Genomic DNA, 70,768 nt, shown 5'->3' with positions numbered 1-70,768 from the left:
ATCAACTTGTCTAGCACATACTGAAAAAAAGAAAAGGTGTAACTTGGTATAAACCCCTCAGTGCAAACAGTTAAATGAAAGCTGCTACACCCTGCTATACAAGCCATTTGACCAACTGGTTCTGAGTGAAGAGTCAAAGCTGAAATGTATGCTGTCCTCATAGTACGTCACCACTTCTCCATTGCAGTTTGGTGCAAAATATAGCAAACTGTCTCCATCTACTGGTGCCATTTTAGAATGTAACCCACCTGTAGCCAGCGCCTCATGCAGTCCATCTCAATCACCAACTTCATCCTGCTGAAAACATAGCAGTGATAGTTTAGTTTAGCTTATTAGTTTAGATCATTGAATCTCAAAATGATAATCTAAGTGAGGTCTTCATCTCCTTAACAGTCTGGTCCCAGGACTCTGTCAACTTACTGTCATGGAGAAGAATGCAAATATTTTAAAACCTCAGACCCCATCATTTCCATATGCTGAAACAGCTGCAAACAGAATATGACAGAATGAAGAACTGAAACCTGAAAAAATACATTAACATATTTTTCTAAAGTTAGGAAGCGTGTCTCACACACTGAAGGGAACAAACTCTCCTCTCACTGCTACAGAGCTCAGCATCATGATCCTCAGCACAGCCACTCTCTCTGCTCTGGCATTCACTATCATTGGTAGGAGAGCATCTACTGTATACAATCTTACTCTTCATCAGGGTGTAAATGTTTGTGCATCGCATTTAGATTCAGTGTTGTTATTTATATTGTTGAATGGTGTCCTCAGGTCTGGAGGCTCTTGTCTTGACCCAGGACAAGTCTGCAAGCGTTCAACTGGGGCAGAATGTGAAGGTCCTTTGCCCGTGACTGGGCATTAACATGGTACCAGCAGAAGGATGGCAGTCCGAAGTTCTTATTGGTAGACAGCACCAGAGCAAGCGGACTACCCAGCAGATTCACATATTCTGGTTCTGGAAGTCAAAAATATATGCACATCAACGGAGTGACTGCTGAGGATGAAGCTACTTATTACTGTGCCTGTCATGGCTGCACTTCATCAGAGACTCACAGTGGTTCAGAGTAGTGATCTGCTAAGACAAAAACATGTGATGTTATAAACTGATCTTACAATGAACAGAACCAGTCCAGCTTTCATTACCATCTAGACTCTAGAGATAGGTAATTCTGAGTCAGGTGATGTGTTTAAACTTACTTCCTGTTAGGTTGATGACCATTTCCACCCTTTTGGTCACACAAGTCATGGTCACTGAAGCATGAAGTCTCATTACACACATTGACATGCAGCTCAGAGGTTTTTGTACGAGCATGTTTCACTGTGGGCTGTCATCTTAGGTGGAGGCACAAAGTTGACCGTAACTGACAGCGGGTAAAACATTTAAACCTCATTTGAAAAAAATACTGCACATACATTGACCAATCTTATATTTTAGCATATTTCATTTAATTTCTTCATGTGATTATGTTTTATCTACCCAACTGTTTGATATAACCATTGATGAAATGTGTTTATCATATGTCAGATTGACCAATCTTATATTTTAGCATATTTCATTTAATTTCTTCATGTGATTATGTTTTATCTACCCAACCTACACCTGTCAGCTGAGCCACTTCGCCCTCTCCAGCCCTCTGAACAGTGTGGCACACGGACAGTGCAGCTAGAGGCAGAGAGCAGGAGTCAGCTCAGAGGCAGAGCAACACAAATGGGCTATTTTTGCCTAAATGCAGCCATAGGATTCTCTTCCAGATATGGCAATCTCTTCTGTTCTTTGCAAACTACTTAATATCAAAAGCAACATAGTACAAATATAATTTCTGGATTGCATTTTAGTCAGTATTTACTTCCTTTAAATATTTTGTGGCTAATGTGTGTTATTTGGTTGTTTTATCATGCATTGTTGTTAAAAGATCATTCTGTTTACTTAAGAATCTCAATAAAGCATTTTCATGAAAATACATGGCTGTTTGTATGTAATTGTTGCGTTGGTATTAAATTACCCAGTTGAACTATACATATAACTTTTTAAAATTTATTTGGTCTGCTGCCTTTACAACAAACTTTACAGTTTTGTTTCTGTACTAGCCAAGGATTATAGCAAAAAAATGCATTCTCACAGTGGTGACATGAGCCATGTTGAATATGGCGAATAACCAGTTTGCCACAAGCTATTGCATTTGCCACAAGCAAGCGCTCCCGTAGCACAATAGACTAGACGTCACTATGCAAAGCACTTGAAGCATTGTGCCAGCGTCGCAGGTTCTAATCGTGCTTCATAATCCTGCTTCATGACGTGACCACCGCTGTCATGCGGTCTCCCGTTAATTTGGGCAGTCGTGGCCTACTGGTTAGCGCTTCGGACGTGTAACCGGAGGGTTGCCGGTTCGAACCCCGACCAATAGGCACGGCTGAAGTGCCCTTGAGCACGGCACCTAACCCCTCACTGCTCCCCAAAATGCCGCTGTTGTTGCAGGCAGCTCACTGCGCCAGGATTACTGTATGCTGAGTGTGTTTCACTAATTGGGATACTAATCACGGATTGGGGTAAATGCAGAGACCAAATTTCCCTCACGGGATCAAAAGAGTATATATACTTATACTTATGTCACACATGCACTAATGTTACTTCTCTATGTCACAAATATACAATATGTTGTGACAAGTGGGTTCAAAGTGAAAAAAGTTTTCCTGGGTCCTATTATATTGAGATTATAAAAGTGTCCACAAGAAACCGCCCAACTCATTTACATTCTGTTCCAAACTTAAATCAACATTTCCTGTGACCAAGCATGAGTAGTATTCTGGCTCAGAACAGAACTTTAATTTCCTTGCATGCATAACCTGAAATCAGACTGAAATTTTGGAAATCCATGATTTTTTAGGCTCAATTGAAAAATAAAAAAAAATACCCGCGCAAACTGTTCTATATTAACAACTTTTCGACCAGAGGTCTTCGTCAGGTATCCCTCTGGTCAAAACGTTATTAATAAACCACTCTGGGAGCTTATAACAGTGTGCGGGTATCTTTTTATTTTTCAATTGTCGACCAAGCCTTATACCCAGCACCTGTTTAATTTTTGTAGATGTGCGTGCACTTCACTCATTGACCTTTTTTTAGGCCCAATCCCAGGACTAGTGGCGGTTCCTCTGAGGCCAAAGGAACCTTTTTCTAATAACAAACACACACATACATGGCTGTGTCGTTTGCCATATCCCTTCCCTTGTCAATTTTAATATTGTAGTGTGTTCACACAGCATCCAGCGTCATCACAGTGCCTCCTGCAGTTATTTTCATTTCATGAGCTTTCAATTCATCAACGCATAAATAGGTTGCATGAAGTTATGCTAGAGTGAGTTCTCCTGCATTCACACCTTCAGTACACTATGCAATGCTTAACCCTTAGATGCATGACTTACCAGTACCTACACTCTTCCATGAGTGGGGTCAAAAATGACCCCAATTAGAATGAATGCGAACTTTAAAAAAATTATTTCATTTTGGTTAAAGATGATGATTTGATTTGATGATGATGATGATGATGATGAGAACAATAATTATATATATTAATTATAACATATTATATAATATTTGTATTTTTTATATATTTTTAAGATTTGTTGACTCAAGGCAACATTGTACCATAACGGTGAAAAATAAAATAATTCCTATTTTTAAGAATTAAAGATAACTTATTATTTTAAACCACCTATCCTTATAACTTATCAATAACACAAAAATATTTATCTGGATTTCAATGCATTACAAGTCTCATGCTTAACAAAAATCTTATTTTAAACTCAGTTGTTTAGTTACTCAGTTGCCCGCAGGCAACATGTGCTGAATGAAAATCAAATTTTACAAATAAGAAGTTATAATGATCAAAACATACAAATGATCATGAAATCATCACAATCACTGTGATTTACTAGTTAAAAGCTCCATAAATCTCCCCAAATATTCTCGGGTAAACACATACACACACATGAGTTGGCACACTTACACCCATGCTCATGTATGCGTACTGATGCACACTCATGCATACATACATTACAACATCTACTTTCCCTCTGAGACATGTACCTAACTTTCTGAAAGTTTAGTAAGCAAGTTGTCTCAAAAGAGAACGCAGGGGGTAGGCCTACACTGCAAATAGAGGGATAAGTCAGGCCTCAAACGTGGGGCTACAGGCTAGCAAGTCTCCAGCTTCACCGCAACACCAAAAAGCCATAAATGTTGCTATGGTAGTCAGGGCACATGCTCAACCGTAGTGATGGCATTCTATAAAACTTCATGAAGCACACTCATGCACATACAGGTGCTTCCCTACTTAGTATATTTGGTATGGCCATATGCAAGTCTGTTATGGTACAATGTTGCATCAGGGCAGCATGCAGTTTCACATTGATATGAAAATGTGTTGATAATACATCTTTACTTATCAATAAAACATGCTCATATTTTTTCTTGATGATTTACTGGAAGAAAAGCACTGAGAAATGCAATTTCCACAAGGGAAAATATGGTGTTGCAAGACACCTGCACAGTCCCTGAATGAGGAAGCAAAATGACTGCCTGTGAGTCATGTGCAGCGTCATGTGACTTTTCTTGCTGTTGCATTGAATAGTACTGGAGTTCCCACCCCTGCTAAAGAATTATCCAATCAAATGGTTGTTTCATTTTGACAGTAAATGTATACCTGACAGTCACAGTTGATAAAAAATCAAAGGTTCCAAGGGTTAACCTTTGAAATTCCATAGGAAATGCTTGGGGTCATTTTTGACCACACGTATGGAAAAGTGTGGTACTGATACAAAAATGCAATTTTTGTATCCAATTAGATACAAATCCAAATGGCCTCAAGACAAAGACAACCTATTTGAGGAATACATGGAAGATTAAATGATACAAATTTAAAATGACAAAGATATTGCAAAAAAAAACAACTACTGGGGTCATTTTTGACTTCTAAGGGTTAAGCTTTGATATAAGCATTTTGTGATGAAAACATGACATTTCTACCAGTGTTACTACAAACCATATGATTTATTTTCTGATGTGGAGGTAGATCCTTCTTGGTGCTTTGACTCACAAAGATATTTTCAGTGTATAAATCATAAGGGGAAAAAAAAGGAATGTCCGCACACTTGCTCCCATCAGGATTTTTTAATGACTTTCACCCGTGTATAAATAATTTAATTAAATAATAATATTTGTTTTGTTATATTGTCTATCCCACAAAGTAGATATACAAAGCCATGTTTTATATAGCTTATAATTACTTACAGTGCTCTTTTTTTTTTAGAAAGAAGCTTCCAACAGGCTTTCAAGACACTGATCATATAAAATGTTATGGATGTTAAAGGAGTCATGTAATTCTGTGTTCAAGTTGTTTTGAACCAGCCACATGGCAGGCCTCCATTGTCTTGCATTGTATTTCATACAGCGGCACACGTGTCTGTGTGCCCTGCCTATAATGTTTTCGAATTATATTCCTTTTTCTTTTCTGTCTTAACATCTTTGGATATTTTTTCCCATCCAGTTTAATTTCCCTAAATTAGAGTTTTAAATGTAGGAAGTATGCCCTAAACTGACTCTTTTGACTTTTAAAAGAGACTGGTCGTGCGCATGTATTATTATTCCTCCCAAGGTACTTGGAATTTAGTCCAGTAGATGGCGGTAATGCTTTATGATTGCAAACTGCCAGTAATCAACGAAGAAGAAAGAAGAGTCGTTGCGACCTAATAAGATGAGTAGCCTGGATGTTTTGTGCTTAAATTTCAGTCTGTTTCAAGTTGTGTAACCTTTGAATTGCATTGGCGAGTTTCTTGCGGCACGTCGAACAGTTCCAGTTATGGATTTCGTTGAGGATTCGGCAGGCAGCGTTTCCTGCACTGACCTGCCGCAAATGATAGACGGTAAATGGTTAAAGTGGTTAGAGAACTGCTGTAGCCTAGGTCAGGGGTTTTCAACTGATTGTGAACCAGGGACCACAATGACTAATTAACCACCACTGAATAAAAATACTGATTCCCACATTGAAACTACATTACTGAATCCATGGTCACTACCACTATCAAAGTCCTCATGGACCACTGGTTGAAAATCCCTGGCCTAGGTATTACTTCATTGTCTATTCACGTTTTGCGTTAAATCAGTCTCTGAATGAATTGTAAGAATGTTCCTATATTTTGTCGAACCTCTTCTAGTTGATAGCTCACCTGGGTGCGTTTCCCAAAACCAGTTATAACCTGTTAGCAACTAGTTGGCAATAGGAAATTGCATTACAAGTAACAAAGTTGCTGTGGTTTTGAGAAACGCGCCCCTGCTCGACAGCTCCCCTCCTACACAGCTTTCTGTTCGTATCCTCACTCCCACAAACCGCTGGCACGCTATCCGGCAAAATATTCTTTAGGCACCGCTAGTCTGTGATTTACTAGTAGGCCTAGTAGTCCGGCAGCCAAATATCATAATTTAGGTGAACCTGGTTTTGTCGGTTAAAGTTTTTTTTTTTGCTGTTTCTTGCTGTCAAGGGGTAACTCAATAAGATTAGAGAGGGTGCCCGATGATATCCCTTGGGCAATTCTTGATATTAAGCCAATTTCTTGTCCAATGTGTTGAATATAAAGCGAGGCACCACAGGTGAATAGGGTCAAAAAAATAACTAGCAGATATCACTATGAAACTTCCCCAGTTGATTACTTACATTAATATGGAAAAAATGTATTAGCATTTGGACTGTTTCTTTTGACAGCCCAGGCTCCAGAAACAGCAACAAAAACAACTTGGTCCAGGACCATAAAAACAAACTGTTCCAGCCAATCACCGATTAGATGCACGTTTAAGAGAGTTTCAATTGCAGGGGAGTAGCAAACTAGCTCTCTGTTTTGTTTGAAAGTCAACAGAAGTGACGTTACCCAACATCTGCTTAGAGCACCTTTAAACAAATGTGTGGTGTGTGAGAGCATTGAGCTCACCCACATATTTTTATTTTAAAATAGATTTTGCATAGGTATTTATTTAGCTTCAAGTTAGACTTTGCACTTTGCCCATGATTTAGGCTCAATTGGGGCTACTGTACACCTCTAAAACTTCAAACTAGAAGGGCACTTGCCAAAGCCTAAGTCAGTATCTCAAAACGGCCCTTTCCATTAGACTTGTAAATCCGTCGCCCGAGTTGGAAAGTGTAAATTACCCAGCTTTCTTGCGGCATTTCACGCAGGCACGCCCCCTTTACCTCGGAGTACTTGAGGGTACCCCGAGGTGGACGTACGACCTCACGACAAACATGGCTGCGCCCATAGTTGAGATGAGATGACATGTATTTTTGCATATGTACTGTGTTGGTCATTTTAATGTTGATGCAATGCTCTTACACACAAGATTACATTGCTGCTTCAATTCAGTCACCAATTCATACATTGCACGGTCTTGCTGTGCGTGCAATACAATGTAACAATTTGTTTTCCAGCCGTTTAGCTAGAGGCTACATGTAGCACAAAACAATACCAATGATTAGCCTCCTTCTAATGCCCATCGTGGCTCGAGAGAAACGCGTTCCTTTAGCAACTCATTCGTACATGTTGTACGGGTGGGTGTACAATGATTTACGAGTCTAATGGAAAGGGCCATATGTCTTACGAGGAAGTGACGTCATTTCACAAGTTACGGGCTGTCACAAGCCATCAGCATGGACAAGTGGATCATACAATAAATCTGTGGATGTGAAAATGCTGGCTTATGTTACACCCTTCCACCATGTTACATGAAAATCAGACCTGTAGTTTTGTATCCTTCATAAAGACAGTGAAACCACCTGCACAGGAAACATATCCTTTCAAGTTTGCAAATGGCTGCTGCTGTTTCTTTAAACACTTCTTTTTAATCCTTCCTGTAGTGGGAACTGACCTCAGAATAGAACCGATCATCTCAACTGAAAAGGTGAGTTTGTTTTGTAAAATTCATATTATTTGCGATGCAAAAATGGTACTATAACTAAACATCTGATCAACAGACATGCTAACAAAAATCATAATTAAATTCTGATGAAAGAGTAAAACCAGATCATACATGCTAAAGCTGGGAATAGATCTCCTGTTTTTTTGTTGTTGTTGTTTTTTCCCCCAATCAAACGTGCAAATGGAATTGCAATTGGAAGTTGGTAGTATCATAACTACAACCATGGTGACCATAGAACGGACCGGTCAAGATCAAGATAATAAGAACACACAGTGTTCTTGGATAGCATCTTTGAAAACAATGGGCTAAAAATCATTTTCACCTCACATATGCACATTTCTTTTTACCTGGCTAAATGTGAGCAAGGCCTGAATCTGGATACAACAATGGAAAAAATCGCAAAGGATTCAAATCTGTTACACACATCCTGTTGTGACTGAACACCTCGACTATCGTTGACTACCTCAGTTTTCCCAATATCATCACAAACGTGTCCTTTCAAAATTGGGCTTAAAATTTGCGAGGTCTGTTCCCAGCATTCAAACATTCAAAACTGACCAAATTTGCCAGTTGACTAGCTGCATTTTGTATTTCTCTCTTTTCTTCATGAATTTCAGGGACAGGAGAAACAACCAGGCATAGCTCCAGTCCTCTGTTCTGAAGCAGAACTTTACTGTACAGACCCTTTGGTTCTAGCTCAATTAAGGAGAGTATCGGTGGTGCTGGTGGACTGCAGTAGAACACAAGGAAGACGCAAGAACAAGAACAACAGAGATGGAGAACAGCCCAAACCCAGTAAGACATCTCATGTATGTAAACTTAGCTTCATGTTGTGTTCATTCCAAAACTACAGTACATACACACCTTGATTTTTGTGTACCGTCACACCCCTGATTGTCCATGGATGTAGGTGTGGTTCAATGTGGTGACATGTACATTGTAATGGAAGAACTCAAGTTGTTTGTTGGTGCTGAGATGTGTCTTTTTACTTTTGAAGGTAAGAAGCCATACTCCTGCTCCGAGTGTGGCAAGAGTTTCACTGAATATCGAAAAATGCAACGGCACCAGTACAATCACACCAGAGAGAAGCCATACTCCTGCACCCAGTGTGACAAGAGATTCACTTATCTTCGAAATCTGACAAAACATCAGCCCATTCATACAGGGGAAAAGCCATACTCTTGCTCTGAGTGTGACAAGAGCTTCAACAGAGAGGACAGCCTGAAACGCCACCGGAGTGTTCACACAGAGGAAAGGCCATACCACTGCAGTGAGTGTGGCAAGAATTTTAAAGCAAAGAAAGATCTTGACACACACCAGCTCATTCACACAGAACAAAAGCTTTTCTCTTGCTCTCAGTGTGAAAGGAGTTTCGCCACCAAGACTAGACTCAAGCAACACGAGCTCATCCACACAGGAGAAAGACCCCACTCCTGCGCTCAGTGTGGCAAGAGTTTCGTTCAGGCGGGAGATCTCAAACGACACCAGCGCATTCACTCCGGGGAGAGGCCATACCATTGCAATCAGTGTGACAAGTCGTTCAGAGACAAGGGACAGCTCAACGTGCATAAGCGCATTCATTCAGGAGACGTGTTTCTCTGCTGTCACTGTGGCAAGTTTTTCTGTCGAGAAGCACAGCTCAGCAGACACATACGTAGTCACACTGGAGAGAGGCCGTACACCTGTGCTCAGTGTAATAAGAGCTTTAGACATAAAGGTGGTCTCAAAGCTCATCAGTTCATCCATGCAGGACATAAGCCACATCAGTGCACAGAGTGTGGCAGGAGTTTCACCCAGCGGGGAGATCTCGTGCGACACCTGCGCACCCACAAAGAGGAGAAACCGTACCGCTGCATTCAGTGTGGCAAGAGCTTCAGGGAAGGATGTCTCAAGGTGCACATGCGACTTCATGCTGGAGAGAAGCCACACAAGTGTGATGTGTGTGGCAAGAGATTCACTCAGTTGGGGAGTCTCAAACGGCACCAGCGCATTCACACTGGAGAGAAGCCATACCACTGCGCTCTGTGTGACAAGAGTTTTACTACCGGTAGCGGCCTAAAAATGCATGAGCGCAGCCACACAGGAGAGCGGTGCTACGCCTGCTCCCGATGTGACAAGACTTTCATTCAGCTAGGCCATCTGAAAACCCACCAGAAAGTGCACACAGGAAAAGAGATCTATGAGGACCCGTGAGGATATTCACACTGAATAGAGGGCATATCTGTACACCCAGTGTGAGTAACTTTGTACTCTATATACTGAATATGACTCATTCCATGTCAGTTCAGACAGAATCCAGGAAAATCGTCGCCACACCATCTCAGAATTTGCTCAAAGTTTGTCTGCATGATGCTTAGGTCCCAAAACCTAAAGGAGAATTCTGGCGCTTTTCACATACTGTAGATCTCTGTACGACAGGATGACTGACAGGATTTGAACAGAAATAGTTTACAGGCCATGGCTTGCTTTTGGGGCACATTCATGATATGACGAGGTCTGAGACGATAATAACCTTATTTGATTTGACACAGAATAACCCTATGAGTGCCCTATGTAATGGTAGCCCCCCTCTCACTCATCTTTGGTACTTGAAGTCTGTATAGTTTCCAGAGTGTGAAAAGCTGTCATCTACATGTGCATGTGTTTGGTTACTATATAATATCTAACATGGTTTATCTCCTTTCTTCACATTTTAGGTTTGTTCAACAATGTAAAAAATGTTGTGTGTTGTGACAGAGACATATTATCTACATGAGAGAAGTTTCTTCAGACAATGGTAAAAGAGTATATTCTGAGCTATTAGGTGCTTGGCCTGCCTGGTGCTTTTCAATTAAAAGTTTTCTATGAAAATAGAAAAATGCTATGGTGTTTCCTTCACAATAAGCCTTCATTTTATTCATGCCATTTGTAAGATGCCTGACACAAATCTAAGAATTTAGTTCTATATGGACATAAGAAATGGTCCATGAAATGGCCTAATCAAAAAAAGCTTTAACAGAAAACCAATTGATTAGTGGACTAGACAGTGTGCACCAGACACTCTCTGTACAAGCTGACACAGAGACATGCTGAACCCCCCCTGCTGTGGGGCCCTCTGATAATCACCCCGTAGCCTCCACTACCCCGTCAAACCCCCGGAATCTCAGCAAACAAATGGATATAGTGCGCACAAAGAGATAGATCAGAAATCTATATTGCCTATCAAGGCTGCTAAGAGGCTATCAGGAAAGAAGGGTCATCCTGAAACATCAGTGCCTGATCTACTAACAGCGAACCATCCTAAGGCTGATATCAATACCCCACCTCCACCGACTCCTTGTTACCGCAAAGACATGACAACATTGGACACTGCTGGAATGACGACTGCGAGCAAGGCCGCTGCAACAAACTCCCCTGGACCTCAACAGTCAAATGGAGACTGAACCAATATTCAATCCCGACTCCCCTGATTTCCCATCATCATCCACACCCAATCACCTCCCCCACTCAATCAAACTCCCCTACTGGCAACAGTCTCTGCAGAGAACATCATGTGCTTGGGTGGGGATGATGAATGATGGGTATTTAGGGGAGTTGGGGTCAGATTCTGGGTTGTTTGATTGGGTGGTGGGGTGATGGGAGATTAGGGGCGGTTGAGTGGGCTACATGCTCACAGTCTCCATTTGACTGCTGCCATGCAGCTTTTAACTAGCACAGGACCGTCAACAGGCGGTGCTCTACTAGACCTTCAGCTGTTTTCTCTTTTCAACAGCTGTTGTAAAGGCCCTTCTCAAGAAGAATAACCTGGCTCCATGTGTTCTTTGCACACACAAAAACATTGCTCAAATATCGCCTCCATAATATTTAGGCTACTATAACATGGATGAACTTATTAATAGCATACGATGATAAAAAGTAGAAATTATCTACCCTTAATTAACACAGTTTTCACAAAGTCTGGAGGGGGAAGCAATTCACAATCTGTCGGTATGACCCGCTACAATGCCTTGTAAAAAGAGCAAAATGCTATACTGTGTTTCATCTGAGAGGGCGCTAAAATCTGTTTATTGTAAATGTTTATTTTGGTGTTCCCAAAACACCTCTACCAAATGCGTGATTCATCACAGATTTTGTTCTAAATGGATGGTTTATCAACTGTCTCTGGATAAGGTTAAACATTGATCTCAATACAAATTTCAAGTTTTTGCCTGAAATTGCACTGTGCCTATTTACAGGGAAACAGTCAAAATAAATGTGTGATGTACTCACACAGAGTTACAGAGGCTAGAATATAGTTTTTTCTTTCTGCCGGATTACAAGCATCTCTGAACTGACCACATTTCAGCCCTCTAGGTCACTTGATATCACTTAGAAACACAACTGAGCCCTAGCACCAGGTCTTGTGAAGCTGTGTGCAAACGTAGATCAATATAGAATGAAAATATGAGTGCTTTAGAGCATTATTGGTCAAGGTATGCCCATGCGTTTTGTAAAATGCCTATGGAAACTCCCCATAGGACTTTTTGTTATCCAAAATGCATACTGACAATCAAATGCTTACTGCACATGAACCCCTTTGTGTAGAAGCATAATCCTGGTCTCAAATGAAAGGTAACACTTTGAGGTTTCTTGTGGACTATTTTGATTGTATGTCAGGTGTTCTGATATAGACTGACTACACAAAATATGAAATAATTACAAAAAAGTCTCTATTTTTGCATAGAGATGACTGCATCTGTACAACTAATATTGGATAATACAACATGAAGATTCAATTTCTATGGATTCTTGTGAATATTTCAGTACCCAATATGTTGCATCTACTTATTGTGCTGCAGCCAGAAGTCAGGGTAGCACCAAAAGTGTGTGTGTGTGGGGGGGATCAAATTTTGGATCAAATTTAATTAAGACATAATAAGACTAGATGTACCGCATAGCGGTACAAAATATGACCGCCGCTCAGTCCTGTACATCCGTTCCGCGAAAATAAATCACACTTCAATTTGTCTCCATATTTTACTCCATCCCCACTCTTGAAACTTTTGTGTATGCTTGTTTGGCATGCCTGAGTGTGTGTGCAGCTGCACAGAAAGTACCCTACTGGTGCTGAAAAGGTGAATAGATTGTAGAATAGCCAAAGAAGATGTAGAATTGTTATAAAACCTTTAAAATCTCTAAACAATCACAAGTAGGGCAGTTCATCACAGTTCATCCATTGCAACTGGATTGATGAAAGGTCACTTACACCTGTAGGCTACATTGTATTTGGGAAAAGCAAAAGGTATCAGCATAATGTTATTTTTTTAATTTTTTTTTTTATGTATTTTTAAACAAAAACATCTCTGTCAGTTCCATGCCGTTTTCAACAGCTATCAAAAAACAAAGGTCATTTGGATGGATTTTTGTGAATGTTTCTTCTTCTACATAAGATTTTAGTCATCTTTAGTTCATGTAATACTTTATTGTCAATGCACAAATTAAGTAACAGTAGTCTGAAACGTTATTGTTAATGCACAAATTAAGTAACAGTAGCCTAGTCTGAAACGAAATGCTGTTTTACATCTAACCAGTGGTGCAAATAACTGACATGTCCAAATGGGCCTTGATGAAATGCGCCGCTAGACTGTTCATACACATTTTAACGGGCCAAAGTTGAAGAGCTTTGTCCGTTATTGTTAGTGCAAATATAGGCTGATTCATGTTCCTTGCATTGTTTAACTGAGGTCCATGGCTAGTCTGGCTTTCATCAGACCAAGCTCAATCTTTTAAGAAATCAAAAAACTAGATGTACCGCATAGCGGTACAAAATATGACCGCCGCTCAGTCCTGTACATCCGTTCCGCGAAAATAAATCACACTTCAATTTGTCTCCATATTTTACTCCATCCCCACTCTTGAAACTTTTGTGTATGCTTGTTTGGCATGCCTGAGTGTGTAAAAGCGGCTGCACAGAAAGTACCCTACTGGTGCTGAAAAGGTGAATAGATTGTAGAATAGCCAAAGAAGATGTAGAATTGTTATAAAACCTTTAAAATCTCTAAACAATCACAAGTAGGGCAGTTCATCACAGTTCATCCATTGCAACTGGATTGATGAAAGGTCACTTACACCTGTAGGCTACATTGTATTTGGGAAAAGCAAAAGGTATCAGCATAATGTTATTTATTTTTATTTTTTTTATGTATTTATAAACAAAAACATCTCTGTCAGTTCCATGCCGTTTTCAACAGCTATCAAAAACAAAGGTCATTTTTGGATGGATGGATTTTTTTTGTGAATGTTTCTTCTTCTACATAAGATTTTAGTCATCTTTAGTTCATGTAATACTTTATTGTCAATGCACAAATTAAGTAACAGTAGTCTGAAACGTTATTGTTAATGCACAAATTAAGTAACAGTAGCCTAGTCTGAAACGGCGCTGTTTTACATCTAACCAGTGGTGCAAATAACTGACATGTCCAAATGGGCCTTGATGAAATGCGTCGCTAGACTGTTCATACACATTTTAACGGGCCAAAGTTGAAGAGCTTTTGTCCGTTATTGTTAGTGCAAATATAGGCTGATTCATGTTCCCTTGCATTGTTTAACTGAGGTCCATGGCTAGTCTGGCTTTCATCAGACCAAGCTCAATCTTTTAAGAAATCAAAAATAAATGGCGGGCAGATCAGGCTGGGTTCACCCAGCCTAGTCCATAGGCACCCGATATAGTTTAATTTTCCGATTGAGATATACACGCTCTGGCTATTCTAAATGCAAAAATGCATCAGGGAGTTATGACAAAACGGTAACTAACAAACTAGATCCTAATAGAAAGTTGTTAGCTTCCCTAAGCTACAGGTAGGATTATAAGGTAGGCCTATTGACAACATAAATTGTCAATAGGCTATGCTGGCGACACAAATAAAATCTCCTTTGGAAACCAATGCTTTCGCCTTTACAGTATCAAGCCGGACTTAAACTGTCATATCGCGGGCGAAAAGTTGTAATAACATTCACGCAGCTCCATGAGTCAAGGAAAGCGCGAATGAAGTAGCCACTTCTAAATGGGACCCACTACACAGTAGCTTAAGGTGTTTTGCTAAAGCAGCCATAATGAAATGAAGGTGTCATTGTTTGGATACTTCACACACACGTGCTTTTTTAATTTCACAGACTACAACTACCAAGCTGTAATCAAAGCACATCGATTCCCCTCACACCCTGCACGCACTTAAAACAAAATAAACAGGCGCCTCAGTCTCACGATGTATAGGCAAAACTGTATCAGACCGTGTAACGTTGGTAAATCTTCCATTGCACAGAATGATTTTGTAGCACGTGCAATAAATGACAGTCGAAAGATACAAACAGTGCTGCTATACATTTGTTTTGGTATAACCGCATTTATAGTTTTCTACAAATGCAATAAATCAAATGCCTCCATCACTCAACCAACGCTAATGGTAACATTACCTAGGTCCTTACTGATATTACAAGATTAGCATTACCTGCAGTAAAAACCAAGCATGTCCGATAAACATCCTCAGATTTATTTCGCTTCAAGAAGAAATGGGAATTACACTTCATGTGAACATCGTCCTATCCTTATTAGATGTTCGCTGCGTAAATTACAGTCCTTGTATGAAGCGCCCATTGTTTTTCCAACCCACTTTTAACTTCCAACAAAATTACGCCTCACTGCAACGATGCGCCATCTAGTGGACAAACGACTACTTCGCCAATACTGAAAATGCAGCCATGATGATGATGATGAATATTTATTTTGGCTTTCTTTTAATCCTACTGATTTTCATTTTTTACCGGGGCAAATCACAAATGAGTGATTATGAGCCAGGTTGATGTGGGCCCTTGAGACCAACATACCATAAAAGATTCACAGAGAACTGTGTCTGCCCTACCCTCCTTTCGGGGGGTCCAGTCCAGCGGGGGGGCTGCAGATGAAAACGAAAAATGACGGTTCCATGCTATCCATGTGGGGGTACATGCCCACCAAGTTTTGATGACGGTCTTTCAGTGTCCGGGAATCCTTGTTGGTGTAATGCGTCACTAAATGTACACATAAATTATTTTATTGTAAGGCCCCCCATGAACGAAAGTACACAACACTTGGCATGCATTCAGAGGGTGTCATAATGATCCTACACTTTTAATTTCGTGCAGTTTTGACCTTGTCAGCCAGAGATATTGAGATGAAAACACCTAATTTTTTGCTTTTTAATTTTTAACTAGGTGGCGCTATACATGAAATAAGTGGTAATGGGATGGGTTGACATGCCCCCTTAAGACCAACATACAAAAAAAGGTGGACCTCCTAGGCCCTACAGTTCTCGAGATATTCACAGAAAACTGTCTCCGGCCACCTACAGGCCAGTTGGTGTATAGTAACATAAATTAATTTATTGTGTGGCCCCCCATGAACGGAATTCCACAAAACTTGGCGTGCATACAGAGGGTGTCATAATGATCCTACACTTCCAATTTCGTGCAGTTTTGACTATGTTAGGTCACAGATACCTTCAATTACACCACCTCATTTTTACTTTTTTTGTGTTTAACTAGGTGGCGCTATACATGAAATGAGTGGTTATGGAATGGGTTGACATGGCCCCTTGAGATCAACATACAAAAAAAATGGTCCTCCTAAACCCTACGGTTTTCGAGATATTCACAGAAAACTGTGTCTGCCCTACCCTCCTTTCGGGGTCCAATTCAGCGGGGGCTACAGATCAAAACGAAAAACGATGGTTCCATGCTATCCATGTGGGGTTACATGTCCACCAAGTTTCGTGTACCCCGGTCTTTCAGTGTCCCGGGAATCATTGACGGAAATTTGGGCATGCAAAAAAAAAAAAAATAAATAAATAAATAATCTGACTAAACCTATATGACCGCCGCTTCGCTGCGCGGCGGTCATAATTAATCTGAGAATGTAAAGCACTATACATATTTTACATGAAAAAAGTTGTCATTTTTGGATTCCCAAGATTCAAAGCTTTGAAATGGTGTATAACATTACTATGTTACATAGCAATATGGTGCATACAATTTATTTAGAATGTTTGATGGGAGGTGGTGGAGGGGGGTAACCGTAGTCCAGTCATTTTAAGCCAAAATAGGGGTCAACGTTGAACAAATTGCAACAGAAGAAAACTTAACTGATTTTGTATCCTCAATATGTCCTGAGTAAGGGGAAAAAAGCCCCGAAGAATCCCAATAGGGGAAAGTTTAGAAAAAGACCTAAATATACCCTATTCATGCAAATAGGGAAAAAAATTAACCTTCACATATCACCATGAAAATTACTGAGTTGATTACTTACATCAAGACAAACAAAATATGTATTATAAGTTTTTTGAAATTGTTTGTTAACATGGGCAAACAGGGCATAATGTAATAGGTATTTATAGGTATAAGTAAGGTCTGACCCAAAACTGATTGCAACATTTGACAAACAAATTGTCCAAGGCATGGAGGAAGATGATACATGTCCTAACTGGTATTATATCTCATCTAGAGGGTATATGCTTTTAGAAAATATATAGTTTATGGTGTTTAATTTGTTTTCCCTGGACAGTATAGGCCAAAATGTATCCACTTTACACTAGATTCACCTTTACAGAATAGAGGGCAATGTATTGTGCATGGTATGGAGGAAGATGGGAAATGTCTTAAATGGTGTTATATCTCCTCTAGGGGGTATATGCTTATAGAAAATATATAGTTTAGGGTGTTTAATCTGTTTCCCTTAATAGTGCAGGCCAAAATGTATCAGCTGTTTACTTGATTCGCCTATACAGAATAGAGGAGTATGTGTTATGCGTGGTATGGAGGAAGATGGGACATAAGTTGATTGATGCTATATTTCATGTACAGTGCATGCTTTTATAATATGCATTTGACTGTTCTATGACTTTGGTAAAACCATGACCCATGCATAGGCATGCATTGTCAACTATTAATCTTAAGCTATATGTATTAGTATAGCATGCACCTTTTTGCCAGATGTCACAACAATAGAGTCACCTTTTTGGAGGCTAACTGCAGTTATCCCATTGGCACCCTTCTGTCGAATTTTGACATGATCATGTCCATCTTCAACTTTGCCTTCACAATTTTCCTGCATTCACTAACATGAACATACTGTGCTGTCTGATTATTGTTTTAGACAAAATGGTGCAAAAGGGGCATCATACAGGCCCCTCTGATTGGACAGACAGTCTATCAGTCAACCCCCAGGCAAGAGGTCAATTACAGTCTTGGAAAATGATGGACTTTAGTGTGATAAAGTGTATGTTTCAGTGACCTCTAAATCAAATTAAACACCAAAACCACTTTCGGCTGAATAATGTTTATGTGTTTGTACAGCTTGAACATTGTGGAATACTTAGGGGAGACCGGGGCTGGTTGGAACAGGGGCAGGTTGAAACACTGTTAATATCCAGGCTACTAGAGGGAGCTGCAACAAAATTCCAACACTAAACTGACGCCCTTATTGAGTAGAGTAAACTCACGTATGTAACTGGTCTCCAGGTCATTAACCCTTTAGGTGAGAACAACTTTTTGATTTTGTAGTGTCAAAACTTAGAATATGCACCTCCCACTAAATACATCCTAGAAGGGTAATAGTTAGGGATATAAAAAAAATATTCATTATAATTGATTGCTAGGGGACTCATCTATAATTTAAAATGAAGTTTAAAAAACTGAGGTGACTGATATTAGCAGGCTAACAGCATTTGTGCAAAAAAGTTTGACCTAATGTGGGCGGGGCAGGTTGGCACACTGATTTTGGGGTTGGTTGGCACATACATTCCCTATGGCTATTTTGTGACAAATCTATAAACTTTGTATTTTACACATAAAAACATCATCAATCTGTATTTTAACATTGTTATTGTAATTACTGAACGTAGTTTTACATTTAGAAGCATTTCAGACCTTTTTAAACATTTGAAGTAAAAAAAAAATCGGTAGGGACCAAATTGGTCTTGACGGTGAGCCCTACTGAAGAAAAACTCACAGAAAAGAAATCAGCAAAGCCCTACAGGTAGTGATATAGATGAGCACTTCAAACAAAAGCAAAAGGAGTACTACAAAGGACTATAACATAGGTGTTCCAACCAACCCCGACTACATGTGCCAACCAACCCCGTGCATGGGGCAGGTTGGCACACGTGCACAACACCACTTTAATCATATATAACTCAAAACATGGGATCATTTGTTGACATTGAATGTATACATTTTGTAGCTGAGATCCCAAGCTTTCAGTTAATCACAATTTGACCATTTCAACGCATTGTAAGACGGAGAAATATAGCCGAGAGTGAAAAGTGTTCCAACCAGCCCCGGTCTCCCCTACATGCAAAAACACACTGGCTCTATTTAAAGAGTCAACAACCATTTCCATTGATTCAAAGGGCCAAAATGTAAAAATAGACACCAATTTTGCAACAAACCAGTCTGAAATAAGCCAAAGAAATTCAATCTTTGAAAATAAAAGAATGTTCCTCAACAATGCAAGATTCTAAAATTCCATGTTAAGTTAGATGGGGTCAGATATTCTTTAGAATGTGTATTTCTACAACATTCTAATTACAGTTTTGTCAGTTTGCTGAAGAATAATGCATAAAACAACACTCATTTTAACATATTTCCACCAACTGGATTTTCATGGTCTTTTACTATGGTGTTTAGATCACCAATTGAAATATAAAAATGTGAAAATAAATTATATTGCAATTAGTTTTGGGTCAGACCTTACTTTGCCTGGACTATTAGCTCCGTTGTGGTATTTATATAAATTAGCTATATGTAATTACATTATGCCCTGTTTGCCCATGTTAACAATTTCAAAAAACTTGTAATACATTTTTTGTTTGTCTTAATGTAAGTAATCAATTCAGTAAATTTCAAGGTGATATGTGAAGGTTAAATTTATTCCCCTATTTGCGTGAGAAAAATACTGAATAGGCCCATGAATAGGGTATATTTAGATATTTTTCTAAACTTTCCCCTATTGGGATTCTTCGAGGCTTTTTTCCCTTGGACATATTGAGGATACAAAATCAGTTAAGTTTGCTTCTGTTGCAATTTGTTTTTTCATAAAATGACTGGACTACCGTCCCGCCAGCGGGACACTGACAATTATGTGGTAGAATCCTGGGATATACCCGCTTGACAATGGGAGAGATGGAACTAACGACTGGCCTTTGGCCATAGCAACCATCCATTTCGCACTCTAATGGCGATCGATTTGTTACTTTGTCAGAAGAAGCAACCCAGCCGCCCTCAGACAATTTTAAGTGTTAGCTAGTTAGAATATTAAAAGTAGACCTAGTGATTGCTAGCCTACTGGTCCTCTTCGAGATTTGAGTCGTTCTGTGTCACTGCTCATGACATCAATATTTTATTTATCAGGTGACAGAGGAACCCCGGCCAGGTTGTCTCAGATAGGGAAGATTCATGGCTAGCCTACAGGTAAATTTGACATGGTGTTTTGACTAAATGTTTTACTGTTTGACTGCTTACAGTAAGTAATGCATACAAAGGGTGTGCAACATGCACTAGTTTATTTCCTTTTGTGTGTGTGTGTGGGGGGTAGTGCCCCCATAGACATAATATACATAGACGCCGCATTGGCTGCTGGAAACAAGAAATGCGGCCGCCATCTTGGACCGGTCATACTCCTCGTTGCGTTGCAGCAGAAGACACAAGATGACAGCACTGTGCAGCATGTTCCTTCTCAAATCGGCGGATTTACTTTTCACAAGTAAGATTTAACATAACCGTACTATTGGTTGTATTGAATATAATATTGAATTGAATATTACCAGAGCTGAGAAGGAGCAATCTTTGATATTACTGTATGAAAATCGTAGCCATCTAGCAAGGCTATGTTTACTCGGTGTTCACCCGGCTATGAACTGAGACTTGATAAGTCATATTCCATAACACTGACTTAGATTACAACTGACACAAGAAGGCTATTGTAGAAATAAATCGTACTAGATTTGGCCGGCGAATTTTACACAAGTGGCACAGACTAGCCTATTGGGCAATCGCTAGCTGCTACTTGTAGCCTAAGTGTGTTGGTGGTAGCCTCACTATTTCCTGAATAAAGTAACTTTTCAATAGCTCAACTTCTTTATTTATCAAGTAGCTTAGCCAGACAAGCTACACTTTTCTTGTCATGTGAAATAAGCACAATTTAAAGTAGCTTCCTATGTAGTGAACTAGCCTACTGCTGTGTTTGTGTTAGGCTACTAACACATTTGCCTGGGTGGTAGTTTTGTGTAGTGTTTTATTCATGGCAGAGTAACTGATAGTTTAGCTCACTAAAATTTCGAAGTAGCTTGCCCAACACAGTATTATTCACATGTCATTTACCCTAACAAGAATAAGATGCCTCTCAAATTCCTTTTAATTCATGTATTTATTATTTTGTATCTCTCCAGAACAACTGCCTTGTTCAAGAAGACTGAATGAACTGAACGGTCTCCTCACACCCCTGGAACTGAGGAAGGTGCAGCTCTTCATTGCAGTACTGCAGGGCATCTGCTACACTGTGACTGAATGTTTGATTTATGAGCTCCACCTTCATCACCTGCATTCGCCACTCTGTGTCCCATTTTCCCATCGCCTGGTTGACTCAGTCCTCTTTTATGGAGTTTACCCAGTTTACTATGCCATCTTATTTGCCCACCTGCTGTCTGAAGCACTTTTGTTCTCAGCCAAAGTGTACCCAAGCAATTTTAGCAAGGTGGGAACATACAAAATGACATGCACCAGTTGTCGAAATCATAGAACCAACTGCATGACGGTAACTCTGTCTCACTGAGCCTGTGAAGACACTCCCTGATTCTTTACTGATTGCAATGAACGGGTTGATCTTAGCAGTTTCTAAAATGTTTCTTAATTCCTTTTTATTTAATCTCTTCATTGGGGCTGGAACCTTTCTGTTAACTGTAAATAACAGATGCTGTTGATGAACCCATTGACACTGTACAAGTGACAAGTCACCTTTTTGTCTTGAATTGATGAACTGTTACACTTACTATGCCAAACCAATGTCTGTTTTTTAAGGATCAGAAACAAACCTACAAACTTGCACTTTACAATATTTATGGAACTTGTCTAACAAATGCTGTTGATATTGAACCCAGTTACTCCATTTCCTTTATGCCACACCAATGTCTGTTCATCACTTTATTTTTGATGGCACTGAACTGAAAATGTTAATGGATTTTTTTCTGTAAATTTAACTCATTAAAACTTGTATCAAACCAGTTTTTGTCTATGCTGTCAAACGTGGATTAGTTATGTTCTCAGTTTTGTATATTGGATGTCATCACTTTATAATATATCATATATCAGAATATTCTATTACTGTTAAGCCCACTATGAATATTAAAATACACACAACCATGTTTCCTGTATCATACAGCTTTTCTACGGGGAGGTTTACAACTTATTCTGAGTCAATTTACCCAAGTTTGTCACTAAACCACATAGGCCTACTTGGAATACCCCTCAGATGTCTGAATGGCACTGATCTCACTTAAATGTTTATGGAACCTGTCTGTGGACTGTGAATAATGCTGTTGATGGAACTTTTCTGTCAACTGTGAACTATATTTAACTCATTAAACTTGTATCAAACTAGTTTTGTCTATGCTGTCAAACATGGATTATGTTCCCAGTTTTGATATCGGACGTCAGGTCACTTTATATCATATATCAGAATATTCTATTACTGTTAAACCCACTATGAATATTAAAATACGCTAAATCATGTGTCCTGTATCATAGCTACACGTATGACCTTTGCAGCAAAAAAAACCGCGTGAGAATCTGTTCGGTATTCAGTGAGATATGATTAATTAAGTGCGCTGACAGCTCATCTCACCGGCCAAACAGATTACATTGAGTGGAGTGGATGACCGGTCCAAGATGGCGGCTCCAAATCTCGTCAGCGCTAGTAAGGAGTAGCGGTCGATGCGTCGTCTATGTATATTATGTCTATGAGTGCCCCCACCAAAGCTTCTGACCAAACTTAGGCTACGCCCTTGTGAACTGGATTACTTTCACTTCCGTCTTTAAAAAGGGCTTTAACAAGTAGGCTAGGCTATCTTTTGCAGTATCACCAGAGACTTGACTTTGGTATCGCACCACAGAGACGACACGACCTGCAGAGGAGTGACTGCTAGATTGGTAAGTGGCATAGTGTGATTATTGGAAGGTGCCCGGAATCAATGTAGCAAACTCAAATCTGTCCTAGAGTTAGAATTATTCAGTTAGACCAATTTATAACATTAGGCCTATCTAAAAATGACACGAAGACAGCTGATTTCTGTTTCTGATCTTTATTGGCAGAATCAAAGGCAAAAATGTTAGGCATGTGTAGGCTACTTATAATTGATTTTCTTTCTCAGATATGCTTAAGTGTGTGTGATTTGTTGGTGGTGGAGCTGGAGCTGAACATTGCATTATATCCTACTTAAACTGAAGGCAAAGTGTAAAAACAAGGAAAACTTGTTTTAAGGAAGTCATGTTTAGTTTGTCCCCACCCTCCTGCGTCTCTTTCACAATAACGTTCACTTCCTTTCACTGAGACGGGTTTGGTGATATACTAGGCTATCATTTGCAACTAACAGGAATTTTACTCGGGTACGTATACCTGCCACTATTGGTTTGGAATTGTAAGGCCATTCACATATAATGATTAGGCTAATTGTGGAAATAGCACTTCAAAACTTGAAACTATTATGGTATTCTTCTGGGACAGTTGGTGAATTCATCTCACTATGGCCAGTCCTGAAAGCCATGTGTGGGTGGGCTCCATAGAGGGCCTTCCAGTGGTAAGCTCTGTAAAAGAGGCTGTGGAGTGGGTCCTGGCTGTGGCTGCAGATGACTCCGCTCTGGCCGAAGAGAAACTGAAGGTCATCACTGCAAGGCTCGGAAAGGTGGACAAGCTGAAAGAGAACAGGTCTCAGAGTTCGTCAGGATATTTCTCTCGGAGCACATCTGCCAGCTCATCACAGAGTTTGTCAGGATATTCCTCTGAGAGCACATCTGGCAGCTCCTCACCGATTGGGAAGAAATCAGCCAGCCTGCCTACAAAGCATGTGGAACGTACGTTTTCCTCTACTGACCAATGTGATAAGTGTTGTAGTGAGTTGTAGCCTACTTTGTATCCGCACTACTGTTAGTTCTGTTCTGCTGATCAGTGTCAGCTGAACTATTTGTTTGTGTTTATTGTTATAGTAGATATATAGACATGTCTGATTGTCTGCTGTTTACGTTATTTCAGGTTATCCGGAAATTAACCTGATGGCCCACATAATAGAAGTAATGGGCCACAAGAAGAAAGGGAAACAAGGATCTGAATCAGTACAAGACAAGGCTCGCATACAGAAAGTGCAAAGAGTTCGAGATGAGACACTAGCGAAAATCCATCGCATTGACCAAAATTTTAGGTTTGCAGAGCCTCTTGATGATCATGGTAAAAGGTCCAGAAGGGGTGAGCATGTCATCAATAATGATGTAATTCGAATTTACAGTAAAGTTGTTGATGGTTTGGGGGAGCGCTTCCAACTAAATACACTAAATATGGACCGCCCCCTTGATAATGAAACAGAAGCTGACATTATGAATGTGTTAGTGGCACATTTTGATGAACACGAACTGTATATCAATGCTAATGCAGTGGTATATGGTGTATACAGTAGGGAATTGAAGACAGCTCTTACAGAATTCCTGACAGAGCCTACTCAGGGCAACAGGGATCATGTGAATTTCATTGCAAATCACATGAATGAGGTAGAGGCTTATGTAGATCCGTTTGCTAAGATAAAATGGATTAGAAATCAGAATGAAAGAAGTGCAAAATATGAGACAGTCAGACATACGGTTGCAACCATGTTCGATCAGTGGGCTGTACATTTTGCCGCTGTTAAAGGTACACTAGACGAACTGTTTGGCCGTACGGCTTAAGTCTTTGGCCTAACTCTCTCTACAAGTTCAGTGTGCAATGAAGTGAGGACAAACATATAACATATTCCAAAACTGGGATCAGTGGTCTCTCTGTGAAAAAGTGTACCACATCTCAAATAATATTAACATTCTGTGTTCCTTCACTTGTTTTCATAATCACTGTCATAATGTTTAGGCATTATGTAGAGTGACAGATAATAACTTGTAACCACATATTTGAACCTTGAATTTCCCCTTGGGGATCAATAAAGTATCTATCTATCTATCTATCTATCAATCTATCTATTTTTGGTGAACGCAATTGTTTATTTGTTTATTCAATTATTTCTGGCAAATGTGTTTTTCTGCTAAGTTTGTTTAAACAATAAAGTTGCTGGTGTGACATGGTCATTAAATGGATGATGGGTGCCTGGCATCTCTATTATATAGCTTAAGGTGTTCTTTAGATGTTTCCAGCATTAGCTCCTAGCACTGTTGCTGCCTGCCACAGACATTTGTTTGATAAATGTGGTGTAACAGTGTCATATTTTGTTAGTTATGTCAGAAGTTTCCCTTAAAATAGTCTTGATAAACATTTTTTTCAGACCCGTAGGCCTAAAATCATTGCATGTATAGTTCAAGAGGTCCCACTCTGCAATAATTCATATTTTATTGACATATGGTAGGCTGTAGCCAATTAAAACCCAGTAAGCATTCACAACAAAGTCAATAAACAATGTGGTAAACTCACTAAGGTCCTGCCTTGAGAGATGGAGGTCTATAAGGTTAATTTGGACAGTAGACCTAAACCTTAACACAATTTTCAGATAAAATGTTTTAGATCACAAATGTAATGTTAGTGACAAGACATGTAAGCCTACACTTGGTGCCTAGAAAGATCTAGGCAGATATATGTAAAAACGTTGTTTTTAATTTAAAAAAAGAAGAAGAAAATGTGTAGGCCTACATTACATGTAAGTTGGCCCGTAGGCCTACGTCACAAAGTTGGACCCTGTCTTTAATAAATGCAAACAATAGGTGGCAGTATTGGCTATACTTAGCACAGATTCGCTCACTGACAACACCAAAGAAGGAATAGGAGCCTTAGGTGATTTCAGCATGTGAAGTGTAGGCAAGTCTCATATGAATTTAAGCATTTCTATTTGTGTACGGATAGTCTCTATTTGTGTGCCGACAGGTACTCCAGACAGCGTTTTGTTTGTGGGAAAGGAAAAAGACAACGTGAGCCACAATGGACGGTAAGCTGTAGCCCTTAGTACTGTAGGCTACCAGCAGGAGCAGAAACTGTAGTCTACTGTTGTTGGTGGCGCTAGGTAGCTACTTGACAAGCTTAACACTTCATCCATATATTATTTTTTGATTTAAGCTAATCTTTGCATGAGTTGCATTAATATGCCCAAACACGTCCAACACAAGACGCTTTCGATCTTTGTTTTAGTCGACAAGTCTTGAATTTCCCCTTGGGGATCAATAAAGTATCTATCTATCTAATTTACTCACTCACCCATGTCTTTTCTTCATATAATAGTCTATATGTTGGCAGTTGACAGCAGCGTGTTTTTATGGACTGCCTACTTTTGTTCAATACCATTTTTGTCTTGGCCTAATACTAGAGAGCTCAACCCCAGGAAGGAAAGGGAACTTGACTGGAAGTGCAAGAAAACTGAAGGACAATGCTGCAGATTGGCACAACTTCATTTTGAAATGGGAGCGACTGAATGATGAAGGATCTGCAACTGCAACCAAAATAGTCAACCTGGTATTAAATAAAGAGTAAGTATTATCTTTCCATGTGGAGTAAGGAAACCAGGGCTAGATCATTTGGCACATTGATTAAAACCCAGCAGGGACATCCAATAACTGGCACATACACACAAGATTCTTGTCTTCCAGGAAGGCAGGAAGGAAGAGGGTAGAGGTTCTCCCTCTTTATTCATTACATTATTATCAGAGGAAACCCTGGCTGATGTCCCTAATTTGTCTCAGGGGTGTTTAATATCTATGTGGTCATGGGCTTATATAACATGAGAGTGAATACAGGCCATAATGGTTTGAAGATTATGGAAGATACATAATGGGAAATGACTTGAATACTAATACTACAAAGGTTTTATACTACACAAAGATAAAGATTTCTTCCAACCTTTTAGGCCAGTGAAAGAGATGCATCTTTTGGCGGGGGCAGACGCTGACCAGTCAGTTACACCCCCTGTTGGGGCAGACACACTGAAGTCTGTTAAAGATCTTGAAGAGGAGTGCACCAAATTGCAGGAGATTGTGGAGAAAATGGTGAGACCAACCTCATTAATTTCATTTGCATTCATTGGTCAAAGGTAATTTACTCTTACCTAGTACATAAACGCCTAATGTTCAACTATCTTGTTTATCCAGGCTCATATTGTCTCAAAAATGGAGAAAATAGTGTCGTCGGAGAAAGGCATCTGTGACCTGGAGAAATTTCAGTTTGGAGCCAAAGGAAGAGACTGTCCACTCTTCCTTACATGGCCCACATCTGAGTTTGGTAAGACAAGATGAATGCAGAGATAACCATTTTATATTTATGTAATTACAAATAAATGACAGGAGATGTCCTGTTGGTTTAAGATAAAACAAGCATTGTTTTGTTTTGTAATCTTTGCATAATGTAAAATACAACTGGGCCCTGATGATCATACAAATCATATACTTTCACCAGTCTTCATGAACTAAAAATTGTCTCTTGATTTCTCAGCGGAGGTGTCCTCCAGGTTGTACAAATGCTACAGGCAGGAGCTGGCACTGAAGCAGCTCATCCTACGGGAGCTGGCCCACACCTCTGACCAGCAGCTGTCCATGGTCTACCTCTCCTCCTGGCTGTACCAGCCGTACTTAGATGACCAGACCAAACTGCTCCTGGAGAGCTTGCTTCTAGAGACAGGACACAGGACACTGTAAACCACCCCACAACCTCCTTGAACGTGTCCATTATTCACAAGGCCCTGGGTTTTGAAAAACATTCACTACACTTTGGTTACTGTATTAACTGAGATTTTGATTACTGGGCACTAAGATCTATTGTAAATCTGCCGGCCTACACACAGTTAGCGCTTATGGTAGAATTCTACCTTTGGTACAATCTTGAATGTCCAGGTGTACAATGTTCAGGAATACACTGGCCTTTTTGTGATCTCCAAGTCCTGCCACAAGGTTTCAGCTAAAAATTGCACCTTCAAATGGAAGATGGTCAGGAAGATGGACAGTGAGTTACACTTCGGAAGGTCTGAATGACCCTGCATCAACTCAAAAGTTTGGCTGTCTAAACTGGAGTGTGAACTGTTAGGAAAAGGACTGCCTCACTCATTATTGCTTTGATAATGAGCCTTTTCTGGAATAGAAGTACTGTAAATGGTTAAAGTGTGGAAACATTTAACAACACCACTGAGTTTTAGGAGATTTAATTTAATTCTCCCCTTTACATATGTCCCTCTTGATATTTCAAACATATGACTGAAAGAAAAACACGGTACAGTGGAATATTTATATTAAAAAAAGTAATAAAATAGTGCAACAACTTCAAAGACTGCCTTCAAACAGGACATTTATCTACATATAAACATGTCACAGACAAATTTGATCAACAAAGAGCTACAAATCTATACAAAGGAACAAAAACACTGAAAAGAGCTCTTATAGTTTGCTTTTCATTTGAGAGTAAACATGCTTACAAAACAATATAATTGAGAAAACAAACAAAACTATGATACACTGCAGAGGTGGCCAGTGACACTGGCAGGAAATGTGCTCTCTGCTCCAGGCATACCACACACACACACGCATTCTCTCTCTCTCTATCTCTCTCACACACAAACAAAACTTCAACTCAAACTGAAATTTGGGGAACACAAAACTGAAACAGTCCACTACATATCTGGGAGACCTAAAAAGCTACACACCTCAAGATGAAACCAAAGTCAAAACACTTACTTATTACTGCCTGGAACTCTTTAAACATATTGTGCAATTAGCCTGAACGGAAAGCTAAAATCACACCTCAAACTTTAGTTTGAGTTGCAATATTAGCTGCTGTTACATGTTCTTTTGAGTTATGATTACAGTCAGAAGGATGACTTAAAACGGGATAAATATATAATTATTAATTAATTATTTATTTCACAGCTTAATGAAAATAAGAGCTTGATGTTCCCCATAAATATGCAAATGCACCAAACCATCAACTCTAATCATAACACAGGGGCTGGATGTTTGCTGGTGTACCTTATGAAACATTCATCTCAAATCACTTGAGCAAGAAGAGTTTTCATCGAACAGCTAGATGAACATGAACAAAACTCGAATACAATATGAAAAGTCAGATTAGCGTTGAAGGACGGCTGATCGCCAAAGAATTGGTGGGCAGTCCTGCGTCACAGGAATACTATGCGATATTGTGAAACACACATGTATTTGTGTGTTTAAGATCAGTGCTGAGATCCAGCAACGTGAGCATCTGCATTCTCTTTTTTGGCGTCATCCACCTCGAAGCTCAGCAGAGTGTCCACATTTTCGAGGGCAACCTTCTGTGGAGCCTGGATGTGTTTGGCTGTGGTGGCGGTGGTGGCAGTGACGACATTGGGCACATTTACGATCACAATGCCCTCCGACGTCAGCGGATTGTGCTGCATCAGAAGCTCGCCGCCCTCTGCCTGCATGTAGACCTGATCGAGTCCCTGTTCCTGAACTTGACCCCCGCCGCGCTGCTCCTCCTCCTCCGTGTGGCTCTCGGGCTGCAGAGGCTCGGAGCTCAGCGCCTGCTCCAGTTCCTGCATCTGCTCGGCGATGTCCACGGCCGCACCTCCCTCGTCCTGAGACAGTTCCGAGATCTCGCCGCCGGAGGACTCCATTAGCGCGGGCGCCTCCTGGGGCTCCAGAGCAGTCGCTACGGGGCCCGTCTCCATGGGCTCGGCTACCGCAGCTGCTGAGGCTGCCGACGCTGCTGCTGTGCTCGAGTCTGGGACAGAGAGTCCCGCCTGGGCCTGGGCTGGGGCCTGGAGCTGCTTCGGTAGTGCAGCGGTGGCAGCCTGTCCAGCCGCCTCCACTGTGGGAACAGCACAGCACAGGGATGGAGAAGAACTTAAGTACAAGAGCCAATGCAACTACATGACACGCATGCAAACTAGTCCTGTAGAAGCATAATATCATTCTGCTTCAGATGTCAACTCCAAAATAAACAGAATAAATCCTACATTTCTAATCCTATGTTAAAAACCTACACCTCAGTACATTGTTAGTCTCAATATTCATTTAGATGCTGTAATATTTCTGTGGATCAACTTGACTAATAAAGGAACATTCCACCTGTATATCCCAGCTCAGAGGATCATGTGCTACTCTATTATTGTTTTGATTATCCTATCAGCAAAATTTGTGATTTTCATATATTAATACTGTAGTCTGAGGAACGCTCAGTGAAAATAAAATGTGTAGATTTAAACAAACCCTTTTTGGAGGCCTCGTGCACTAGAGGCTTCTGAAGACCATTCTGGCTGATTTGAAACCCATTTGTTTCCCCACAGCGGTTCTCCATTTTGAACCTTTTGGCTGGCGGCAGCATTTTGGTATTCTGAGCGCAAACAAACAAGTGGGCATCAAATTGAGCAACTCAGAGTTCGACACTCGACAAGGACACAGGGTTCCCACTCTAATTGAAATTTAAAATTCTATAGCTTTCCCTGACTAAAAACCTGAATTTCCATGACATACTATATAATAAAAAGGCAGAATATATCAACCAAAGATTCCAGAGCAAATCGTGTAGCGTTCAAGAATCCTTTACTTTTTCAGAGTGGGAGATGAATAAATGGGCATTGAATAAACAAAGCTGAGCTAAACACATCTACTCAAGCAAGCAGTAAAGCTAATAACCAGATATACACTAATTCTGCATTAGAATATATTTGTATATTAATATATTTTGGCAAATACATTTTAAACTGCTACAACAAAATTCCCTGATAATCCATGACTTTGCCCCCAAAATAATAAAATTCCCTGACTTTCCATGTCTGGAATAGACTTTACGAAATTCTATAATAATTCTAGAAATTCCATGACCTGTGGGAACTCTGAGTACAACAACGGCTGTATAATGTGACATACATACACAACAAAAAATACTGAAGAAACACCAGGAGTTATTATCAAAATTAAAAATGTCATTAAAATGATAAAATAAATATTTAGATGCCATTAAATCACAGCAAAATTGTGTGTGTGTGGGGGGGGTGTTTTTGTTTGTTTGACGGTCTTAAAGATCTCACCTCCATATGTCTAATGTTCTTAGTGGCCGTTCCTTCTTGAGAACCTGTGGGGGTGGCTGTTGGTGTTGGTGCAGAAACGAGTGGCTTTGCCTGGCTGGGACGATCCGTAATGCCGAGGGATCGCAGCACCTGAGTGAACAGAGCAGAGCCTTCACTCACTTCCACACCAATGACATAACAACTGCTTATAACACACAAATACTATAGTGTTACTTTACATAGGACACCCCCCATTCTCCATGCATATAAATATAACACACACCCACAGAACATACACACACCTCCATGTTGTGCACTTCCAGAGGCTGGCCGACCGGATGATGCTGAGCCATCTTCTTCACCTGGCCATGTAGCTGCTCAAATTCGCGGTACACGTCTGAGAACTGGGGCTTGGTTGTCCTACCCCTCTCCACCTGCAGCAAGGGGGTCCGTGTTAGGGTCACTCAGCCATTAGCACTGATGACTGCATGCTTTGGACCTCATTACTGAGCGTAACACTATAGGGCCCAGTGGAGCACAGGATGGTTATAACCTGATTAGTCTGCCTGGACCATATCCCTGGACTACGACTCTGGAAACATACAAGTCAATTATATGACTGTCCAAAGTACTACATGAAGATTTGAGAACTTGAGTTCTAGGGAATTTAATGATTGTGTGGTACCTAACTCAGCACAGCTGATGGCTTCAGGAATGATACGGCCATGTGAACCATAATAAATACTCAGCCAATCATTCTCCAGCCAAGCAAAGATATTGTTGTGAACACAGCATTGTGGCATTTCATGAACAAGAATGTGCATACTCAAGGATTACCTTCATCAGAATGAACTCCCAAACAGTCATGACCTTCGTCAGCCTTGGGAACACGACATCCGTTAAGTCCTCATCGTTGCACTGCTCTAATACCTGTGCCACAAAGCATGACAAAATAACACGTTTCAACGAAGTACAACACAGCTTAGTTTAAATCATGCCTCCGGAGAAGTGCCTTTATTGATATGCTTGGTAGTCTACTGTAAATGCTACAGTCCCATTTTATCATCACCAACATCGTGCCTGACCAGTCTGTGTGCTACATAAGGTTGTGCGTGTTATATCTGTTGTTCTAACCTGGACATCTTCTGCCCTGTGCTTTAGCCCAGCATTCCATAAATATGCAGATGCTTATTCCATAAATTATTGTAATAAATAAATCATAATATGTACACCGTACTGGAGACAACCGAACATCCATCTCCCTTCTGAGGACTCCATTCTGAATTTAAAGAATGTACCGTCCCTCTCCTAATCTGCCTCTGTGGCCATACCTCTCTCAGCCGTGCTTTTCGTCTCTGTGCTTGCTGCTCTGTGACGTTGGGCGGCTGGATCTTAGGTGGGCGACCAGGCCGACCTCTCTTGGGGGGCCGTCCTACGAGGCGGGCTTTCCCTGGTCTGCCTGGCCCTCTGGGCCTCCCAGGGCCTCGCGACTGTTGCTGCTGCTGCTGCTGCTGTCCACCAGTCACTGCCTCAGCCTGTAGAAGAGGACGTGCCATTCAGACATGGTGCTTAAAAACATAGGTTTAACCACAAGGCTGTTTATTCTTGGTAACAGTTGCCATTGCAATTATTTTTTATTGAGCATGGTTGTTCAGCCTCTAGGCACTGCATGTGTGACAACACCTGTTCAATTACTTTTTTCATGGACTAGGCCGAATATGGTACTCATGAGGAGACTTGACTTGATAGCATATCTAGCAAGAATAGCAAGATGTAGCAATGTAGCCTATGTCTTGGGTTTGAATTATTAAAAGGGATATTCCACCATTTGGGGGAATACACTCATTTTCCACCTCCCCTTGAGTTAAACAATTGAGTTTTACCTTTCCCCAGTTCATCCAGCCGTTCTCTGAGTCTGACAGTAGCACTTTTAGCTCCAGCTCATTGAATCAGATTAGACCGTTAGCATCTCTCCTATAATAACGGTCTAATCTGATTCAATGAGCTGAAGCTAAAAGTGTTACTGTCAGACTCAGAGAACAGCTGGATGAACTGGGGAAAGGTAAAACTGTTAATTGTTTAACTAAAGGGGAGGTAGAAAAACGAGTGTATTTCCCCAAACGGTGGAATATCCCTTTAAAGGTGTAAGCTATCCAATGGTCACTTGTAACTTGCAGTGCTCACCGTTGTGGGTGCATCCCCAGTAACCTGGCTTGGCGCAGGGCTAGTGCCATGAGAGGGGTTTAGCTTGTAGTGTCTGGACAGTCCTCCCAGCCCTATGTAGGACTTCTCACAAGTGTCACACTTGAAGGCTTTGGGTGCCAGGTTGAAGTTGACATCCGAGCCCTTCTTCTTGCCGTCTTCGTCCTCGTCCTCCACACTGATCTCAGAGTAGTCGTCCGAGTCTGACTGGTGGCTGTCCGCCAGGTCTTCAGTCTTGATGAACTTGTAGTCCCGCACCTTGTGCTTTGGTGGACGAGACACCCTGCCCGAGCGCGTCTGGATCTTTTGGGGCTTCTTGGCCCTTTTCCTTCCCCGGGGCCTCTCTTTCTCCTTCTCCTTCTCCCTGGCAGGGGCAGTGGGTGGTGGGGCAGGAGCAGGCGGGGCGACAGCTGCCTGTTTTGTAGGCACAGGTTTGGTTGCCGCTGTGGATGTGGGCACCGGCACGGCCACGGGGGTGACTTTGGGTGCGGGTGGGCGCACAGGCGAGCCATTGACAGGTATCTGGACGAAAGGCTTGTGCAGCACAGGGGTCGGGCTTGTAGTGACCACCGGAGCCGGCCGCTGCAAGAGCAGCTGAATGGGCGGCTCGCCAGGGTTCTGCAAGATGTACTGCTGCTGGCCAGGCAGGGGCGTGATATGAATGACCTGTGGGCTGCTGATTATCGAGGCTGTGGAGACTTTCCCCCGGATAGGAGTCACAGCCACTGGCTTGGGTTGAAGGAGTGTGACCGTCTGCTCCTTGGTCTCGGTTTTCGGAGGCACCTGCACCTGGATGCGGATCGTTTCCACCGGCTGGTAAAACAGATGGGGACACTTTCAGAATTCTTACACTCCTAACACAGTAGTCAGCTAAACAGTCCATGATAAGCTGACAGAATGTTACATAGTTGGAAAAAATGTATGATGAAATTATTTTTTTACTAGTATTAAAGCTACCGCTGTCTTTCAAGTATTACATTCAGGATAACAACTGTATACCCCAGTGTTAACAGGTTTTTAACCAGTCCTGAGGACCATAACACATTCCACGAGTAAATAAAAATGTTAGCCAAGTGCCGAGGTCAGACAGAGCGCACTGAAGCTTTTTACCTTTTGCTGGATCAGTCGGGTGCCATTCTGAGATTGTTGGAGGGCAACGTGCTTAGCGACGCTCTGAAGCCGCTGAGAAGCATTCTGAACAATGGTAAGAGGCTGGGGGCGTGTTGTCACACTCACCTGCCCGGCACCTGATAACAGGCTGCCCGGATCAAGAGTGATGTAAGACGCAGGTTGCTCATTCACGACTCTCGGTAATACTTTTGGGGAAATCACATGAGACTGTTGCAGCTGCACAACAGCCTGTGGTGATTTGTTGACGTGGTCGATCACTTGCTGCAGATCAACTGGCACGAGGGATCCATGATGCTGCGGAGGAGCGACAGGTTGTGGTTTGGGGGCCTGGCTCTGTTCTAATATGCGAGCAGCTTCACTTTCCGATACCTGAACAAGCTGCTGTTTTGCAAGCTGTTCAACTAACTGCTTCTGTTCCTCTGCAGTCAACCCAGAGCCCTCCACGAAACTACCATCGGGTTGAACGTAAATTATAGTGGTAGTTGGCGTAATAGCGTTCACCAACTCTGTGGTAACTGCAGTGCATTCTGTGGCTGTTGTTACTGCTGTTTCACAATTCTCAGCTTTAGGGATGAAGGAGGTTACAACATGCTGTTCAGCCAAACCATCGTGGTCGACCAACTCAGTGACCGCTTGACAATGCTTTTCTTCATTGGATGGTTCTTCGGTACTGTGGAAAAATGCTGCTAAGCTGTCTGTGTTGGTAGCCTCTCCAGCAACATTCGCAGCTACAACACACGGGTTACTTACTGCGGCATGACTGACTAAACTGACGAGAGACACCGTTGATTCCTCGCCGCGTGCCACCTCGGAGACAGACTGAACTTGCGAGCTGTTATTCTTGTCTTCGGCTGCTGTATCGTTTGACATGTTATTGCTCTCGTCGTCGTTGTCCGCCATTTTGACTAGTGATAGCTAACGTTAAATTTACATGCAGTGAAAATGTAATCAAACGCTCCCTTGTCACTCAGAAACAGATAGAGTGACGGAGGCAGAATTTACGGTATTCTCTCACAAAAATATGTAGACAAACAAATATCTGGATGTTTTAGAAGGCAGTGGTGCATGTTAGAAGTTTCCATATAACTGGCTCCCATAGAAAATACACAACTGGAGAGGCTTGATGAAATATGACGTATTTCCGTTTCCTCTACGCCCACTTCGTTAATCAAAAGTGCGCGCGATTATTTCAATCAACCGTGCCACAGCATGCACCCTGCGTGCACGCATGTAATGAAGATCAACAACATCGTGAAGATTGTTCAACCCATGAAAACAAGTCTTTATGGACTAGCCTATCTGTTGCTAATTGTGCACGTGAACATTTAGTTATGTGAGGCAGTCAGTCACACGCCGTCAGTGTAACGTTAGCGTTCTTTCCCACTTTGAAGTCATTCCCTGAGTGCAAACAAGGTAATGTTGAGTGGTTGCGTTTGTCAACGCTATCCAAGATTCGGCAAAATATTCTTGGTTCTACCGCCGCCTGTAGTCTGAGATTTACGGCTACTATTGACTCTCATTCAAAAAATCAAAACATACTTCGAAAATGTGCTCAAACTAACACCGCATACTTATAGCAACCATTTCACTCTAATAATAAAGTAGCCTACATTGTTGGTACAAGATATATACAGCAAAAATAATAAATGGGTTAAAGCAATGTGGAGAAATCTTATAAAACTGTCAGCCCCTAAGACTGCCTATGCTCACATGTATGGTCATAATGTGTCAGAGTAATGAAATTCAAACACGTAGGCTACCTTAATTATACACCACAATTTATAAAAGAACGAACGAAGTTTAAAAAGAAAAACAATCAATCAGATGGCTTAGATGAAGTAAGGAACAGATGGTATCCATATTTCAAATGGAGGAGTTCTATTCCACCATACCACATGTCTTTTTTATAAACTATAGGCCTAATGCATACAAAACTCGTTTTCATTAACGTTAATGGTTTGAGTTACTAATGATTCCTCTCAACCATTGGGTTTTGCTCAAAACCTTTAGAAAGCAGCTCATTGTCTTTCTTCACACATTGTTGCATAATATTGTGTGCTTTTCAAAGTGCATTATTGATTAGGTATTTTCTTTGGCCTGTGGGCTATCTTTTCTTCAGTTCCAGTTCCAGGCAATGTCTCAGTCAGTCCTTCTGCCAATTCTGTGCCCTTTCTTAAATGAATTCCATGTCTGTCAGTCAGGACACACCACATTTGAAAAGTTGATATAGAATTGCTATAAGGCCTTTGGGAAATAATAGATATTTGACCCATCAGATGTGACAGAACAATTAACTCGGACTGGAGCAGACTTGACAACTTGGTTGTCACCGGGATGTGGAGAGATCATTGACAGCCACAGTAAAGAAGCTTCTGGAGGGGAGTGGGGTGAACAGTCTGTGGTTGCGGTGAGAACAATGATGATTGCAGTGAGATGTCTTTAATGATGCTGCACGCCTTGCGCAAACATCACAGTGTTTCCCATACTTATTTGTGGCGGCCCACCACAATATCAGCATTGACCACCACACAATGATTTTCTATGTTGTACTACTTAAACTGGTGAAATCCTTTTGTTGTAGAGCTATGCACACTTTTGCGCAGCCTCTCTGTCCCTCAACGAACCTGCATGCACGTTTAAAGAAAACATTAAATATCCTGCAAGGATTGTTGTTGGCATAGAAGACAACTGGCTAAATTGTGATTAAATCCGGTCAGCATCTGCACGTTGCGCAAATTTGCTCAAAACTGTGAACACCCCCTGTCACCTAGCATCACAAATAGAATTCAAGTCTGGGAAACACTGCATCGCTTGCCCTGGATTGCTTCGATTGAGGGGAGTGAGGAACCGGTGATGCACTGGGCAGTTTTCACCCCCTGCAGTGCTTTTCGGTAGTAGGCAGAGCAGTTGACATACCAAACTGTGACAGTTGGTGAGGATGCTCTCAGTGCAGCGGTAAAAGTTCACCAGGATCTCATGAGACAGGTGGACCTTCTTTAGTATTAGAAAGAAAAGACGCTGGTGAGCCTTCTTATGCAGGGGTGTTATGAAAAGATGTGAGCTACCCTAATTCTCTTACCAAATTCACAATAAAATGAATTACTTCTTTGCTTTCTCTATTCCTGTAGCTTAATTTGAATCATTCTATCAAAGCAAATGTGCTTTAAGATTATGTGCTGCTTCTTTACGCCTCAAGTCAGACAATGACATTTTTGCTGTCTCATGAGCTAAAAGGTGTTGTTATCTCAACTGTGAATATAGGTTGCACACCAGTGGGGTGTCTGTCCCGGAAAATAAGAACTGTGTATCTTCAATGGATGACAGGATTAGAGTTGCTGATGGGGCAAAGATGTTGGTGCCAAGCTGTTGGAAGCCCAGCAGATGTATTTATGGTAGCTTAGTGTGAAAGAATGTTCTTCTGTAGTTTATGGGCAAACATCTGACTGGATAGCTAATAATCTGGGTGATTATTATAGCTATTTTTATATTATTATTATATAAAAAATATAATAATAATTATTATATTATTATAACCCCCCCACAACTCTTTCCTTTGACCCTCCGACACACTTGGTGGCAGTATTGTGTAAGATATGGTCTCAATGTCCAATGTTTTGGACTGAAAAGAATACGTGCATTTGTTGTTGAACCATTGTCAACAATGATCCGCATCTTTCATGTCTTCGGTCACCGTTGCCAACTTGTTGTGTTACTTGTGCCTTAAAAGGACAGAAGATTTGTTACCGATCGTAAGTTTGTTGTAAATGTTGACATTTATTGTCAATGATTTTACAACTTGTAACGTCGGCTAAGCAGGTAACGTAGCTGACTTGCTGTCCCCAGGCTAACAGCTGGTCGTTAGCCTGATAACGGCTGCTGTTATGGAATCGGGTGTGTGAGACCAAAACGTTACTTGACTTGTTTTCTGTTCTTGTGCATGTTACTATATTGATGGTTAAATCAGTAGGGGTTCACCATTCTAAGTGTTCTAGTGTTAATTACTTGACAAAGATGGTTTGTTGACATTTACCGTAATGTCTTATTTGGTTGTATCGTCAACCCAGCTAGCGATAGCGTTTGGTTGTTTGACAGTATGGGCAGTTGTTCGAAATGTTACAGATATCGACAGATCAAACGAAATCAGACTGATTTGCGTGTGCATGACAGGGACATGATTATTATTGTAATCCTATTTATAATTTCTTAATATGCCCCTTTTTGTTGGTTATTCACAGTATAGTGTTAGTGTAACGTTAGTGTCAGGGCGTGTGCTGTAGCCAGCTAGCACACGAGCTAGCTTGATGTCCGATGAACTCGTGCTGTCAGGTTTCTGTCTGTCCAAGTTAGCAGTTCACGCAGATGTGTTTTAAGCTCTACTTTAACTCAATGCACTCTATGCAACCTCCACCTTAAAATCAAACTGCAATTATGAATCGTCTACACGTGTGAGTGCCTGTCAAGAGTGCAGTTGCTGTCAGGTGCAAGGCACAGTTAGATTGTAATTCATTGAGAACCCTTGCATGGTATGAGTGAGCAGAAAGTCAGCACTAAGATGTTTCTGCGTCATTACTTTTAACATTATCCACATGCAGTCGATCTAGCCATCATTTTGATTACAGGATGTTAACGCCCCCCACTAGACAACCCTGATAGAACTGAGACTTCCTAACACAAGCTCAAAGTGTATCATCATACGATATACTTTCCCACAAGTGATAGTTTACTAACAAAAAGTAATTGAAGTAACTGACTAATTTTTTTTCTTAAGGTTTATTTCATATATGTTTTGCACTTTTTATGTTACAGAAGCAGACCCCTCTTTAGCTGCCATGGCAACACCAAGTCCCACTGCACCACTGAGGGAGTTCTGCCCCCTCTACTACCTGCTCAATGCCATCCCTGCCAAAGTCCAGAAGGGTTTCCGCTCTGTGCTTGTCTACCTGACGGCCCTTGACAGCAACAGTGACTACATCGCAGTGGGCAGCAGTATTAGCATGCTTTATTTGTACTGCAGGCGAGTCAGTCAGATGAACAAATACAATCTAGAGGTGAGCTCAGCAGAGAAACACATTCCTATTTGAAACAAAGTTTAAAAGTGATGAGACATGGGGCAAATTCTTGAGCAAAGTTGCTGGACAGCCACATAACTTGTTCCATGTGTTCTAATCATGATGATAATGAAAATTTGCCTACCGATGAAGTACCCCAGTATCAGTGGGAGTGTGCCAGAACAACGATATTCAGGAACACTGCTCAAAAGGTCACCTTGTGTATCATCAGCTTAATGGTCTACCTACACATTTTTTTGCCAAAATACTTTAAAGCCAACTTCAACTTTCTCAATCACATTCTCTGGGATTTTGTGAGATTTCAGGTTTACTTTCCCCTTTTCCCCTTTTCCCAGGGAAAATCAGAGGCCATTACAGCAGTGAAGTTGCTGAGCTGTTTTGATGATCTGGTCGCTGTTGGCACGGCGTCTGGTCGTGTCACACTTTTTCAGCTTGTCTCTCAACTGCCTGGCAGGAACAAGCAGGCAAGTGGCTGAAGGCTGTTTCTATAACAATAATTCTTTGTTGTTCATCTTTGCAATTTCCGATGTAATGAGATGAAAAGAGTTTTATCCCATTGACTTGCAATACTCTTTCAAGAAATGTCATTTGACATTGTCAAACTGTTCTTTTGGCTTCTGTTCACTTGAAAATTGAGATTCTCTATGGCATCTCAAAACAGAATCACTGGATTTGACCAGCACTTTTCTTGCAGGGATAGGTTAAGCTAATCTCATTACAAAACTCTCTTGTTGTTTTATGGAAACATTTGTCTTGCTTAACTCACCCACCGATTCCACCATGACCAGCACATACTGTAATTAATTTTAGTCAGGCTGCATGAGTAGGTCAGAGTTAATTAACCTGCCTCTTCTCTCCCCACAGCTGAGGCGCTTCGACGTAGTCGGACTGCACAAGAGCACCATCACCGCGCTGGCCTGGAGCGCTAACGGCATGAAGCTGTTCTCTGGGGACGACAAGGGCAAAGTGGTGTTCTCCGCGGTCGACTTGGATCAGGTGATGCTCCAGCTGCACTATGTGGCCAGGTGTTAGGCCTCTCCCCCAATCACATCAGCACAGCCTCACCCTCAAAACTGACACGTAAAATGGAGTGTATTGGCCTAGAGTGATCAATATTCAGAGCAGTAGCCTGACGATAGATGCTAATTTTTTACTTCCATTTTCAAGGCAGGGAGGCGGCAAATCTTAGCATGGTGCTATATGAGATGAATTCTCATGTGTTTGAAATAGTTGCCAGTAATAAAAAACGAGTTGAGTCAAGGGCTGAATAAATGCCTTTACATGCATCGCATGCCTTTAATGTCTTTTCAGCTTTTCCCATTGAGCTGATTTAAACTGCTATCGTTTTCTCTCCCTGTCCATCCTCTCTTTTCTGCTTTCCTTTATCTTCTCTAACACGCTTTCAGGAAAGGCACACAAGAATATTATTGTTTATTACAAAACAGATAACCTAACGTGTGTGTGTGTGTGTGTGTGTTTTCTCTCCCCAGGGTGTGTGTAACCCTGTGGTGTTGCTGGAGGAGCCTTCAGCCATTGTGCAGCTGGATTACAGTCAGAGAGTGCTGCTGGTCTCCACCTACCACAGATCTCTGCTCTTCTACACCCAGGACCAGACTATGCAACAGTTGGGCACCAAACCCCGCAAGAGGTACCCCACTGCATGCATGCTGTTGTGTGTGGTTACTGGTGCTAAGGATTAGGATATTACATCTCAGATCCTCTGGCAGTTGTTACTGTTTTCACAAGCTCCACTGCCTCTTTTCGCTGTTTTGATATCCCAGTTGTAATATCACAAGCTAAGAGTGAGAGAGAACACTTGTAGTCCATATGCTCAGTAACAAATGCTGTGTAACATTAAATAAGTGCTTTTTGAGGTAAAATGATTGAATAGATCATCATCAGTGTTTCCCACACTTTTGTCATGTTCTTTTGTGTTTCCCATACTTTTATGTCAGTCCACTATTTAAATTCAAATTTAATTTCACTTATAGAGCGCCAAAACATTACACATGTCTCATGGCGCTTTACAGAGTGTTAGACAATCAGAGTATTCAGAGTTAGAGTCAGAGACTATCACTTAACTCACTCTATAGGCCCTAATTCAAATTAATGAATGATCAGGCTGAGCAAAGTGTCCCGTTAATTGGCAAGTTATTTTGTTAGCGTTTCTTACACTTTAGACTTTTTACTTTGCCTGTTATTTAAATGATGGCTCCACATGTTGTATCCTGTATGCTCCTTTTTTCACCCCTACATTGTTTTAAATGCCTTTACATGCATCGCATGCCTTTTAATGTCTTTTCAGCTTTTCCCATTGAGCTGATTTAAACTGCTATCGTTTTCTCTCCCTGTCCATCCTCTCTTTTCTGCTTTCCTTTATCTTCTCTGTTCATCTTCTTTCTGCCGCCCTGTGCTTTCTCCCGTTTTTCGGTTATCTATCTATTGTCTGTCCACGCTCATACCCCTTTACCTTCTCTTCCTCTGTCTATTTATCCTCATCCCTCTCTCTCTCTCTCTCTCTCTCAGTAATGGCAAGTTTGGGGCCTGCTTCCAGCCAGCGCTGTGCAAGCAGAGTGACCTGCTGGTGTATGCGGCACGTCCCGGCCTGCGTCTGTGGCGCACCGACGTGAAGGGCCGCGTGGAAGACACGCACGTGCTCAGGCCCCTCTTCAACCAGGAGGTCCCCCAGTTCCAGCTCTTCCCACGGCCAGGGCCCACGGGTGGCTACCGGCCCCCCGACCGGCAGCTGGGCCTGGTCAGCTGCTTCCTGAAGGAGGGCTGGGTGCTCAGCTGGAATGAGTACAGCGTCTACATCCTGGACTGCACCAATCAGGTAACCCACAAGCCTCAGCGGCCTCACTTTTGGGACAAATAACTCAGTTATTTGCAGTTTTGAAAAAAAAAATTAAAACTAAGAAATAGGGTTGTCACGATTCTCCAATCCTCGATTCAATTTAAATTTCATCTTGATTTCATTACATTTTAGATCTTTATAAATTATATTTAAAAAGATCTAAAATGTAACAACATAATATTATGTTGTTTACTTTTTTTGCCTTATTTCCAGCTACAGTGGGTTGCATAAGTATTCACCCCATGCTAAAGATAACTAATAAGAGGAATATTGAAAATTGATCTTAATGCCTTAATTAAAAAAATTAGGAAAAATCCAACCTTTAAGGACACCAATTTTCTTTGTGAATGAATAATGTATCGTATCGTAATAAATGTTCTTCATTAAAATACAGGGTGCATAAGTATACACCCCCCTATGTTAAATTCCCATAGAGGCAGGCAGTTTTTTATTTTTAAAGGCCAGTTATTTAATGGATCCAGGATACTATGCATCCTGATTAAGCTCTCTTGGCCTTTGGAATTAAAATAGCCCCACATCATCACATACCCTTCACCATACCTAGAAATTGGCATGGGGTACTTTCCATAAGATCATCTCTCAATGCGAACCAAACCAGCTATTAGGCTAACTGAAATAAAATCATGCCAATTCGGGGCATTCGTGGCCTACTGGTTAGGGCTTCGGGCTTGGAACCGAAGGGTTGCCGGTTTGATCCCCGACTAGTGGGAATGCCTGAAGTGCCCTTGAGCAAGGCACCTAACCCCTCACTGCTCCCCGAGCGCCGCTGTAGCAAGGCAGCTCACTGCTCCGGGTTAGTGTGTGCTTCACCTCACTGTGTGTTCACTGTGTGTTCACTAATTCATGGATGGGATAAATGCAGAGATCAAATACCTTGTATACGCAAGTATACTTGGCCTAGAAACCTGAATTACATTTACATGAGATAACACGGAGTGATGAGGTAACACAGTGATAATTTGATTTTGATGGCACACTCCAAAGAGGCTCAAGAATACTACACTGTTATTGTGCATTTTATGCCATAAAGTAATTTTGGACTAGAACTTCACTTGCAAAGTTGAGTAACCTAAATAAGTGTTAACTGATGTGAATGAATGAACTTCAAAATATTTCCACACCCGTGATTTCAGAGAAGCAGAGGGGGTTTGAGTTCAGTTGATGTGTTTTTTAAGTGGCTCTAGTATAAAGTTTGTGGAGATCATGATGACGCGCCGCATTTCAACCCTCTTGGCATGCATGCATTATACATTTGATTAGAGAAATTTGTGACACCCCTACTAATAAAAACTGTTTGGAGTATTTTATGTTATAAATCACAGTTTGTCATAGACGCCATCATTCACTTAGCACAGGGATAATTTCTGTTTTGGGACAAGCATTGTTAAAAACTGAGAGTCAACTGCAGAGGCAACTGAGCCATGTCTGGCAGCTCTAAGCTAATAAAAGAACAGGCTCTAGGTTGCATTCCCAGGGGCTTTTTTGTCAAGGTCCTTTTCTCTGCGTCTCTGAGTCAGATGCAGGCGCTAAAGTGATTAGCCTATATTATTGCCAGCAAAATCACTTTATAAACCTACATATCACTGGATAATGTAATATTATTTAATAATCTTATCTGAAAGTCATCTAAATGTAATGTCTTAATTCAATCTTTTAAATATAGAATATTTGTGGTTATTTTTAAATCCTAGGTCATAATTGGTGGACTGGAGAGTAGTGGGGACATTGTGTCCGTCTCCTGTACAGAAAATGAGATCTTCATTCTGAAAGGTGATCGGGATATTGTTCGCATCTCCAACTGCCCTGAGGGCCTGTCCTCAAGCTGTGAGTGGAGTAATTTATTCATTATATTAATGCTATTGACAAACGATTATCCTTAGAAAAAAATGTACTTTAAATTTACTTTACAAGACTCTGTCTGTTGCTGCAGTTGATGTTCCAAGCTTGCTCCAAGCTTGCTCATCTCTTTCTCTGTCTTTTTCTCCTTTTTGCTCCTTTCATCCCTCCTTTCCTAGTGTCGGAGCTCTCTATGCGTCTCACCTCCCCTCTCTCCACCCCCACCGTCTTGCTCCCGCCAAATGGCGCTGTGGAGATGGCTCAGCCAATCAGGACGATGGCCATCATCGCCGAGCCCGAGGAGAGGGCGGAGGTGGAGCAGGTGGAGGAGGTGCAGGAGGACGGCACACCGGTGGGCACCGACGCGTACCGTGGCATCAGCCTGACGGGGGAGTTGCTGGCGCTGAAGGGCACCAGCCTGGGCACCAGCATGTGCACCAGTGAGTCACGGAGCCGCAGCAGCTCGCTGACCTCGTGGGACAGTGTGCCGGGCACAGGCGAGTATTCGACCTCTGACCTCTCCAGCAGTCGCTACAGCATGCTGACGCCCGAGGAGCTGCAGCAGGAGCTGGTAGTGAAGGCCATCAGGGTGAAGAAGAGGGGCAAGAGGAGACGACAAGGTGAGGGTTCTCGTGTGTGTGTGTGTGTGTGTGTGTGTGTGTGTGTGTGTGTGTGTGTGTGTGTGTGTGTGTGTGCGTGCGCGTGCGTGCGTGTGCTTGTTTGTCATAGATTAGTTCAAGTGTATGTCCATGCAACTAAATGTACACATGCATGCCGTGTAACAATCATTGCTTGAACGAAATGTTTATACGGAACTCCCAACGAGCTTGCCTCTCTGTCTCATGTTCATTTTGCCACGCAGAGAGTGGTAGTCGTGGGAATCGTGTGCTAGAGCGCAGCAGCTGGTCAGAGAGCATGTTCGCGGGTGAGGGGTGCGGCGGGGAGAGTAGGGAGGCGGTCAGCACCCCCCTGAGCGAGCCCCCCTCTGACCCCACCAGCCTCCTGTACAGCAGCCTGGAGCTCCAGAGCTACGTGTCGCCCGACCAGGAGAGAACGCCAACAACCACCACCGACTCCAACATCACCTTGGACCCCCTTGCCCCCACGCAGGACACCGCAGCAGACACAGACGCGTCTGCCACCCCATCTGGCGCCACCCAGGACATGGAATGCCAGGTGGGCGTCGAGCGAGCAGGGCCTGACTCAGCAGCTTTGGCTGAGCAGAAACAGGGTGAGGACAGAAAGAGCGACTCGGCAGATGGAGCTGAGAGTCAACCTGACCCTGAGGACCTGTCGGAGGAGGCGAAATCTGACGTGGCCCAGGTGGTGACCCCGGATGTGGACCTGCTACTGGAGTGCACCTTCTCCTACATGCAGGCATCCGAGGCGCCCGAGCCCATGGAGGACATGAGTTCAGTATTCACAGATCCTGCCGACGACGCCAACTCCTCGGACCCTACCCATCCCCTGCACGCAGAGGCCTTGGATCTGGAGTTCCCCATCCGACCGCTGGGATACTCTCCATCGCCTGAGCCTTCTCCATCGCCCTCTAGTGACGAGGAGGACATCTACGGCCATGGGCTACCTGGCTCAGCCTCCAGTGAGCGACTGAGGGATGGGCTGGACGCTCTGAACTTGCAGGGGGCCAAGCAGAACGCACAAGAGGAGTCCAGATTACACAAAGCAGATCAGGTATGAACTATGATGAGCCCATTTAGTCTTAAGATAATATAAGTTGCTGTACTTACTGCCCCTTAGATAAAAAAAAAAAAAAAACACGTGTCAGTAACATCAGTAGCCAACTGGACAAGTGCCTCAGATGTCACACAAGTAAGTGAAATAGCTTTATCAATATTTCATTTACTTCCATTTGCTGATAGTGAGAGCTCTGTGCTGTTCTCACCTGAGCTTACTTGGACAGCTCACTGACCACACTTTGTGGAACTGAAATGGTAATTCCTGTCCTTTCCCCCTTGTCTCCTCTCTCTCCCCCTCTTTCTCTCTCCTCTCTCTCTCTCTCTCTCTCTCTCTCTCTCTCTCTCTCTCTCTCTGCGCGCTTGTCCAGTTGGCAGAGAGCTGGATGGGATACTCAGGCCCCGGCTGTGGCATCCTGAGCCTGGTGGTGACCGAGCGGCATGTGTGGTGTCTGGACTTCAAAGGCGGCCTCTACTGCAGCCCACTGCCCAACAGCGGGCTCACTTGGCAGAAGTTTGAGGAGAACGTCCAGCAGGTGGCACTGTCCCCCTCAGGTCCGGAGGACAACTGCATTTTGCTGCTTCTTAAGACAGACAAGGTTCAGATGAAACGCATAAGAAATATCAATGCTCCCTGTCATTGTAGTGGTGCCTGCGTTCTGCAGATCATTTTGAGTTTGGAGTCATGAACTTAATAGCATGAACAGAGGAGCGGATAGGTTAATTGATGCAATGGAAATTGACAGTGCAGTGCACTGCTGAGATGTTTTCCTATGTATGGAATTGAATTACATAAAATGCCATTTTCTGTTTTTTCTTTTGAATTAGAAGTGTTTGAAATACCAACTTAACCCATTTCATTAGCTGCCAGGGGAAGAAGTTGTTGCGTACTTCTGAGAGCTTTTTGAGTGGAAATCACAAAATCACAATGTAAGATCTTATACAGATCTTAAGACTTGCCCAAAGACTGTAATGACATTGTGGGCTCTGATGATTCCATTTTCCATTCCAATGGAATAGACACTGATGCTGCGGGATATATGGTGGACATTAGCTGAAGAATAGATTCCGTGTGAGAGCATACTGTAGGTTCAAAGGGCTGCTGTCTCTCCAGGTGCTCTGCTATGGAAGGTGGAACAGAAGACCATGACGGCGTATGCCTGCGGTAAGGTCACCATCAAGGGGAAGAGGCACTGGTACAAGGCCCTGACAGAGACAGCCTGCGTGGCCCTCAGCGAGGACACAGCCTGGATCATTCGCACCAATGGAGACCTGTACTTGCAGACAGGTACAAGCAAACCATCTCCTTTGCACAAGCACGCACACACACACACACACACACACACACACACACACAAACACACCACAAAAACCATTTTGGTCTGTAAGTCACATGTTCTGTCACACAATGAGATCACCTTCAAAAGGCTACAAAAACACACAAAGAGTTCCATGTCAAGAACTTACAACAGAATCTACAGGCTTTGAGTGTCTGTGTTTAACAGTTCCTCTTGACTCCACTTGATGGTGCTATAGATTCAGAATTCATCGTAGTCTTCAAATTGTTTTGCAGGAAGTCCTCTCATTCAGGGTGTATTCTCTGAATGTGTACAGTATATGAGTTGGTTTTACATTTCTGTCAAGTATCCAGGGGAGTCAGACTGGGGGTAAAGACCAATACTGATTACTAGGGCCCCAAGGGGAGGGAGGACTGTTGAAAAGTCTGTAATATATTTTGTTATATTTATTATGGGGGTCCATCATCAGGACTGACTATGCATAGGATCTTGTGCTATGCCCCCGCAAGTATCTGTTTGATATTAACCATAATAAAAATTTGATACCATAATATTTGTTAATATCTATGTAAGGCTATATACAGTGTTAGCCTAATGTAGTGTAGTAGAATAGGATGCCAGGTTTCATATACCTTTTGCTTAGGACATGCTAATCTCCTAAAGTTTATGAGGATGACTTGGTGAGGACTGTTTAAAACTACTGGGTTTTGTCTGCGTGAGAAGGAGGGAGTCTTAGTGTTCTAGTTAAGTGTGACGTTGAACCTCTGCAGTGTGTGTGTGTGTGTGTGTGTGTGTGTGTGTAGACAAGTTGCTGCAGTGGTGTGAATGAATTGCTTAAACATTACATAACTAGCCTGAGCTCAAGATCAGAAGCACACTCACAAGCGTACACACACACACACACACACACACACACACACACACACACACACCCACAGCCAGCCATTCAGTCACTTAGACATAGGCTAAGTAGAGGTCACACACAGCAAGTACACACTCAAATAGACATACAAAACAGGGTAGAGGTCATACAGCCAGCTGGCCAGACATACACATTCTCTTTCAGATTCTCTCTCTCTCTCTCTCTCTCTCTCTCTCTCTCTCTCTCTCTCTCTCTCTCTCTCACACACACTCACACTCACACACACACACACACACACACACACACAGCATCGTAGAGGTCACACGCATAGCCAGCTGGACACACACACGAGAAGATCAGACACCCCCAGCACACAAACACAACATAGTTACTGTAGAGAGAGAGAGTTCAAGTAACTCAGAGACAAGCAAGTCATTTTGCCATATTTTCTTTTCAAATTGCATATACATTAATGCATACCTGAGTTGATCTCAGATTTAAAGATTTACATGTATTGTTGCACAGTATAATCCCTATTAATCTGTGCCTGATCTGTGCCAGATTAAAACAAGATGGTGTTTAGGCATTTATGACCATGGTTCATAGTTCAGTTCAGTCTATTCAATTTGCTTTGTTCAATTTGCTTTGTGCACTCTGTATGTCCTCCACTCCACTACAGTGTGTGTGTGTGTGTGGAATGTGTGCAGTGTTTCCCACAGTATTGAATTCCATTTGTGGTGGTTGGTTTGCAGAATTAACTTTTTAAATACAACAGTTTTAACAAACTAGCGCAGCGTGGTTATGATGCTAACCAGAATTTAAGCACAATTTAGTTCAACCTGGAAAATCATTGTGTGGTGGTCAATGTTGATATTGTGGTGGGCCGCCACAAATAAGTCAATGTATGGGAAACACTGGTGTGTGTATGGAGTGTGTACTCACTGCAGTGGCTATGCTTGCAGGGCTGAGTGTGGACCGGCCGTGCGCGAGGTCGGTGAAGGTGGAGTGCCCGTGCCCGTTGGCACAGGTGTGTGCCAGGGGCGGGGTGGTGTGGGCACTGAGCGAACAGCGGGCGCTCTTCTACAGGGAGGGACTCAACGCCTACTGCCCCGAGGGAGAAGTCTGGAAGAATGATAAAATCAGGTGGCCAACACCTTTTGGTTTTGGGGAAAGCTCTTGAAATCAGACTTTGTTTATTACAAAACGGATAACCTAACATGTCTTTTTGTGTCTGTCTGTGTCTGTCTGTGTCTGTCTATGTCTGGTTGTGTGTGTGTGCTGCAGCGCGGCGCGCGGTGTGTGTGTGTGTGTGTGTGTGTGTGTGTGTAGACAAGTTGCTGCAGTGGTGTGAATGAATTGCTTAAACATTCACACACACACACACACACACACACACACACACAAACACACCACAAAAACCATTTTGGTCTGTACAAGTCATGTTCTGTCACACAATGAGATCACCTTCAAAAGGCTACAAAAACACACAAAGAGTTCCATGTCAAGAACTTACAACAGAATCTACAGGCTTTGAGTGTCTGTGTTTAACAGTTCCTCTTGACTCCACTTGATGGTGCTATAGATTCAGAATTCATCGTAGTCTTCAAATTGTTTTGCAGGAAGTCCTCTCCATTCAGGTGTATTTCTCTGAATGTGTACAGTATATGAGTTGGTTTTACATTTCTGTCAAGTATCCAGGGGAGTCAGACTGGGGGTAAAGACCAATACTGATTACTAGGGCCCCAAGGGGAGGGAGGACTGTTGAAAAGTCTGTAATATATTTTGTTATATTTATTATGGGGGTCCATCATCAGGACTGACTATGCATAGGATCTTGTGCTATGCCCCCGCAAGTATCTGTTTGATATTAACCATAATAAAAATTTGATACCATAATATTTGTTAATATCTATGTAAGGCTATATACAGTGTTAGCCTAATGTAGTGTAGTAGAATAGGATGCCAGGTTTCATATACCTTTTGCTTAGGACATGCTAATCTCCTAAAGTTTATGAGGATGACTTGGTGAGGACTGTTTAAAACTACTGGGTTTTGTCTGCGTGAGAAGGAGGGAGTCTTAGTGTTCTAGTTAAGTGTGACGTTGAACCTCTGCAGTGTGTGTGTGTGTGTGTGTGTGTGTGTGTGTAGACAAGTTGCTGCAGTGGTGTGAATGAATTGCTTAAACATTACATAACTAGCCTGAGCTCAAGATCAGAAGCACACTCACAAGCGTACACACACACACACACACACACACACACACACACACACACACACACCCACAGCCCATTCAGTCAGCCTTAGACATAGGCTAAGTAGAGGTCACACACAGCAAGTACACAATCAAATAGACATACAAAACAGGGTAGAGGGGTCATACAGCCAGCTGGCCAGCCAGCTACACATTCTCTTTCAGATTCTCTCTCTCTCTCTCTCTCTCTCTCTCTCTCTCTCTCTCTCTCTCTCTCTCTCACACACACTCACACACACACACACACACACACACACACACACAGCATCGTAGAGGTCACACGCATAGCCAGCTGGACACACACACGAGAAGATCAGACACCCCCAGCACACAAACACAACATAGTTACTGTAGAGAGAGAGAGTTCAAGTAACTCCAGAGACAAGCAAGTCATTTTGCCATATTTCTCTTTCAAATTGCATATACATTAATGCATACCTGAGTTGATCTCAGATTTAAAGATTTACATGTATTGTTGCACAGTATAATCCCTATTAATCTGTGCCTGATCTGTGCCAGATTAAAACAAGATGGTGTTTAGGCATTTATGACCATGGTTCATAGTTCAGTTCAGTCTATTCAATTTGCTTTGTTCAATTTGCTTTGTGCACTCTGTATGTCCTCCACTCCACTACAGTGTGTGTGTGTGTGTGGAATGTGTGCAGTGTTTCCCACAGTATTGAATTCCATTTGTGGTGGTTGGTTTGCAGAATTAACTTTTAAATACAACAGTTTTAACAAACTAGCGAGCTGGTTATGATGCTAACCAGAATTTAAGCACAATACCTAGTTCAACCTGGAAAATCATTGTGTGGTGGTCAATGTTGATATTGTGGTGGGCCGCCACAAATAAGTCAATGTATGGGAAACACTGGTGTGTGTATGGAGTGTGTACTCACTGCAGTGGCTATGCTTGCAGGGCTGAGTGTGGACCGGCCGTGCGCGAGGTCGGTGAAGGTGGAGTGCCCGTGCCCGTTGGCACAGGTGTGTGCCAGGGGCGGGGTGGTGTGGGCACTGAGCGAACAGCGGGCGCTCTTCTACAGGGAGGGACTCAACGCCTACTGCCCCGAGGGAGAAGTCTGGAAGAATGATAAAATCAGGTGGCCAACACCTTTTGGTTTTGGGGAAAGCTCTTTGAAATCAGACTTTGTTTATTACAAAACGGATAACCTAACATGTCTTTTTGTGTCTGTCTGTGTCTGTCTGTGTCTGTCTATGTCTGGTTGTGTGTGTGTGCGTGTGCGTGCGTGCGTGCGTGTGTGTGTGTGTGTGTGTGAGAGAGTAGTGAGAACCATGCCCTGGAGCCAATGTGCATAGCGTTGGGAGAGAATAATACTCTGTGGGCTCTGGACACCAATGGAGGCCTGTGGTTCAGGACTGGCATCTCCACCAAACTGCCCCAGGGAGAGGACCAGCACTGGTGGCAGGTGAATGGCACAGAAATAGACATGTTTAACACATCCTATGGAATACAGCTTGCATAAATCCTGAATGGATACATACATTGTTGTCAGCCCATACATACCGGTACATATTGTCAGTGTACCACAGTTGCCTAGATTATATATCAGTGAGTGAGTGTACTAGTAAATGTAGTGATCTTGAGATCTGTTTGTTTCAGATAGAAGGATATATTTATCATGTATTTTGAATGATCCAGGAATTTGTAAGGGGGGGGGGTGCTTCTTCTTTGATTGGTGCAGTATAAAGTTATACATTTTTAACTGAATAGAGGGTATGAACACCTCCTAAATGTACTTTCATCCTTAGAAAACAGGTCAAAGGTTTCTCAGCTCAAGCGTACTTTGGTTGATTTTAAACACACATCAAACAAACAAACAAACATCATCAAGCTTACATAAGCTATTGAATGAAAGACAAATGTGAAACTTCCTGAACCTATACTGAGCCATGATGAAGATAGGGCTGCAAGCTCCACGTTATGTAATGAATCAATGGGAAGCAGCTAAATGCCCTGACTCAGCACTACATTCTAACTGTGAATAGACCCTCAGTTGACCTCTCCTCACCAACCCTCTTTTTTGTGTGTGTACAGGTGAGCATCACCGACTACGTCGTGTTCGACCAGGGCAGCCTCTTCCAGACGCTCATCCACGCCACACAGAGTGTTGCCACGGCGACGCGGGCCCCCGTGGAGCGCGTGGCTGAGTGCCTGCGCGTGGCATTCCTCTCACAGCACTCGCAGTGCCAGCCCAGCCTGGTCAGCACCAACGCCAGTGGTGTTTGGATCGCCTCCGGACGCAATGACTTCCACGTGGCCAAGGGCAGCCTCATAGGTAGGGGCAGCACCGCTTGAGCGGAGCCAATCAAATCATCACATTAGCTCATGACAGCCAATCAGATCATCATATCAGCTCGAGACAGCCAATTAAATCATCATATCACCTTGTGATAGCCAATTAAATCATCATATCACCTTGTGATAGCCAATCAAATCATCATATCAGCTCGAGACAGCCAATGCTATTCCGGTTTAGTCTAGGCATGGCCAATCACATGGAAAGCCCAATTTTGTGTTCACTCACTCAAATGGTAGGGTGTGATGTTACCGAGGCTCTTTGTCTAGAGCATGTTAGAACTATAAATGTTGATGTGTGTGCTTGTGAAATGACTCACTGATAAACCACCTATCTGAGGTGGCTATCATGCACCCTTTTGTTTCCTAAGGGCTCAGCTATCTGTCATACCTTTGGACCATAACCTTCAGCAAAGCACATTCTTTGCAAGACCATCTGTGTCATCTCTCTTTCTCTGTGTGTGTGTGTGTGTGTGTGTGTGTGTGTCTACAGGTACTTACTGGAGGACTGTGGTCCCTAGAGGAACAGCATCTGCCACTAAGTGGGCGTTTGTCTTCTCCTCAGCTGTACCCTCTAAAGAAGGTGAAAACCCCACACACACCCTCATGCAAACTAACCAACCAGTTATTAAACACACTGCCACACCCTTGTTATTCTGTACAATTACTAATTCACATGATTACCAAAAGCCATGCACCCTTTCTGAAACACTCTTATACACTTGAAATAATGTGGACATGAGCAATTCTGTTATAAGTTGGTGCAATAACATTTGTAAGAGATTTGTATAGGTAGCAGCTACATAGATCCTGATATAAATAAACAACAACATTTTCTGTCCTGGTGGAGAAAGTGTGGCAGTCCTCTTCTACCTCTTTGACCATAACTCTCTTATAGTATTTAATGGCCACAGTTAGTACTTTTCATTGACAGGTTGAAGTATTCGGATTGGTAGGTACAATAGATTACTGTATGCTTGGATGGTCATAAGCATCAATTATAGTAGGGAAGTTAAGCACAAAAATGTATCACTTTGTGATAAAAGCATCAAATTTGGTAGGAAAAACTCTCAAAAGGGGTCTGATCAGATTAAGAATTGAAGTCGCCTAAGAAAAAAATGGCCAACAAGTATGGGTTTTGTGAGATGATTATAAAATTTGCCTCCTGTGACCAAATAGTACTATATGCAAGTTCATGTAGTGCGATCACAATTTGTCTTTTAATCATTTAGCTGATGTTTTTATCCACAGCGACTGAGCGATTATTGATGTCATTGTGGTTCATTGAGATATCTGTAATTAGTTTCTGTTAAGCATTGGCATACAGTAGATACAATAGTACTAGTTGCCTTTTTCAGTGCCCTTTGCTCTGCTTAACTGCTCTGCTACTCTTAACTGCTCTACTGCTGTTAAGAGTTGCTGCAGCTCTGATATTTTGGAAATCCTCAAGCAACTCATTTGTGTCTCATTTGCCGTTGAGCTCGCCCCAAAATATAGTATTAATTTGAAGCCAGTTGCTCACACACAGACAGAAGGCCATTCGATACCCTGATAAGCAGCACCATTAGTAACCACTAGTGATGGCTCAGTGATTTGCGTTGTGTGTGTGTGTGTGCATGTGTGTGTGCGTGCGTGTGTGTGCGCGTGTGTGTTTGTGCATGCGTGTGTGTGTGTGTGTGTGTGTGTGTGCAGGGAGCTTTCTGTGGCTGGGCCAGAGCAGGAAGGATCTGTTCTGCATGTGGGATGGGGACCCACAGCTGCGCCCCTCCACCGTCCAGCTCCCACCGGAGACCGAGATGGTGCACCTCTCCGCCTGCCGGGACGCCCTGTGGGGCCTGGACCAGCACGGCCGCGTCCACATTCGCCCGCTGAGCGTGGGCTGCCCCACGGGCATGCACTGGATCCTGCTGGACCTCAACCAGCTTGGTAGGTGTTGAGTCTCACACTCACATGTACAAGCATACACGCAGACACATCCACACACACACACACACACACACACACACACACACAAATGCAATATGTGTGCACATAAAAACTGTGAGTTTAAAACTGTAAGCACGCACAGTCAGTGTTAAAGAGTTAAAGGCCTCTATCGTGCACCCTGTGCAAGGTGGCGCAAAGCGTGACGCAATCTTATTCTTATCTTACACTCAATAAAGTGTTGATTTTTCCTCTTTTATTAAAACCTTGCCATAGGATTCTATAGTCGTTTTTAGCAGGCATTTTAGGAGTAAATGGGTTAAGGGGAAAAAATCCAAACCTACACGGCCCTGTGTGACACATGTTTGGATTTTGTTTTCCCTTAATAATAACAACCTTCATTTAACCCATTTACTCCTAAAATGCCTGCTAAAAACGCCTATAGAATCCTATGGTTTTCTAGACTATATAACCTTATTTCCTGAGGGTTTTCTGAAAAAATACTAAGAATTGTCAACGTCTACCAAAACCTTTATATCTAAGCCTCTGTACACCCAGAAACATGAAATAAAAAGCATGCTGCGCTATGCAGCAACCGGCGGGAGATTCAATGTTGCGCTATGCAGCAACCGGCGGGAGATAGAATGTTGCGTCATGCAGCATCCAGCACGAATGGGTTAAAAACTGCATTTTGGGTTTACTTGTGTTATCTTTGACTAATAATTAAATTTGTTTGATGATCTGAAACATTTAAGTGTGAAAAACATCAGGAAGGCTTTTTCACACCACTGTATATATTTATAAAAGAGAAGCATTGCATGCATAGTTCCACTGCACCTTACCCCTGGTCTTGTGGTCAGCATAAGTCTTCTGTTACTGTGTGTGCTGGGGCATCTGCAAAATCGTTCATGCAAGTCCACAAACACACAAGCTCTCACGCACACCATCATGTGCACATTGACATCCTAGACACACCATTGGTGCACATGGACATCCACGACACCTCTGCACCCCGCAGCGCTCGTCCACTGGCCTGGGGTTGACCCTCAACCCTTACCCCTAGAGGCAAAACCACTATGGGGACTTGGCAGTCCTCTCTCATACATACACACATATCCGAAGACTGCCATGAGTTCCTCTCATATGGCATGGGATGAGGCTTTTCTTTCCAAACACAAGCATCACACACACACACACTCACATGCTCTCTCACACACAGAAACTCACATGTACAAAGTCTGTTGCATCAGCAGAGTAAACAGCAGACACCCTCTAGGTCACATGGGTGTTAAATTTAGATCAGCTGTGTGTGTGTGTGTGTGTGTTTGTGTGCGTTTGTGTTTGTTTGTGTGCGTGTGTGTGTGTTGGGGGTGGCATCAATAAAACCCTGGTTACTAGCTGATTTCCCTAGACCAGCTGTTGAAGTTATTTAATCACACCATTTCAGTGCACTTCACTGCAATAAATTAGCAATTTGACATGTTTTTGTTGGGCAAAGCCGTGTGCATAAACGAGCCCAACGTCCTGCTGCAGGGACAAAAATTGGGCACATTCTTGGAAGAGCCGGCTGAAATGTCAGTGGTCTGTTTTTGTGTTGGGTACACCGCGCTGAGGTCAGGAGTGACGCCAGGCTGCGTGGGGAACATTGTTTACTCCGCTGGAACAAGACAGGTCACCTCAGCAATCCACCACCACACACCCCCTCCCCTGAGCCACACACCCCCTCCCCTGAGCCACACACACCCTCCCCTGAGCCACACACCCCCTCCCCTGAGCCACACCCCCAGATCAGTTGACAATGAATGCTCCACATATTGGCAATAATGCCTCTCGCTGACCTACTTCTGTTCTATACCTTATGTTTGCACACACACACACACACACACACACACTCACACACACTCTTTCACTCTATGCTGTCTGGTATTTACATACTTTTGTATGTAAGGCTTTGGAAGAGAAAAAGGTTGCCGTGACAGAGATGCAGTTGTCAGTCATGGTCCTCACATCCTGTAGTTACACCGTGTGACATTTCTACTTTGATCGGTGTACATTTCGGCCTGGGGTGTGCTGTGGGGACACTGCGGGGTTCTCACATATCCAGACTCTCTGTTGAGGGACGTGTTTATATTTTTACAAGGCCAGGTGGTTCTTGCATGAGACATGTTCCATAATAATGGCCTTGTCCCCATGCAAGGTCTCAAGGTTCAATATATGTCACCATCATGTTGGTGTATGTTTAAGGTTATGTGCATTTCTAAGGTTATGTGTTATGTGCATGTATTTTACAGACTCCTATAGGTTGACATTGCACTGCCTTCGGACTGTTTGTATGAATGTTATTATGTTTACCAGTTATTGCTGAAATTATTCTGCTTCTTGTATTATTTTAGCAGCGATTGTGGCAGTGCCAAAAATGATAACAAAACAAGTTTTTCTCGAAAAGCTGTATGGAGAATATGCACCAGCAACATTAAAACTCTGTTCTAATGTTGCTGGTGCATATGTAGAACTACACCCATATGTAGTTGGGTGTGCATTTGCGGAAGTTGGATTGAGTAAGGAGAGCTAAACAGAAGAGTGTGGATGAAATGGGGTAGCAGGAGATTGATGAGATTGAAAGGACATCCTGGAACGCTGTGTTTTTGCTGTGTGTGTGTGTGTGTGTGTGTGAGAATGTATATGTGTCTGGGACTGGTCTACAAATAGAGGAGCATGTGATGGGCAGCTGTACCCATGCCCGTTTTTGGGAGGTGTGTGTGTCTGTGTAACAGGATCTGTATGAGCCAGTCATTTTTAGCCTGTTCCTCCGTGCTACTGGACATATGATGAGTCCTCCTCCGTCACCAACACCCTCTCAGTGGCCACACACCCCAACCCCAAATATTACGTCAGGACCCTACAGCTCCTTGAAAGAGTCATCAGCAAAATGGCCACAGAATCAACAAGTGCTCCGTTTGCTGTGCAGACAAGGATCTGTTTTACCAAGCCACGCACATGAGAAAGAAATAAACAGCACTGCCTTTTGTTTTAGTCACAACTGGCCTAGTAACGTAAACAAAGCTTGTAAAGGCTCCATTGTCCATCCACATGTTATCCATGACTACTGTACCTGACCCGCTTCTGACACACACACACACTCACATAAGTAAGAACAGGCAGTTTTCATACCCAAAGCACAATGGCTTTCAGCCATAAGTCTGAATTACCTTTTTGTACTAGTATTGAGACAGTAGTGTAAAGCCCTTTGCAGTCAGTCAGAATAAGAAGTCTGCTTCAGTGTGTACTGGCATAGACAGTTTAGCAATCAGCTGGAGCAGCACCACAGTGGACCCAGATGCTTCCCGTGCATGGATTAAGCCTAGTCCTAAAGTAAAAGTGGAGAGGTTTTCAGTGGGGAATGAGTTCAGTGGAGAAGTTTTCTTTTAGTTTGGACCCCTTTTAGAGTCAGCACATATGTTGCGACACACTGGGGCTCTGGAGGCCAAAAACCATTGGTCTTAATAGACCATCATGTAAAATTCAGGACTTTCTCAGTTCTTTCTCAGAAGTTAAACAACTTCAGCACATTTCTGTAACGAGTATACATTTTTTTACACGGTACGAGTCATGCAACAAATATATACCTATTAACATGATCAAACGAGTTTAGAAATTGAATTTAACCTGGGTCTCCCCCCTCAAAATCTTTTCATGTACCTTAGCCACCATTTAAAATTCCTAACAGCTACGGACTTTTCTTGGCTTAAACGTTAGCCTACTCTGGAGGCAAATCCATGAACGGAAAATCGGCCCCTTGTGCTTATGTGAAAAATCTCAGAGCAAAAGCACTTTCAAGGAAGACTCCTGGGTCCTGACCGATGACAAGATGGTACTGATAGGATTTCACAGCGTTTGCACGTTTCACGAGATATTGTGAGACACCTTGAGAGTTGTCCATCCAGGGACCTGTCCTGCTGACCCTGGCCCAGTTACGCTTTAGGCTCAGGTCGCTGCCGTTTCCCAGTGGTCTACTTTCTGCCTTCTTTTTTTTTTTTCTCTAAAAAGAATCTGGCGTCTGCTGTTGTGGAGGGGTCTGGTTTCTGGCGTTGTTGGTAGGGTGAGGTCTCTACCTTTTTTAAACTGCACGTGAGCATTCTGGGCCAGAGGAGCATCCTGATGGTGGTCATCGTTTGTCAGGACATTGACAGGAATAGAGCATGTCACAAGGAGAGCATGTTTTGAGCCATGGTGGGGCTCTCTGGAGGAGGATGGTGAAGGGTCACGCCAAATATGCACACACACACACACACACACACACACACACATTCTGATAGGCCCCAGAGGAGCCAGAGAAAGGAGGAGTTCTGTGTGTAAATGATAAGGCTGTGATGTGGGTCTTCCTGCTTAACATGCTGATTTGTTTTAATATAATGTCAAATAACCATTTCTCTATGCTTTTGTATATCAGTGTATTGGGTGTGTAAAGTCAGGGTGTCCTCAGGGTTTTAAAATGTAGTAAATCAACTTAGCAAAAATTAAGGCCATTAAAAGGTATTAAAATGTAGTAATCACAATTTTACGAGGTATTAAATGTCATAACTATTTTTTAAATAATGAATATCCAAATAGCCGCTCCTGGAATGTGACCCCTTCCGCAAAATCTTCACTCGATCAGTAGACTATACAAATAGGATTGAATCTGATTGAATAGGATCAGATGGGTATGAACTGAAATTCGAAATCAATTAATTTCATACCCCGATCAATATATTAAAATTACTAAATTTGACAAAGAAAGGTTTTGCCAACGAAAATCACCTTGGCGTTGAGGTTTTACATTTTTTGGAGAAGGTATTAAAAAAAGGTATTAAAAGGTATTGAATTTCACTTCAGGAGTTCTGTATATACCATAAAAGTGGCTTGCTTTTTGACAAGTCTGTTAATATTTTGTATTGATTGTGTGTGTGTGTGTTTGTGTTTGTTTCATGCAGGTCGCGCCAGGCTGGTGAGTCTGTCATGCGGGAGCCAGAATGTGTGGGGGTGTGACTCGTGCGGGATGGTTTACTTCAGGGTGGGGACTCAGCCGCTCAATCCCAGCATGATGCTCCCCGCCTGGATCTGCATCGAGTCACCCGCGCTGGTACGTATGTCCATACACACACACACACATTCTCACTCGCTCACTCCCATACTCTGCAACCTGTCCTTATTCGTAATAGATACAGAGTTTGTCCGCCTGTCTCATATGCACAGTCACACAGACACAAACAAAATGGACAAAGAATCTTAAAGACAAAGAAGACCTTGATCCTCAAGAAAGACCTGATATGACTTGATTAAAGAGACGGTTTGGCCGCTGATTGAAGTGCGTGTGTGTTTTTTCCCTAGATAACAGTAGGAACACCCCCCTCATTTTCATTCACACAGTTTTTACTGTGACGCCACTCACAGAAAACACACTCTTAAGAAAGTAAACTCCAAGGTCCATGACCTCCTCACAAGACTCTGGCAGGCATGACTTGAGTCTGAGGGCTTGTCTTGGTGTTATCTAAAAGCACACACACACACACACACACACACACTCTCTTGCACACAGACATAGCTCTCAGAAATCTTCTGGTGGAAAAGTGGTATGTATGAGCCTATACACAAATATGGCTCATTTGACGTCACTGAGTGGAGCTGCTATCTGAAGAGTACTGTACCCAACCCCGGCAGAGAGCTCAACACCTTGTGGTGTCTCAGTGCCAGTGAGATTTAACAGGCTCTTGGGTGAAAACTCCAAACACGTGTTTCTTCTTTAACTCGTTCATGGTTCGCATGGTTACAGGTCATGGTATTTACAGACTATCGTGATCAGACGAAAACATGTGTTGTCATGTATTTGTTGAGGTGTTTCGGATTTATCTTATACCATCTTATATATTGTACTTGATTGATTTAAATTACGGCTTGTGTGACACTCTTCACTTTAACATCTAAGTACTGTAATCATTCAAAACACCAGTTTTTCATTACAAGATACTGTTATAAAAATAGTCTTTTGATTTACACTGATTTCTGTGTGTGTGTATGTGTGTGTGTGTGTGTGTGTGTGTGTGTGTGTGTGTGTGTGTGTGTGTGTGTAGCCGGTTGGAGTGCAGCTGGTTCGGGTCCACACCAGTCCGAATGACCGCATGCTGTGGGCACTGGACAGCCGGGCCAACGTGCACGTGAGGGTGGGCATTACTGATGAGATGCCGGTGGGCACAGACTGGGAACACATTCCAGGTACATCACTTCATTTTTCTGTACTTTCAGATTTCTCTCTCATATATACACACATACAAACACACAAGCACATCCTTATGTGCCTCCATCCTCCAGTATCCTCCATAAACACACTCATGTTTACACACACTCACATTGGCCAGAAAATGTCTTTTGAGTCACAGATTCAGTTTATTTACTTTTGTCCATTACAGAACTGGCAAGATCTATGTAAGGGATAATGTATAGAATGCGGTCATTATTGGGAAAATAAGTCCCAACAGGGCGAACCGGACCCCGACACGCAGCGGAGAAGGGACTTATTTTCCCAATAATGACCGGCGTTCTATACATTATCCCGCTTATTACACGGTACTTGCCAAAACGAAATAATAAACTCCCCACGATATGACTTTAGCCTACATAGCCTAGCCTATGTGTTACCGTTCATTGTGGCATTTGCTGAGAAACAAATACTGTAGTTCGCAACAGCACACGCTGAACTTGAATCAAACATTCTTTAGAACACAGCTGATCAACTGTCAGCTTTCACTTTTGAATGAAGTTCCAGTCCTTGCGTAGAGATATGAAAGACCTGAATTAGAAGCACGAAAAGCAGTCATTATTTTTTTCAGAGGTCTTTTCCTCGAAAATAATGACCGCTAGAACTTTGGGAAATCCCATTCAAGTCAATGGAGCATTCTACTTGCATTGTGAAGAGCCGTGTAAAAAACTGTGTTAAACGCTGATTTTGAGTTGGTTGTCAACAATGTGACTGAAATGCAACGGAAATACTACAACATTTGGTATATTCCCTGTCTGATTGTGTCCGCCTGTCCGTCTGTGTGTAGGTCTGCAGGCCAGCCAGCTGGCTGTGAGCATGAGGACGGTGTGGGTGCGGTGCCCCAATGGCGAGGTGGCTCGGCGGTACGGAATTACAGACAAAAATCCTGCAGGCGACTACTGGAAGAAGATCCCTGGCCTGGTCAACTGGTTAACAGGTGAGACAACCACCATCCACATACGAGATTCCATTTCAGAATGACAGGCTAAAATAAAATTGTGTGCGTGCGTGCGTGCACGCGCGCCATGTCTTTTGGTGCTGATGTTGATTACCTCTTGCTTGTCTCCCATCAGTGACTCCTCTGGATGAGCTGTGGGCAGTGACTCCAGCCGGTTGCCTGACCCAGCGCCTCACAAAGGCTTTGCAGCCCCAAAGCCCCAAACCGCACCCATCCACTGGCTCCCTGAGCACCGATGACCTGGAGGACGAGTGGGAGGTCATCTAACCCCCCCCCCAGCCTCCAACCACGCCGTCATCCAGATAGAACTCTTTGGCGTACTGATGAAGGCTTTGCTTTTGTTTACAACTCTCTTTGTCTTCCGTCTTCTATGGTTCATTTTGATTCCGTTGCTCCCTCAACTCCTAGTTAAGAGAGTGAAGTTTTATTTAGTTTTTAATTTCGGTTATTTCGTTTTTGTCTCCTATGCTGTTTCGTTCTGTAGCCCCTTATCCAACCACGAGCCCTGTGTTGTGTGTCCAGTCACACCATGCCACTGCTGAAATGGTTGGGTTTGATTGGCTAGTATGCACTTTAATTGTTTTCTTTCTAGCCTGTGTAAATAACCATGTGGTTACAAAAGGGATTGGCCATGCTTGGTAGGCATGACTGGTTCAAGTGTGGTTGTTGTTTTATGCTGTACAGACTTATGATCACTCAACTGATATTGTAGCTCATCAAAATTGGTCTTAATCTACCCATTTTAATTGTGGAATAATTTATTACATCTTCTCTAAAAGACATTATCTTTTTTATTACAAGAAGGAATTATTTTAAAAGGATCTGTGAGGTACCAATTATGAGAAGTCAGTCACCATCACAAAGTGAGAGACACTGGAGGACTGATCATGGCCGTTATTAACTTTACTTGACATAGTGTTCTGAATCAAACAAGTCCAGATACCCATAGTATTGAGAAATCAAGACAAAATGGTTAGACTTGTTGCAGTTTTGTACTCCTCTAAGAACAGATTGATCAGAAACAGCCTGTGACACCGTTATCATGTATATGCAACCGAATGAGAATCACTATATGTCAAAGTAGCTTTGAGGATGACGTAGGGAATTATGTAAATATCATACTCATGGGAAAAGAGTAGCTGTACTAGATAGTGTACAAGAAATAGTGTGTATGTAGTGCATACTAGTCATGGGAAGTACTGTACTACATTCAAGAGATAGTGTGTATGTATTGCATACTAGTCATGGGAAGTACTGTACAAGGAAACTCCAGAGTGGCATTTCCCAGTTTTTTTTTTTTTTTTGTTTTAATTTTCCTCAGAACATAACCAGGGTATACATCTGTAAAGCATTTTAATATATGCCATTTTAAGATGGTTGCTGTCTAACCTCTAACACTTCACTCTTTACATGTGAAAGGGAAAATGATGTTAACAGAAGTATCTGTTTGTGAAAGATGATTGTTGTTTCATGCTGGACAATTGTCTTTGTTTTTATGATATGCACTGGCCTTGTAACAAATGAATGAAGTTATGTGTGTGAATTTATAGGATTTATTAGTGTGTGCGGGGGGTCTTCTTCATCTGCTTTGACTTTTAGTATGGACGTGGGGTTTTGAACAGCTTCTACTCTAAGGCTGGCTGCTACTGCCCATGGACTGACTGCATGATGGCCATTGTGAAACTGTGAAAAACTGGGGACGGCTTACCCGTCCGAGCTTGGCTTTGTGCTTTCTCTTCCTTCTCATGCTGATAAGCCTGAAACAAGTCATTCCCATAGGGGGTCTCCTGAAGCGCCAGCCACAAGGGTGCAGTCACAATGGCCTCATTCACACAAAATGCCAACAAGTTAGAGGTTGCAATTGTGTCAGGTTGCAACACTGTTGATCACCTAGGCACTGATCACTGTTGATCACTCTCAACATAATCTTTGCAACAGCACTTTTGTTCCAGCTTTATCTACCTTTTAGGTGTGAGGTATTGATTGGAGAAATGTTTGAAGGACTGTGCTGAACAAGTATTTGATTGTCTCACTTAAAGTATCTCTGGTTTCTGTTGGTTTCCTGTCTTAAGGAAAAAAACATCAAGTATTCAAACTGTTGACTTGAGTGTTCCCTTATCATGCAGACAGATAGTCAGTCTTTCCTTCATTTTGTCATGAAATACACAGGAAATGTTTGCAGATACAGGAAGTCGGACAGAATAGTGCTGTCTCGGGCACTGTAATTGCCTGCCATGGTCATTCTTACATAGATCCAAATTGACTTTTGACTTAAAGTGTCTTTCCAAATGGATATCCAAAGAGATCACTACTGATTATGTCAAGAGGACAGTTATCGCTGGTTACTGGTTGTGCTTGTGGTGATAAAATTTGATCTAGCCTTGGCTGCCACTGTATCTGTTGCATAAGAGGCGACTGCTGTGCAGCCTCGTCAAGAGTGCTTGGAATGGATCACCCAGTGGCCAAGCTTCAAGAGAACCCCCCTCTGCCCTCCTGTGGAGTTCATATTTCTCAACCCTCTGCCTCTTCTGCCCCAGGAATTAACACAATAACATTAACCCTCCCCAGTGTGCTCCATAGTATGTATGCCTGACTTAGTCAGCAATGCAGCTAACAGAATGAGTTAAAACACCAATGACTCCCTGCTCTGTACTTGATCCATGCTTCACAAACTTCACAAATAAAGATGTTTACAATTGTTCTGTGTGGTGTGTTTCACACTATAGCATGCAGTAAGGAGTAGTATGGCTCTTCTGGCATATGCTCTGTTTAATGCTGTACAATTAGGCAGTGGGTGATTTTAAGGTTGATTGATTATTTCATCACATAGGTGTATTTAGGAGTTAATACTTGTGTTGTGTCTGTCTGCCACAGCAACAAAATAAGGCAAGATATATATATACATATAATTTTTTACAAAGAAAATGACCTTTTATTTACACACTGTACATGGCTAAAATGCTAGTCTTTTTAAATGCAATATTTAAAACCATACCCACAATATCCAACAGTTATTTACAGCAGAAGTCCCAACATTCCAGTCTGTGAAACTATTTACAATGTATTCCATCCCTGAGTTTTGGTGGCAAAAAGTCTATGCCATTTTCTGCAGCTGGTGCAGTCTGAAGTCAGGTGGCTTGAGGAAATCTGGAAGAGAATCCAGCTGTTCAGGGGGGATGGACTGTGTGAGCTTCTGCATGGCTTGCACGAACAGGGACGGAGGGGCCGTCCCCGAGAGCCACTGGAACGCCTGCTCGCCCAGGAGCGTCTTCCACTGCAGCGCGTTCGTTTGCAGCTGGCTCTTCATCCGGAAACGCAACTCTGGCATGAAGAGGATGAGGTAGCCAAGACAAACGTGCTTCCGCCGCATATCGAAATCGCTCTGACATATCTGATTCAGGAGGCAGTCCAAAGGGGTATCACCAGAGCGGTCCGTCACGTAAGGGGAGGCACCGTGCCCCAGCAACAGGATCAAACATTCAGGGCGCACCAAGTCACAAGTGAGCTGCAGTGCGGTCTTGCCGCCATCGATGTGAACACAACCGTGGCGGTTCAGATAGCTCTGCCTCTCAGTTTCCGAGAAGACTCTGGCAGAGTCCATGATCATTTTAAGAATGTTGACGCGGTTGTAACGGACGGCGATGTTGAGGTGCGGCGTGGTAGACGCTTGACAGCAGCAGAAGCTTCGACTTGGCATCTCCAGCGCTTGGATTGAATAGCGATTTAGGAGGTACCTCGCGTACTGCTGATGGTCGTGCACCAGTGCATACAACATAGCCTCGCACGGGGAGTAAGCGCACGCACGTCCATCGTCCTCCCAGTGAAACACCTCCATTGTTCGCATATCCTCCAGCACCCATACTGGTAACAAGTCCCTCACTGCTTGGTAAAAGGCGAACGATGTTCTCTGACACTGTTTTTCGGATTTATAATCCGCACGGCTGTCATACATTCCCAAATCGAGAGGCATAGTCAAAACTGGGTGTCCAAGTCCTTCTTACACGTTTTCGTATTTGACCAATACAATTACTTGACATGCACAACGCACTTTTTGTGCAAAAGCAGATTCTACTAGTAGTTGTTTTTAGTAAGGATATCACTATGACAAAAGTTATCACATCAACCGTTCTAAATTGTCAGGATGGATCTTACGCCTCTGCGCTCAGTTCCAAGAGTTTCATCACAAAACAAAAACAGCAAAGCTTTCTGTTAACCTGTCAAAGATGAATAACAAACTGTCCAAGTTGTGTTATGGTTACGCATGCAACCAGTAACAAATCTCATCGAATTGTTTGCTTCTCGCTAGGAGACGCGCCCCCTTCAAACCCCACAATAAACTCCATCTACGGCTTATATATCCACATTCTGTATGACGTCCAGGGAACTCCCAGAACGGCCGCCGCAGTTGGTTCCCTCTTGTCGCATCAGGACACACCATTGGCTCCCCTGCATTGCAATGCTCTGCTGCGTCATCGGAGTACAAAGTACCCTCAACTCTTTTCCATATTTGTTGCGGACGCCTTGTGAGCGGGCTGTATGACGGTCGGGTACGCTCGCGCATAGAGTACATTCAGATCAGGACGCATGTTTAGTGGCGGGTCACCAGCCAACGTTATGTAATTTAGCGCATTTGAGTGGTGTGCCTCCTGCAGTGAGAGAGTACAGCGGCACTACACAAGCCATTCCACTACTTTATTAACACCAGGGATATTATGATTATTATATTAATAATATGAATTAGCCGTAAGCGTAGCTAATTACAGATAGCAAGCTGTAAAAATTGGAAATGATAGAATATGGGAATAGAAAACTAAAGTGTCTGTCTTTGTTTAACCATTTTTAGGCTGTTGTCCAAAAAAGCTTGTATGTCCAGGGGCATATACAGTTCTTTATTCACTGCAAATGCAGCAGCACATTTTTGCCCTAACTATTAACTATGTTTTTGTTTGTTTGGACAGTTGTATAACTGTATCCTACCATGTTTAAAAGGATGCTCTTAACTGATAAACAGTAGTTGAAATCTATTCAGCTTTCAGATTTTTTTTTTTTAAAAAAAAAAGAAAAAGTAAAGAAAAATCCTCAGGCTCTCAGATAATGTTTTTAATGTCTGTCTCTGCTCTTGGCCTACATACCATTGCATGCATACATGACTGAGATTAGGTCAATTTGGGGTTATATCACTTCAACTGTTCAGAGGGGGGCTTCACTTACAGTAATCATACTCTTCTAATCTGGAGGATGGTAAAGGTGTTACATGATATTCTATGTCAGTGTCTTCTTTTACCTAGTAGAACACTCAATTGATACAAAACAAAATATCAATGGCAGCACTGGCATTCACCTTGCATACATTGTTTTAGGAGATAAGACTGTGACTTTGGACAATAACACATCATCAGGAAGCTATCTTCAACTTCTAACTAATTGTGTTTTCCCACAGACACACCTGGTCTGGTTTGGGGTCATGCAGTTCTAATGAGCTCATGGGAGTGGTGGGGATACCACACTCCTGTCATGTGCTGTCATTCATGATGCGGGCAACAGTGACAGTGTTGTGAAAACACTCACCAGACAAATTACTAAGGTAACACCAAGATTTCTATAGTAGTTCTATGGTAGTGTATCGTACCTCTATGGTGTTCTGTAATACCTCTATAACAGGGATCACCAAATCAAAGCCATTCTCCCCCCACCCTGGACCCCTTCCAGTTTGCATACCGAGCCAAGCGGTCTACAGAGGATGCAATCTGCTCTGCCCTCCACCCAGCCCTCACCCACCTGGAAAAAAGAGACTCATATGTGAGATTGCTGTTTATAGACTTCAGTTCTGCATTCAACACCATAATACCACAACAACTCATCTGCAAACTTGACAAACTGGGACTCAGTACCTACCTCTGCAACTGGCTACTGGACTTCCTCTGTCAGAGGCCCCAAGTAGTACGTGTTGGCAACAATACCTCAAGCAGCATCACACTGAGCACAGGGGGCCCCCAAGGCTGCGTGCTCAGTCGCTGCTCTTCACCCTGCTGGCGATGACTGCACTGCAACCTACAGCAACAATCACATAGTGAAATTTGCTGGCGACACAACTCTGGTGGGTCTCATCACCAAGGGCGGCGAGACTCAATACAGGTTGGAGGTCGACCATCTGACCACGTGGTGCAGGGACAACAACCTCCTGCTGAGCGTCAGCAAGACCAAAGAGATTGTTGTTGACTTCTGGAGAGGTCACACCCAACACCTGCCACTGACCATCGACGGTGCTGTGGTGGAGAGGCGAGCAGCACCAAATTCCTGGGGTGCACATCAGTGAAGACCTCTCCTGGACCACCAACACTGCATCACTGGCGAAGAGAGCTCAGCGCCGCCTGTACTTCCTCGCGGAAACTCAGGCGAGCAAGTGCTCCACCAGCCATCATGACCACATTCTACCGAGGCACCATTGAGAGCATCCTCTCCAGCTGTATCGCTGTGTGGGGCGGAAGCTGCACTGAATACAACAGGAAAGCCCTGCAGCGCATAGTGAACACAGCTGGAAGGATTATTGGTGCTTCACTCCCCTCCCTGAAGGACATTTACACCACCCACCTCACCCGCCAAAGGCGACCAAAATTGTGAGTGATGCAAGTCACCCGCTCACAATCTGTTTGATCTACTGCCCTCTGGGAAGAGGTACAGAAGCCTGCGGCTCCGCGACTACCAGACTCACCAACAGCTTCATACACCAAGCTGTAAGGATGCTGAACTCTCTCCATCCTCTCCCCCCTCCACCCTCAGCTACATAACATCCTGGACATTGGACCCAAAATGGCCGCCTGCACTACTCCACTTGCACACTTGCACACTTGCACACTTGTACACTTTACAACTTGGTGTTGTTGTCCTGAAAACACAACACTTCTGCTGCTCTTACATAACTTGCACCACTATGCCACTTTCTTTCTTACTTAGGTCAAACAGAACTACCCAAGCCTTTTATTGGCCTGACTTTGCACTAGCATTTTATTGACTGTCTATGCACAATTTCAACCAAATTTTGCTGCTCTTATTTTTCATTATTATATGTGCCCTCTTATTTACTTATTTACTTACTTTTTTGTTTACTTGAATGTTATGTTTGTCTGTGGACCTAAATTGGTAAAATATGTCTTGTCTTCACCGTGGGATAGTGAGAAACGTAATTTCGATCTCTTTGTATGTCTGGAACATGTGAAGAAATTGACAGTAAAGCTGACTTTGACTTTGACTTTGACTTTGAAATGGCGGACGTGACGTGATCCTATCCGATCCTAATGACGTGATCCTATCCGGATAACAGCATTTACTTCAGGAGCTTCAGGAACCATCATTTCGCTTGATGCTACTCAGCCAGTGAAATCTGTGAATTCTGATAAAGTCGAGTCAGTGAGTAAAGTAGCCTACAATGGGGAAGAGACTGATAGCCTGAAACGAGCGAGGAGAGTAGACGGGACGAGAAACAATCAGATGGATATCTAAGTTTTAGACCCCCTGCTGGGCCCCCCAACCACAAAAAAAGCAGTTTTTCCTAAATAACTACCTGAACCGTGGCACTGAGGATGAAGAATCTTTTATGGTATGTTGGTCTCAAGGGCCCACATCAACCTGGCCCATAATCACTCATTTGTGATTTGCACCCCCAAACCCATTAAAGTAAAAGAAAGGATTAAAAGAAAGCCAAAATAAATATTCATCATCATGGCTGCATTTCCAGTATTGGCGATAAGTAGTCGTTTGTCCACTAGATGGCGCATCGTTGCAGTGAGACGTAATTTTGTTGGAAGTTAAAAGTGGGTTGGAAAAACAATGGACGTTTCCTACAAGGACTGTAGTTTACCGCAGAGAACGTCTAATAAGGATAGGACGATGTTCACATGAAATGTAATTTCCATTTCTTCTTGAAGCGAAATAAATCTGAGGATGTTTATCGGACATGCTTGGTTTTACTGCAGATGCGTTAATCTTATAATATCAATAAGGACCTAATGTTACCGTTAGCATTGGTTGAGTGATGGAGGCCAATTTGATTGATTGCATTTGTAGAAAACTATAAGCGCGGTTACACCAAACAAATTGATAGCAGCACTGTAATTGTATCTTTTCGACTGTCATTTGTTGCCGCGTGCTACAAAAAATCATTCTGTGCAATGGAAGTTACACTGGTCTGATACAGTTTTGCCTATAGGCAACATCGTGAGACTGAGGCGCCTGTTTATTTTGTTTTAAGTCGTGCAGGGTGTGAGAGGGGAATCGATGTGCTTTGATTCCAGCTTGGTAGTTGTAGTCTGTGAAATTAAAAGCACATGTGTGTGAAGTATCAAACAATGACACCTTCATTTCATTATGGCTGCTTTAGCAACACAACTTAAGCTATTGTGTAGTGGGTCCCATTTAGAAGTGGCTACTTCATTAAGGCTTTCCTTGACTCATGGAGCTCGTGTGAATTTTATTACAACTTTTAAGCCCGCGATATGGCAGTTTAAGTCCAGCTTGATGCTGTAGAAGTAAGCCATTGATTTCCAAAGGAGATTTTATTTGTGTATTAAGCCAGCATAGCCTATTGACAATTTATTGTTGTAAATAGGCCTACCTTATAAGCCTACCTGTAGCTTAGGGAAGCTAACAGCTTTCTATTAGGATCTAGTTTGTTAGTTACAGTTTTGTCATAACTCCCTGATGCATTTTTGCATTTAGAATAGCCAGAGCGTGGATATCTCAATCGGCAAATTAAACAATATCGGGTGCCTATGACTAGGCTGGGTGAACCCAGCCTGATCTGCCCGGTATTTATTTTTTGATTTCTTAAAAGATTGAGCTTAGT

At 42.6% G+C, this 70,768-nt stretch overlaps 5 protein-coding genes and 1 long non-coding RNA gene across 13 annotated transcripts; 3 read left to right on the top strand and 3 right to left on the bottom strand.

Moving 5' to 3' along the window:
• Positions 1–768: 768 nt before the first annotated feature.
• On the bottom strand, positions 769–2,207 carry LOC125284299. Of its 3 annotated transcripts, XR_007191852.1 has the most exons (5): positions 2,127–2,206; positions 1,605–1,669; positions 1,204–1,367; positions 1,060–1,078; positions 769–961 (listed from the first exon to the last, which is right to left on the bottom strand). It is a non-coding gene; the product is annotated as an uncharacterized LOC125284299 (long non-coding RNA). The 3 variants fall into 3 exon arrangements; XR_007191854.1 differs by lacking the exon at positions 1,605–1,669 and having other exon boundaries at positions 2,127–2,207; XR_007191853.1 differs by lacking the exon at positions 1,060–1,078.
• A 3,492-nt stretch (positions 2,208–5,699) lies between these two features.
• On the top strand, positions 5,700–10,780 carry LOC125284129 (zinc finger protein 501-like). Of its 2 annotated transcripts, XM_048227913.1 has the most exons (5): positions 5,700–5,925; positions 7,905–7,948; positions 8,584–8,761; positions 8,964–10,200; positions 10,663–10,780. In XM_048227913.1, exons 1-4 carry the CDS (start codon positions 5,862–5,864, stop codon positions 10,157–10,159), a joined length of 1,482 nt encoding a protein of 493 aa, XP_048083870.1. In that variant the 5' UTR covers positions 5,700–5,861; the 3' UTR covers positions 10,160–10,200; positions 10,663–10,780. The 2 variants fall into 2 exon arrangements, with proteins under 2 accessions (XP_048083870.1, XP_048083869.1); XM_048227912.1 differs by having other exon boundaries at positions 8,964–10,780.
• Positions 10,781–20,200: 9,420 nt separating this feature from the next.
• On the top strand, positions 20,201–28,354 carry LOC125284027 (cyclin-dependent kinase 2 interacting protein). 5 transcript variants are annotated; one of them, XM_048227712.1, is made up of 8 exons: positions 23,035–23,158; positions 23,733–24,079; positions 24,258–26,027; positions 26,118–26,178; positions 26,554–26,713; positions 27,091–27,229; positions 27,332–27,461; positions 27,672–28,354. In XM_048227712.1, exons 4-8 carry the CDS (start codon positions 26,172–26,174, stop codon positions 27,872–27,874), a joined length of 639 nt encoding a protein of 212 aa, XP_048083669.1. In that variant the 5' UTR covers positions 23,035–23,158; positions 23,733–24,079; positions 24,258–26,027; positions 26,118–26,171; the 3' UTR covers positions 27,875–28,354. The 5 variants fall into 5 exon arrangements, with proteins under 5 accessions (XP_048083671.1, XP_048083668.1, XP_048083669.1 ...); XM_048227713.1 differs by having other exon boundaries at positions 23,041–23,158; positions 24,258–24,467; XM_048227714.1 differs by lacking the exons at positions 23,733–24,079; positions 24,258–26,027 and adding an exon at positions 20,201–20,425 and having other exon boundaries at positions 23,086–23,158.
• A 4-nt stretch (positions 28,355–28,358) lies between these two features.
• On the bottom strand, positions 28,359–35,717 carry znf839 (zinc finger protein 839). The gene is made up of 8 exons (XM_048227708.1): positions 34,528–35,717; positions 33,400–34,230; positions 32,547–32,750; positions 32,053–32,145; positions 31,518–31,649; positions 31,237–31,365; positions 30,416–30,539; positions 28,359–30,014 (listed from the first exon to the last, which is right to left on the bottom strand). The coding sequence occupies exons 1-8, from the start codon at positions 35,446–35,448 to the stop codon at positions 29,398–29,400; spliced, it is 3,051 nt and encodes a 1,016-aa protein (XP_048083665.1). The 5' UTR covers positions 35,449–35,717; the 3' UTR covers positions 28,359–29,397.
• Positions 35,718–38,158: 2,441 nt separating this feature from the next.
• On the top strand, positions 38,159–64,624 carry tecpr2 (tectonin beta-propeller repeat containing 2). Its single transcript, XM_048227440.1, has 20 exons — positions 38,159–38,439; positions 39,355–39,596; positions 39,953–40,081; positions 40,482–40,613; positions 41,108–41,265; positions 42,144–42,450; positions 44,184–44,316; positions 44,508–44,948; positions 45,191–46,020; positions 46,394–46,577; positions 47,137–47,310; positions 49,145–49,325; positions 51,719–51,860; positions 52,490–52,730; positions 53,244–53,333; positions 54,443–54,676; positions 59,647–59,795; positions 60,784–60,925; positions 61,756–61,905; positions 62,042–64,624. Exons 1-20 carry the CDS (start codon positions 38,430–38,432, stop codon positions 62,191–62,193), a joined length of 4,221 nt encoding a protein of 1,406 aa, XP_048083397.1. The 5' UTR covers positions 38,159–38,429; the 3' UTR covers positions 62,194–64,624.
• Positions 64,625–64,832: 208 nt separating this feature from the next.
• ankrd9 (ankyrin repeat domain 9) lies at positions 64,833–66,240 on the bottom strand. Its single transcript, XM_048227439.1, has one exon. It carries the CDS (start codon positions 65,894–65,896, stop codon positions 65,021–65,023), a length of 876 nt encoding a protein of 291 aa, XP_048083396.1. The 5' UTR covers positions 65,897–66,240; the 3' UTR covers positions 64,833–65,020.
• Positions 66,241–70,768: the final 4,528 nt, after the last annotated feature.

This window comes from Alosa alosa, chromosome 19, assembly GCF_017589495.1.
Source record: "Alosa alosa isolate M-15738 ecotype Scorff River chromosome 19, AALO_Geno_1.1, whole genome shotgun sequence".
NCBI classification, from domain to species: Eukaryota; Metazoa; Chordata; class Actinopteri; order Clupeiformes; family Clupeidae; genus Alosa; species Alosa alosa.
The sequence above is the reverse complement of the archived record's forward strand: the minus strand, read 5'-3'. Positions and strand labels throughout refer to the sequence as shown.

Bases quoted from the DNA above. Each gene is read 5' to 3' on its own strand.
- znf839 (XM_048227708.1), bottom strand. From the start codon at position 35,448: ATGGCGGACAACGACGACGAGAGCAATAACATGTCAAACGATACAGCA. The intron at 31,366-31,517 runs GTGTGTGTATGT...CTGTTCACTCAG, and splicing joins TGGAAGTGCACAACATGGAG to GTGCTGCGATCCCTCGGCAT. The intron at 30,015-30,415 runs GTTTGTTTAAAT...CTGTTCCCACAG, and splicing joins GCACGAGGCCTCCAAAAAGG to TGGAGGCGGCTGGACAGGCT.
- tecpr2 (XM_048227440.1), top strand. The intron at 60,926-61,755 runs GTACATCACTTC...GTCTGTGTGTAG, and splicing joins AGACTGGGAACACATTCCAG to GTCTGCAGGCCAGCCAGCTG. The intron at 61,906-62,041 runs GTGAGACAACCA...GTCTCCCATCAG, and splicing joins CCTGGTCAACTGGTTAACAG to TGACTCCTCTGGATGAGCTG.
- LOC125284129 (XM_048227913.1), top strand. From the start codon at position 5,862: ATGGATTTCGTTGAGGATTCGGCAGGCAGCGTTTCCTGCACTGACCTG. The intron at 5,926-7,904 runs GTAAATGGTTAA...TCCTTCCTGTAG, and splicing joins CCTGCCGCAAATGATAGACG to TGGGAACTGACCTCAGAATA. The intron at 8,762-8,963 runs GTAAGACATCTC...TTACTTTTGAAG, and splicing joins TGGAGAACAGCCCAAACCCA to GTAAGAAGCCATACTCCTGC.
- LOC125284027 (XM_048227711.1), top strand. From the start codon at position 23,752: ATGGCCAGTCCTGAAAGCCATGTGTGGGTGGGCTCCATAGAGGGCCTT. The intron at 24,080-24,257 runs GTACGTTTTCCT...ACGTTATTTCAG, and splicing joins GCCTACAAAGCATGTGGAAC to GTTATCCGGAAATTAACCTG.
- ankrd9 (XM_048227439.1), bottom strand. From the start codon at position 65,896: ATGCCTCTCGATTTGGGAATGTATGACAGCCGTGCGGATTATAAATCC.